General features: G+C 36.1%; 1 protein-coding gene across 2 annotated transcripts; it reads left to right on the top strand.

The window, feature by feature from the left end:
* The first annotated feature begins 27639 nt into the window (after positions 1-27639).
* LOC122899648 (cysteine-rich secretory protein 2-like) lies at positions 27640-56199 on the top strand. Of its 2 annotated transcripts, XM_044237573.1 has the most exons (9): positions 27640-27767; positions 27902-27938; positions 34692-34762; positions 39200-39316; positions 40689-40776; positions 46581-46726; positions 47264-47361; positions 50628-50716; positions 55545-56199. In XM_044237573.1, the coding sequence occupies exons 1-9, from the start codon at positions 27756-27758 to the stop codon at positions 55670-55672; spliced, it is 786 nt and encodes a 261-aa protein (XP_044093508.1). In that variant the 5' UTR covers positions 27640-27755; the 3' UTR covers positions 55673-56199. The 2 variants fall into 2 exon arrangements, with proteins under 2 accessions (XP_044093508.1, XP_044093517.1); XM_044237582.1 differs by lacking the exons at positions 27640-27767; positions 27902-27938 and adding an exon at positions 28885-28914.
* Positions 56200-72089: the final 15890 nt, after the last annotated feature.

Genomic DNA, 72089 nt, shown 5'->3' with positions numbered 1-72089 from the left:
TGGATAAGGGGGCTACTAAACAATATATGACGCATAGCACAACTTTCACAACAAGATACCATCTAGCCCAAAATATCAACAAAAATGTTTCTTTCTTTCTTGTGTGACATTCCAGGGTCATTATGGGAAAGGAGCCACGTCTTGAGTTTATCCAAGGACTCGGGCTAGCAAAATGGCTCTGTTAGCAAGAAACCCAGCTTCCATCTCTATAAGCAGGAAGATCAATTCAATTGTTGATGTTTTCCAGGCAACTAGGTAGAGAAAGAGGAATCCAGAGCAAGCACCAAGTCTTTGAGAAAGAAAACTGGAAGTTCTTATGGCCTGAACTTAGCCAAATGATCATATCTAGCTCATAGGGAACAAGAACAATGCATTCTTTGACTGGGTGACTATGGGCTTAGTTAAACTATTACTGGGGTGCCTGGGTGGCTCAGTAAGTTAAGCCTCTGCCTTCAGCTCAGGTCATGATCTCAGGACCCTGGGATTGAGTCCCGAATTGTGCTCTCTGCTCAGCAGGGAGCCTCCTTCCCCCTCTCTTTCTGCCTGTCTTTCTGCCTACTTATGATCTCTGTCGGTCAAATAAATAAATAAAATCTTAAAAAAAAAAAACTATTACTAAAAAGACAGTAAAGGTGAATTTAAGACAGCATCAAACAGAAAGACCTATTAAAAATCTTAAAAGGCACCAAAAGATCTTGGAGATCATGCTTTTGTACATATTTTTTAAAAGATTTTATTTATTTATTTGATTGAGAGAGAGATCACGAGTGGTATGAGGGGCAGGGGGAAAAGCAGACTCTCCATTGAGCAAGGAGCTTGATTCAGGGCTTGATCACATGACTCTAGGATCATGACCTGAGTTCAAGGCAGACCCTTACCCGACTGAGCCACTCAGGTGTCCCTTTTGTACCTGATTTAACCTAAGATAAAGAAGAACATTTAGAGAATAAGTACACATCATGGGGAAACAATTATACAAGAAATTAAAATGAGTTAAGAATACAATAATATGAGATTGAAAATAAGCAGACAAAGGTTAAAAATAAAGGTGACAAATTCAAGTACTGCTAGTACAGAATATCAGATGGTGTTAGAACAGTTAAATAAAATAAATGAAACTGTAGGGAAAAGAATCAGTGCCTTAAAACACCTGAACTCAGTAAAGATCTACAAGGTAAGAAATAATTGCTTGTGTGTGTGTGAATATATATACATATACTTACATATCACATACATACACATATAACACACACACACACACACACACACACACACACACCCAAATATTTTGGAGGCAATGAAGTGGTTCAGTTGGTTAAACACCTGACTCTTGATTTCAGCTCAGGTCATGATCTCAGGGTTGTGAGATTGAGCCCAATGCTTGGGATTCTCTCCCTCTCCCTTTGCCCCTTCCCCTCATACTCTCTTTTTCTCTAAAAAAAAAAAAAATATATATATATATATATATATATATATATATATGTATATATACATATGTATATATACATATATATACACAATTTATTTTTTTATTTTATTGTTTAAACTTATTTTTATTTTTTAAAGTTTTTATTCAAATTCCAGATAGTTAACATGCAGTGTAATATTAGTTTCAGGTATAAAAATTTAGTGATTCAACACTTCCATACAGCACCCAGTGCTCATCAGAGCAAGTGCATTCTTTAATCCCCATCACCTATTTCACCTATTTTTATAGTCACATTTTGTAATTATGTACCTTAAAAATACTTAAAAGTTTTCTACTTATTAAAACCAATTCTACTTATTAAAACCAAGTTTTACGTAGAAACTTAAAACTAAGGTGTTACCACAAGATGGTGGTCTATTTAAAGAAGCATGCATACATTTATTGGTCTATAATTAGATAAACAACTAATTGCCCAGAAAATCTTCAGTTCTTAGACCAAGCCATCAGCAAATAAAGCCTCTAGGTATGCTACAGAAAGATGGTATGTCCCATCAGGATGAAAAAGGCAGTATAGATTTGTAGTGAGGAATGCCCAGTAATGGGTTCTCAGAAGCTTGGGATTAAAAATACATCAGGTAGACTAGAGGTCTCAGATGTATGCTGTTAGAGCAATGTGTGTGCTTCCCAGTCAGCAGCAGCAACACCCAGAAACTTGTTAGAAATGCAGATTACTGGGATGCCTGTGTGGCTCAGTTGGTTGGAATGACTGCCTTCGGCTCAGGTCATGATCCTGGAGTCCGGGGATCAAGGCCCGCATTGGGCTTCCAGCTCCACGGGGAGTCTGCTCCTCTCTCTGACCTTCTCCTCGCTCATGCTCTCTCTCACTGTCTCTCCCAAATAAATAAGTAAAATCTTTAAAAAAAAAATAAAGAAATGAAGATTACTGGGGTATCCTTAAAACCTACTGAATCACAACCGCTGGGGGTTGTTATCTGCTTTGACAAGTTCGTCAATGTGTTTCTTTCATTTAAAATTTGAGATCCATTGGTATAGAACAAAGATCATTTTAAAAGGAAACAGAAAAATGGGCAAAAGATGTGGGCGTTTTACTATAAAAGGAAAAAGAAATGACCAATAAACATGGGAAGACATTAAAAAAAAAAAGGAAACAGGAATTGTTCTAAGGATAATCATGTCACTATCTAGCTTTAACTATGGCAAATCATTTTCACTTCTCTGGATTTTTTCATTTGAAAAATGATATCTATATATAATCTGAGATTATTTCTAGTTCCCAAATTATGTCTCTGAAACCCTGATTGGTATACTTGAGACAATAGGCTACAATTTTTATCTAAGGCTCTTGCCAAATAGAGAAAAGTGGCTCAGAAGCTAATAGACAAATGACATAGAGGTCTAAATTAAAAGAAAACAAACAAACAAAACAAAAAAAAACAAAACAAAACAAAAAAAACCAAGAACACCAGAACACCAGAACTTTGGCTCTCTGGCTATCCATTCCTTTTGCAATTTGACTCTTACTTCCTATTTATGAAAGCCGATGTCCCCAAAACTACAGTGTCTGAGAACGTAAAAATATATAAATAGAATGAAATAGAGTCAATTGCTTTTTACCTTATTAGATTCATTTAGATAAAAGGAGTGTAAATCTGAAATTTGTGTCTATAGGAGAAAATTGATAGTTCAGGAAGAGTTGCACATTTAAGGGTCTGGTTTGTTTTTTTGTTTGTTTCTTTGAAGCTATCATTTGATTTCTAGTGCAGATAGCAAAAAAAAAATCATAGTATATTCTTTTACAGTTTAAATTGGTCATTGATCATTTTTTCAATCAAGAAAATTTTATCTACAATTAAGAAGAAAGTGGATGTATCTGGCTAGGCTCAGATATTACCCTACAAGAAGCTTTACTTCAATATCCCCCAATCCACACAATCAGAGGAATGGATCACACCTCTCGGGTGTTTTCTTCTTCATGCAAACTTCTTGATTTACTCTTTTACATTACTGGAATTCTTTGCTTACTCATCCATTTCCTCCAGATCTTGAAGGTCAGAGACTACATCTTACTCAAGGCTCTATTCCAGGGCCAGCTCAGTATTTAGCACAAAGCACATAGGAGGTTTCTCTTGGTGATGTGAGCTTTGTAAATTGAAAGTGTAATTCACATGATATTCAAAGACAAATTACAAAGTAGAAGTTGCACAATGAGAACATAAATGTCTCGATGTGAACTGCCGTGCAGCAGGAACTCTGTTCTCACAACCAGGAAGTTTCTTTTCCTGTCAAAATAAACTCAATATTCCATTTAACATAACGCACTACAGAAAAGAAAGCAAGCTAGTCAGGATACAAGGTAGTCAAGATATAAGTTTATTAAAGAAAACACAGAAAGTAGAATTTCTATGTAACAAGTGGGAAGTCTTTATGGAAAGTCAAAGGAAGTTGATAATGCATATTCTGCAAGCTTTAACAGGGAGAAGACAGACACATCTGTAACTCCTTGTCTACAAAATGGAAATTATATTAAGATAGATCAGGGGTGTGTGTGTGTGTGTGTGTGTGTGTGTGTGTGTGTGAAGACTACAGGAGATCATCTTTCTACAGTGCTCGTCAGTGTTTGATAAAAGTTCTAAACACTTCTATCAATAACAATAGAAAGGTGGTTTATCTCTACTGCCACTTTTAGGATTAAGAACATTTCAGGAGATCAGAGTTCCATTGGAAAGAAGTATTAATATATATAATGTATAATAATATAATATATAATAAAATAATATTGATATAAATATAAAATATTTAAATATAAAAATAAAATATGAAATTAATATAAATATAGATATAGATATAAAATAAAATAATAATATATATGGTTTCAAAGAAACCATATATATTAAATAAATTCAGTCTGGTGCCATAAAACATGTCAAGCCCTTTGTTCACCTATAGTCTTGCACTATCCTTGGCAATGTTTAGACTGCATATGCTCTGGAGTACACTGAAGTCTACTCTCCTTGAGCTCCAGGCATCTGCTCAGTGTTTAATACCTGCTTGGACTGTCAAATTTCTAACACATCCTGTTACCTCATGATGAAAAGGGACACTATATCACTATTGAAGTTCATACACTATCTTTTTTTTTTTTTCTTTTTGGTTTTAGTTCTTTTACCTGATACCTTGAAGGTGTAGTACAACTTCCATTGATCTGTAGCCAAGGGAAGAGCAAGGACCACTATAGTTTAGTAGAGAACTGCTTATGTGATATCTTGCTGTACATTACTTTTTTTTTTTTTTAACCTGGTTTTGCATGTCTTCCAAATAATTTTTTGAAGAGGAGACTATGTCTTATTGATTTGGGCATCTACAACACATAAAACCTTATCTGATACACTGTAGGAGCTCAACAAGTTCTTATTAAATGAACCAATAATTAAATGACAAGTTATAACTGCCCTTCCTTTTCACATGGGTTAGTAAGAGACTCAATTTATTGAGAACTTACTTTAACCCCTGGACTAAGCACTTCATCATGCGTAAGTCATTTAATCCTTAGAACTATACTACCAGGTAAAGTCATCCCATTAACAAATAAAAAATGTTAAGCTGAGAGAGAATGAGCATCTTGTCTAGGGTTGAGTACTGGAGACTATAGCCTGTGCTCTAACCATTATGGAGAACCATCCCATAGGATCTTTATTAAAAAAAAAAAAAAAACAAAAACAAAAAAAAAAAAAACACCCCACATTTATTTATTTATTTATTTATTTTAAAAGATTTATTTATTTGAGAGGTGTGGGAAGGAGCAGAGGGAGAGAGAAATCCTGAAGTGGACTCCCCACTGAACATGGAGCCTGACCTGGGGCTCTGTCCCAGAACCCTGAGATCATGAACTAAACCAAAATCAAGAGTCAGGTGCTCAACTGACTGAGCCACCTGGGCGCACCTCATAGGGTCTTTTTTCATTCAGGCAGGTTAAAACAATGATCCACAAAGATTTTAGAGATGTGAGAGAAAAAATTAAGAAGCTATATTCTTGAAACTAATATTGTGTATCAATTATACATCAATAAAAAATAAAAATAAAGCATAAAAATATGTCATATATATAGATACATATATATGTATCTATATTTTTCTATCTATATTTTGTTTTTCAATATTCCCTATTAGTTTTGATAATAACTGATCATTTTTGTTCATATAGCTCCATTGAGAGAGGTTTTATTTTTTGTTCCAGGGGGAAAATTACCTTTTTTATTTAAAATTTTTTTTTTAAAGATTACCTTTTGAGATTGTCATTACCTTTATAATTTTTTGAGAATGGAGGCTTCCACTGTTTGTGAAAAATAAATTTCTGTTAAAATATTCACAGACTAGTCTCCTTGAGGTTAATAATTTCTTTTAAACATCACCATATAAGTGTGAGCAAGGTTTTTAATGTAGAAATACCTGAAACTAATGTAACATTGTGTAGCAAGTATACTGCTGGAAAAAGTGGATTTTTTACAGTATTTGTAATATTTAATGCTTGAGTGTAGAAATTCAAGAAAATATAAAATTATCTCTGCACCTTCCGTTTGGTGCCTTAATTAAAGAAGACTTTCCCTGATACCTATAATTTAGATTACCCTTTTGCAGAGTCCTTAGAGGTTCTACATCTTGAAGCAATTCACCATTCAAGATGGGCAAGAGACAATTTGCAGAAACTTAAGGAAGGCAAATCAGCACAGAGTTTCAATCAACACAAAATCAGCAAGAATCTGTAGATACAGTCTCAGAAAGATCATTTTTAGGAAAAAGTACACTTCTGGCATTGGAGGATTCCCATAAAACTACATGGATCTACACTACTCTCAAAACTATTCACTAGAGAGGAGAAGGGAATTTGGGTAAATTGGAAGGGGAGGTGAACCATGAGAGACTATGGACTCTGAAAAACAATCTGAGGGGTTTGCAGTGGCGGGGGGGTGGGAGGTTGGGGTACCAGGTGGTGGGTATTATAGAGGGCACGGCTTGCATGGAGCACTGGGTGTGGTGAAAAAATAATGAATACTGTTTTTCTGAAAATAAATAAATTGGAAAAAAAAAGTAAAAAAAAAAAAAAAAACTATTCACTAGTCCTGTTATATTTACTGCATTTTGGAAAACAACATTGTCAGTGGTCCAAACTGATCTATTTCTGTTTCATACATGTGATTATATCCACATGCGCATCAGTGAATGTTAACAAACCACTTACTTAGCTTCAAGAATTTAGATTCAGAAATGAATGCAGAATGGCAGAGAAAAAAACTACTTAGCAAACAGAACAGTCTTAGACTTAGTGCTTAGTGAGGAAACTGAAGATCTATAGGACATGAGAAATTAAAATTGTTCCTTCCAAACTGAACATAAACTGTGCCTATGAATTTTTTGGAGTGCTAAAATATCCAAAATAAATAACTAGTTGTCCTCTAGGACTGTGTCCTGTGGTTCTAAGAAGTTCATGATGATTGAGGTTTCCTAGGTTGGAAAGAACATTATAACTAGTACAGGCTTGATTACATGTTTAGGAGGACTAAGAATTTCAAATCTGAAGGTGATACTCAGCAAAAAACCTTGCCAACAAGACAGAAATAATTTGAAAGGAGGTGATCAGGAGTTATTATTTTGCAGGAGATATTCCAAACAGAAATCCACACTTCCACTATCCTACTTGGAGCAGGGTCAAACTGAGAAGGTAAGCCAAATGTCGTTAAATATATTGAGATTCTGCAGACAGAGCCAGGACTACAGAGGGAACAAGATAAAACATAACTGAGATGCTTGAATGATACTAAAAATGAATTTAGAGCATTTAGAGCATTAACTCCTAATGTGTCGATATTTGGGTTGTGAACATCTTGGAGGCACCCAGTGGTGTTTCAGAATTCATTCTTGCAATCACTTATAATAACACAAGCCATTGTTTCTTAGTTTATATTCCAAACTCTTGATACGTGCTTACCCATTACACTATAATGACAGTATTACATGTGTATAAAGTCATTAATGTTGGTGTCATTTCATCTCATTTCTTAGGTATGGAGATACTCTCTATTTCAATAGTGGACTCCAAGTGGAACTAACTAAAGAAAACACTGTCTTTCTTCCTGAGTCAACCACACTGTTTAAATACTAGTATAATGATTTTATAGGACCACAGTACTAACATCTGAAAACATGTTTTATTTTTTTTTAAAGATTTTATTTATTTATTTGACAGAGCGAGATCACAAGCAGGCAGAGAGGCAGGAGGAAGCAGGCTCCCTGCTGAGCAGAGAGCCCAATGCGGGCCTCGAGCCCAGGACCCTGAGATCATGACCTGAGCCGAAGGCAGCGGCTTAACCCACTGAGCCACCCAGGCGCCCTGAAAACATGTTTATGCTAAACTAGAAAGTACCATTTATACCTCCTTTCCTTTTTTCTGTATGATTTGCATTATATAACCGAGGCTGGAATGAACTAGATGGTATAGTATAATGTCAATTATATAGTTTGAGGCAACATTTCTGTCTGCAGAAATGCAGAAATTTTGTGTTTGCACCTCTCATATTTCTATCTAAACAGGAACAAAATATTCTAGAAGAGTAATGCCAGTAATTCTTTGGAGGATATGCCAAACTTGGAAAGTCCCAAAATAATGGCAAAATTCAGCCAGGTTCACTAAACACATGGGAAAGGCCAGAAAAATTTATAAAAGTGTATTTTTTGCAAGAATATGACATACTATTTTACCTGGTCAGTAATTAATGATTATGGTTCAAAGAATCACAAGGCTTCCAAGCTCAAGGACATTTTCTATAGCTGGGACAAGAATGAGACTAAAGAGAGAATCAAATCAGACAATTATTTGTCTAGAGCTTCAGATTGATATATATAAAGAACAGTTTATGTCATTTATTTCCACAATAGAATTTTCAAAGAATTTGAAAAGAATTTTCAATAACTGGAAATTATCCTTATTTAAAAGTAGAATAATTAATATCATGAAGAACATCATATCTTGAAGACAAATCTTCATTATTTTTCTTTTGTGTTTTACCACCAGTTCTTAAAATATTTTCATTTGAATAAAAAAAATTATGTAAATAACATTTTCCCTGATTTTAAAAATAATGCATAGTTTATCGTGTGCAATGAGTACTGTATGTTAATAGGGACGCCTGGGTGGCTCGGTTGGTTGGACGACTGCCTTCGGCTCAGGTCGTGATCCTGGAGTCCCGGGATCGAGTCCCGCATCGGCTCCCGGCTCCACGGGGAGTCTGCTTCTCCCTCTGACCTTCTCCTCGCTCATGCTCTCTCTCACTGTCTCTCTCTCAAATAAATAAATAAAATCTTTAAAAAAAAAATAATAATGTTTAGGAAAACTCAGGGTTTAAAAGCAAAATATGTAATGAAATTAATAGACTATCTGTGAGTTAGGCATCCCTTAGCTGAATCTCTGATTCTACTGTCTACACAGGACCAGAATGAACAAGAAAACTGGAAGATACTTGAACCTTTGTCCCATACCACCTCTTTTAAAATTTTAAAATCATTAGCTCCTGTCAACTTTCTAATAATACAATACAGGCTGTCTTGCTAGAGTTAGAGATCATACTCAATCTTATTTGGATACCATCTCAATCAAATTGTCACACAAATTCTCCACAGCCTCCTGAATTACTGTTTCTTTTTCTAACCTATCCTATGGTCCCCATTACCTCTTCAAGAATAAGGTTTGCAAGGTTGTTTAAAACACCAGAGACTCTGTGAAATGTGTAAACCTGGCAGTTCACAGACCTGTACCCCTGGGGCTAATAATACATTGTATGTTAATTAAAAAAAAAAAAAAACACACCAGAGACTGAGAGTGTGCCTGGACATGTGCTGGGATCCCAAGATAATGGGTAAAAGTACTGGGATGCTCCCTCAATTCCATTCCATATATAAAGGATTGGACAACAGCCCAAAGCAAAGAATGGGAACTGGGCCCATACAAGAACTGGTTTGGCTTGAGCACTCTTCCAAAGTGGCACTGAAGACCATTCCAGGCACAGGAAGGAGCCTTGTAATTTTCACTTCAAAACACAGTGGTCCTCTGAGACCTATGTCATAGCACAGTTATTTTAACTATGCATTTACAAATAATGCTGAGTTTACGTTTAAGAAATTCTTACTTTTCATTTCTTCAGTTTGCCAGTCTTTAATTAATCTTGCTACATAATCATAAATTCATTAAGTTTATTTACCTCTTTCTTTGATCATATACTGATATATCAGGTTCCTCATTAACTATCCCAACTTTATTTTGTTCTGGTGTCCATCTATACAACTGTTCTTTCATTACCTATACTCTTTGTACTGAATGGTTGATGATGTTCTTATTCTTTTAACTCCAAATGTATCCTCAAAAGAGGCTGAAATTATCTGACAATTTCATTAAGTCTTCTGGTATAGCCACGCATCAAAATGTTTGTATTGAAATATGTGTAATTAATTATGAATAATTTTATTTTCCTGTTACATTAAACATGGGCATTATTAATAACAATCTCCTAAAAAATTATGCCTAGAAATATGGTTGATACTATTTTTAGACATGGGCTGGCAGGGTTCCTGCCCCATGGATATATTTTAATTGGGTCTCAAGGGTGCTCCTGTGGTATAGAGTAACACCCTTGAAAATATCTAAGTTTCCCAGAAGTGTGGGTCCCAGTACTTATTACTCCCCTATGGGCTGCTCTCCAATGCTCAGCCCCATACATGGGGTATAGGTGCCCCTAAAGAAACACAACTGAACCCATAGGGTTCCTCATGCTCCATGGCAAAGCCTTAGTTGCAGGTGAGCTGCCTGGTGAATAGATAGCTCCCACCTGTCAGTGTAGTATTTTCTTTTTTTTTATGTGATCAAATGATATTGGGCCAATAGAATGGTGTTTACATGCTGATTTTAGGTGAGCTGAATGGTTTATGTAGAAAGGGGTCCCACACAAAGTATTTTCTCAGGGCTTCACATACTCTAGGGGAAACCCTCCCTGGATATGTTATTCCCTGAATTTCTTTTAAAATAATAAAGGAGATGTTAAAAAAAAAAGATTTTGTGATGAAAGGGAAGCATTGGGAACAAAGAGAACAAACTTTTAGTTATAAAATAAGTAAGTAAAGGAGATATAATGTACAAAAAAAAAAAAATGGGAGCATTGGGTCCAAAAGGGTTAAGAACCATTGTATCAGACTATGCATTACTGAAATTTCTGTAGGAAGGTTTTGCTTCTTATTTGTTCAGTCTTTTTTTTTTTTTTTCCCAACGCCAAAGTGGTCAAATTGTGCATTTATTTTTTTCTTATTTTATTTTATTTTATTTTATTTTCAGTATTCCAGAATTCACTGTTTATGCACCATACCCAGTGCTCCATGCAATACGTGTCCTCCATAATTCCCACCACCAGGCTCACCGAAACCCCACCCTTTTCCCCTCCAAAACTCTCAGTTTGTTTCTCAGAGTCCAGTCTCTCATGGTTTATCTCCCCTTCCGATTTCTCCCAACTTACTTCTTTTTACCATCTCCCAATGTCCTCCATGTTTTTCTTTATTCGCCACAAATAAGTAAAACCATATGATAACTGACTCTCTGCTTGACTTATTTCACTCAGCAGAATCTCCTCTAGTCCAGTCCATGTTGATACAAAAGTTGGGTATTCATCCTTTCAGATGGAGGCATAATACTCCATTGTATATATTGACCATATCTTCTTTATCCATTCATCCACTGAAGGGCATCTGAATTCTTTCCACAGTTTGGTGACTGTGGCCATAGCTGCTATGAACATTGGGGTACAGATGGCCTTTCTTTTCACTACATCAGTATCTTTGGGGCAAATACCCAGTAGTGCAATTGCAGGATCATAGGGAGCCCTATTTTTAATTTCTTAAGGAATCTCCACACTGTTTTCCAAAGTGGCTGCACCAACTTGCATTCCCACCAACAGCATAAGAAGGTTTCCCTTTCTCCACATCCTCTCCAACACTTTTTTACTGTCTTGTTAATTTTGGTCATTCTAACTGGTGTAAGGTGGTGCCTCAATGTGGCTTTGATTTGATCTCCCTGATGGCTAATGATGATGAACATTTTTTCATATGTCCGTTAGCCATTTGTATGTCTTCTTTGGAGAAGTGTCTGTTTATACCTTCTGCCCATTTTTGGATGTGATTGTTTGTTTTGTGTGTGTTGAGTTTGAGGAGTTCTTTATACTCTTGGATATTAGCCCTTTGTCTGTAGTGTCATTTGTGAATATGCTCTCCCATTCTGTGGGTTGCCTCATTGTTTTGTTGACTGTTTCCTTTGCTGTGCAGAAGCATTGATCTTGATGAAGTCCCAAAAGTTCATTTTTGCTTTTGTTTCCTTTGCCTTTGGAGATGTATCTTGAAAAAAATGGCCGTGGCCAATGTAGAAAAGGTTACTGTCAATGTTCTCCTCTAGGATTTTGATAGATTCCTGCCTCACATTGAGGTATTTTATCCATATTGAGTTTATCTTTGTGTATGGTGTTGAGATTCATTCTTCTACACATAGCTGTCCAATTTTCCCAGCACCATTTATTGAAAAGACTGTCTTTTGTCCACTGTATACTTTTTCCTGCTTTGTCAAAGATTATTTGGCCATAGAGTTGAGGGTCCATATCTGGGCTCTCTACTCTGTTCCACTGGTCTATGTGTCTATTTTTGTGCCAGTACCATGCTGTCTTGGTGATCACAGCTTTGTAGTAAAGCTTGAAATCAGGCAACCTGATGCCCCCAGTTTTGTTTTTCTTTTTCAACATTTCCTTAGCAATTCAGTCTCTCTTCTGGTTCCATACAAATTTTAGGATTGTTTTTTTTCCAGCTCTTTGAAAAATGCCAGTGGAATTTTGATTGGGATGGCATTGAAAGTGCAGATTGCTCTAGGCAGTATAGACATTTTAACAATGTTTATTCTTCTGATCCATGAGCATGGAATGCTCTTCCATCTTTTTGTGTCTTCTTCAATTTCTTTCATGAGTGTTATGTAGTTCCTTAAGTACAGATCCTTTACCTCTTTGGGTAGGTTTGTTCCCAGGTATCTTACGGTTCTTGGTTCTATAGTAAATGGAATCGATTCTCTAATTTCCCTTTCTATATTTTCATTGTTAGTGTATAAGCAATGGATTTCTGTACATTGATTTTGTATCCTGCCACATTATGCATTGCTGTATGAGTTCTAGTAGTTTGGGGCTGGAGTCTTTTGAGTTTTCCATATAAATTATCATGTCATCTGTGAAGAGAATGAGTTTGAGTTCTTCACTGCCAATTTGAATACCTTTTATTTCCCTTTGTTGTCTGATTGCTGTTGCTAGGACTCCTAGTACTATGCTGAACAAGAGTGATGAGAGTGGGCATCCTTGTCCTGTTCCCGATCTCAAAGGGAAGGCTGTCAGCTTTTCCCCATTGAGGATGATATTCACTGTGAGTTTTTCATAGATAGATTTTATAAAGTTGAGGAATGTTCCCTCTATCCCTATACTTTGAATCATTTTAATCAGGGATGGATACTGTATATTGTCAAATGCTTTTTCTGCATCAATTGAGAGGACCATGTGGTTCTTCTTGCTTCTCTTATTGATTCATTCTATATGCAATATCATTAAAGATATCAGGGAAAGTCAGAGCATGAGGAATAAAGTCTCTAAGGAGAACACAATCACTGCTCTTCCCTTCATACCAGGAATCCTAGAAATTCCCTTGCAAATAGAGCCAAATCATGAAATGGGCCAAGAATTCTTTTTACAAGGTACAGCATTGGCATCTGCCAGTGGACTCTATTCTCTTGGTTGAAGACCTCAATATTCAAAATGTAATTATATATTAGTGAAATCTATGAGCAAGATCCGCTTTGGAGAAATGTGAAGAGAAAAAAGCAAACATAACCCTAGTAAAACAAATTATGAAAAGTTAAAAACCCACACTGTATAGAATAGTTCCAAGTGCAGAAAATTTCTTATCTCTGTGTAAAGTGACAAGAAGGACTGTGCTTACTCATGTTAAGAACTGGATTAGAAATCAGATGATAGGTGGTTCCTGGGTACTGCATTGGTTAAGCATCTGCCTTCTGCTCAGGTCATGATCTCAGGGTCCTGAAATGAAGTTCTGTATCAGACTCCCTGCTTAGTGGGGAGTCTGCTTCTCCCTCTCATTCTCCCTCTGTGCCCCCTCTCTCTCAAATAAATAAATAAATCAGATAATAGTTAATACTTTTTAAAAATGCCTTTTTTTTCTGATAGTTATTATTTATTCTACTTAAGCACATGGATGCATGAATTCATTTAACAAGACTTTTAAACATTTTTAAAAATTTTTTATTAACATATAATGTATTATTAGCCCCAGGGGTATAGGTCTGTGAATCGCCAGGTTTACACACTTCACAGCACTCATCATAGCACATACCCTCCCCAATGTCCATAACCCCACCACCCTCTCCCTACCCACCTCCCCCCAGCAACCCTCAGTTTGTTTTGTGAGATTAAGAGTCTGTTATGGTTTGTCTCTCTCCTGATCCCATCTTGTTTCATTTACTCTTTTCCTACCCCCCAAATCCCCCGCGTTGCATCTCCACTTCCTCATATCAGGGAGATCATATGATAGTTGTCTTTCTCCAACTGACTTATTTCCCTAAGCATAATACCCTCTAGCTCCATCCACGTTATCGCAAATGGCAAGGTTTCATTGTATATATATACCTAATCTTCTTTATCCATTTATCTGTTGATGGAAATCTAGGTTCTTTCCATAGTTTGGCTATTGTGGACATTGTTGCTATAAACATTTGGGTGCATGTGCCCCTTCGGATCACTACATTTGTATCTTTAGGGTAAATACCCAGTAGTGCAATTGCTAGGTCATAGAGTAGCTCTATTTTCAACTCTTTGAGGAACCTCCATGCTGTTTTCCAGAGTGGTTGCACCAGCTTGCATTCCCAACAGTGTAGGAGGGTTCCCCTTTCTCTGCAAAACCCAAAAGACTCCACTCCGAATCTGCTAGAACTTGTATAGGAATTCAAGAAATTGTCAAGATATAAAATCAATGCACAGAAATAAGTTGCATTTCTTTACACCAACAGGAAGACAGAAGAAAGAGAAATTAAGGAGTCAGTCCCATTTACAATTGCACCCAAAACCATAAGATTCCTAGGAATAAACCTAACCAAAGAGGCTAAGAATCTATACTCAGAAAACTATAAAGTACTCATGAAAGAAACTGAGGAAGACACAAATAAATGGAAAAATGTTCCATGCTCATGGATTGGAAGAACAAATATTGTGAAAATGTCTATGCTACCTAAAGCAATCTACACATTTAATGCAATCCATATCAAAATACCATCCATTTTTTTTTCAAAGAAATGGAACAAATAATCCTAAAGTTTATATGGAATCATAAAAGACCTCAAATAGCTAGAGGAGTATTAAAAAAGAAAGCCAAAGTTGGTGGCATCACAATTCCAGACTTCAAGCTCTATTATAAAGCTGTCATCATCAAGACAGTATGGTACTGGCACAAAAATAGACACATAGATCAATGGGACAGAATAGAGAGCCCAGAAATAGACCCTCAACTTTATGGTCAATTAATCTTCAACAAAGCAGGAAAGAATGTCCAATGGAAAAAAGACAGTCTCTTCAACAAATGGTGTTGGGAAAATTGGACAGCCACATGCAGAAAAATGAAATTGGACCATTTCCTTACACCACACATGAAAATAGACTCAAAATGTATGAAAGACCTCAATGTGATAAAGGAACCCATCAAAATCCTTGAGAAGAACACAGGCAGCAACCTCTTCAACCTCAGTCACAGCAACTTCTTCCTAGGAACATCGCCAAAGGCAAGGAAAGCGAGGGCAAAACTGAACTATCGCGACTTCATCAAGCTTTTGCACAGCAAAGGAAACAGTTAACAAAACCAAAAGACAACTGACAGAATGGGAGAAGATATTTGCAAACAACATTATCAGATAGAGGGCTAGTATCCAAAATCTATAGAGAATTTACCAAACTCAACACCCAAAGAACAAATAATCTAATCAAGAAATGGGCAGAGGACATGAACAGACATTTCTGCAAAAAAGACATCCAGATGACCAGCAGACACATGAAAAAGTGCTCCACATAACTCAGTATCAGGGAAATACAAATCAAAACCACAATGAGATACCACCTCACACCAGTCAGATGGCTAAAATTAACACATCAGAAATGACAGATGCTGGTGAGAATGTAAAAATGCCTTTTTAATCACTGAAATATGATTTTACTTAAGTTCTGATGTATTTCACAGTGAGACCTTATTCTTTTGCAACTTATAATTGCAAAACAAATCCAGGATCAGTTAGATGCATTCTAACACTTCTGGTTTAGGGCTGGCTGCAACCTCAGAAGAAAAGTGCCAAGGGCCAAGCCATGTTCAATCAAGTGTCTAAAGATTAAAAATAAAGAAGAACTCTTCTTTCATACAATTAATGATGGAAGGCCTGAAAAATTAATTACAGATAAAACTGTCACATATATTGTACTTTTAGTGTTTTCTCAAGAGGAAGGAAAATCTTTATTAAGCATATACAATTGTACTTATAACAATGATGATGATAATCATAAGAGTTTTCATGTCTTAAACTATGTTCTGAAAAAGATTTACATGTATAGACTAGTTTAATTCTCACAACCACTCTGTGAAATATGTACATAATTAACCCCAGTTATAGAAAAAAAAAAAAAAACTAAAGCATGGAGTTAGTGGTTGGTGGTCGAACTGAGAAGAGGCTACACCAGAGTTGCATGGAAGGTGGAACTTTTGGTGTTCTGCAGCAGGAAAGGAATTTGAATATCCATCCATGAAAATGTGCAACTGTGATAATTGCCATTCACCTAATGTTGCTGGTATTTTACCTATAGATCACACAACTTAAGTCAGGGGACTCCAATATGTCACAGAAGACAAACCATTAAATTTGGAGATGAGAGTATGCTTCAACTTCCAACTTCTTCTATTTATTACTGTATGATCTTAAAACTTTATTTTACTTTTCTGAGCCTCCATTTTTTATGAAATCGAGAGAACAACACTTTTCCATCATGGAGGTTCAAAAATTCAGATGATGTATGTATGTAGGGTGCTTTGTGAACTGTTAAGTGCTAAACAAATGTGGAAAATCAATATGTATTTCTGACCTTCTCCTCTCATCCACAAATTTCCAGTACTTTCAACATCTTTTCGTTTTCTCAAATATGACATTTTTAATACCAGGTTTGACTAGTCACTTATCCAACAAATTTATATTCAGCCTATATGTGCAGAAGAGTCTACAGGAGTCAGTAAAGGCTTTTCTAAAAAACTAATATTTGAGCTAAAAGCTGAATGACATGAGGCAGCTAGTCATGAAGCTATGACTAGGGGGTAGGACCAGGCCAGAGCAATCCAGGCAGAGAAGCCAGAAGGCATAAAGTGTCTAGTGTGGAAATGAACTTTTATCCTGAAGTGTTAGAAGTCTCATGTGGCTGGAGCATAATTACGAGAGGGAGTGTGATTTTCATGGGAATCACATGTGCTGTTAGTAGAAAAGAAGCCTTCTGAGTTTGAGGCTAATGGAGGGAAAGTCCAAAAAAAAAAAAAAAAATCGGATTAGGCAATGAAATGAAGAGGAGCAATGGGTAATTTAAAAGTTGTCTCAGAACTAATCTTGAGAAACATGGGTAGAAAAGTCATGTTCTACTCAATCTTTCCCTAGGCTTGGGGTGGGGATGGGGGTAGTATCCTTCAAGCAGTAAAAGCACATGGATAAATAACTAAGAATAGCTGGAGACCCAACTCAAGGCAGAGAGAAATCTAGAATACTAGAGAACAGCATGTGGTAATTATATCTATAAACTTGTCCAGCTGGCAGAACAGAAGTGTCCTTACCCCAGGTAAGAAGGAAATTTATCTAGGACAGTATCCCTTGAGTAAATAACATAATCTGAATCCACTCAAAGAGATTAGTATTAATTATTCATATGAATAGACCTATAATTATAGTTTGTTTTCTAATCCCAGTCTAGGATCCTATTGGCCTAAAAACTTTTGCTTTTGCTTAAGATGAAATGAAATGAGCATAGGTCATTACAATTTTGTATAACTAGGGAGAAAAAATAAAATTTTGGACTAGAATTTATTTAACCTGATCAAGAGTGGATTGCTTTCACTCTGAGTATTCTAGAGACAATTTCTAACCTCAGAAAGGTAGAAATAATAATATAGACAACTGCAATTATTCTATAAGCTTCATATTAAAAGCAGATGAGGTATTTTCCTGAATGAGAGAATCAGAAATTTGGTTTCGTAGTCATAAGAACTGGGTTCTGCTGAGTCACAGGTGATCTTTAAACACCAGTGAATTATTAAAACTAGCATAGAAAGGTCACATGGCAAAGAGCAAGGAACTGTGCCAGGGGTAGCAAATACACATAGGTCACTAAATGGATTTCTTTATTCCTTGGGCCTTAACTTAGAGAGATTAACATTTGACAAAGAACCATTTGCTTAAGGAACAATAAACCAGCAGGCCCAAGCAGCCATCAGTTGACCTTTGAGTAAACGTAATGAACTCAGAGAGTTCATTATGAGTGCACAGAAAGATTAGTTAATACTTAACACGGATTTGCATCCTTCTGGGACACAGATGATGACATTGTATGGTCTTGGAACCAAGCCCCAGGGAAGAACAAACTTTCAATTGTTACAAATCCAAGTCTATTGTGAGGAGATAAAGCTTTTGGATTTACTGGTCTGAGTAGTATGGCTCTAAACTCCTCAAACTGATGTACAATGTATTGAGATAATTCTCTTCCTTCTCTGCCATTTGCTTACTAACCCAGTGTTGCCATTCTCCACTCACTTATGTCCTCATTTCTCTTCCTGTGCTTTGCTTTTGTTGGTGGCCTCACTGGGAACGTGAATCACCCTCATCCCCAACCCTCCATATCCCTTACTCCTTCAAAGTTCAGCTCAAAATGCATCACATTCATGAAAACCTCACTGACAAATCTTAACCAACTTTTTAAAAAAATTGTGTATTCTTTCCAACAAACATTCTTTATTTATTAATTCTTTATTTTTTTTGTCAATATATGGTGACATATACTACATGCAGTAAAAGAGCTAAGAACTGGGGACAAATATATTTGAAAATCCAAGGGTCAAGATTATTACTGTTTAGAAAGGAAATGAACATTTATATAAAAAACCACATTTAAAAAATTATTGAGTTAGAGATATGTACAAAATAAGATGGGAGTATAGGAAACATATTGAAATATGCCTACAGGACCTACTGAAGACCATCACACACACACAAAATTAAGCTAGGATAAAAACAATAAGTAAGAATTTGGGAAGAATGTAAGTAGGGAAGGAGAGTGGTCCACAAAGCGGTACACAGCATGAAGACATGGGAGAAGATTTGGCTTTTCAGAGCAGTGAAGCAGACTGGGAGAAGTTAGACCCTCCAGCACATGAAGTATGAAGGAACCAAATCATGAAGAATTGTATATCATGAAAAGATTGTTGTAAGTGTATCACACAGACACTGACCCATTAGAGCTCTTTGAGGCCATAACAGGGGAGATGGGTCCAAGAGGACATTGCCATGCCATGCCAGGCCTAGCCTTGTTTATCACCAGATTGTGAGAATGTCCACATGGGCTCTAAAGGCAGATGTTAAGAAAGTTCTGCAGTGGAGCAAGGAACACTTGAAAGGGTAAGAGGAGTGGCAATTTGCTAACTGGTATTTCAAGTTTTCATTTACAATGGCTAAATAAGTGTTCTGTCTAACACTGTATAATTTCTTGTTCATGTCAATATTATTATGGCATATATTTTATATTTTAGTCTGTTTATTATTATAGTTTAAATCATATAGAAACATGAACAAATTCCAAGCATGATAATCAAATGATCATTTATGCATCATTATTGTGACATCAGATGGGAAGACAGAATGGAAGAAAGACAAACATGGAGAGCAAAAGCAGTTATAAGGCCAACACCATGATCTAGGAAGCTAAATGAAGGCTTGATCTAGAAGCTAAAGGAGGGCTTGCTCTAGAACAGTGGTACTGGGAATGCAGTTGATGAGCTGGGAGTAGCAATAACTTGGAGGGAAAATCTGCTGTTCTAACTCTATATGGGTCAGCATAATATGGAGCTAACTGTCTAGGATATATTTCAAAATTTTTAGTCTGTCCTGGATTTTATATTCAAAACATGTGCCTTAGTATCCAGCTCTTACTAGAACAATAGTACTTCTTGGTCTAAGAAGTCCCTGATATACATAGCTTGCCCTAAACAATAATTTTTAATATTGCCCTTTTTAGCTTCAAAGTATCATAAATTATATGGCCATTCTAACCAGCTTTAGAAAACTTTTCAAGTGACTCCCCATATGTATTGCCTTTGAAAGAGTTCCTAAAATGTAAGAATCACTTAGGAAGCTTATAAAAAATGCTGAAATATGAAGTCCACTTCCAGAGATTTTGATTATGTATGTTGAGGATGAAATAAAGTGAAACAAAACATACAACAGTACACAAATGTATAAGCTGTCTTCAAAAAAAAATCAGTGTCCTTGTTAATTATGATTGTATCATTAGGAATACTGGATGAATATGTCCAAATGGATTGTCTACTATCTTTTCTCTTTCACCCCACAGAAGATGGAATAGTTTATACCTACAATAGATGCTCACTACATCATATATTCCTTTTATTGCTTAGGTATTCGTGCATGTATTGAACAAAATAACCAAGAATTGAAGTGTCCCTGGGGAAATAATTATGATATGACCATTTGTGTCATGCCACATAGAAAGCTTCAAGGACATTGTAATTATTCTCTTTTTGCAGCTTGGGAAGTTAAGTGAGGACAACAGAAAGAATGACAAGATGAAGTGGGGGGAACTCAAGGAGATGAAGAGATTTAGCGAGTAATGTGTGAATTGCAGACAATTCCACATGCATATTTTTTTTTTTTTTAGCCGACTTATAGAAACTGGCTAAAAAACAAAATCCTCCTTGAGAAATTGAAATTACTTTTGTATAATTGTCATGGTAATCTACATGGCTATGACTGTTCATTAAACTGTACCACTACCTGTGGTAACTAAATGGACTGGTACCATTGGAGAGAACACAAGATGTCAGGTCACCTGAGCACATTCTGAACATGCCGCTCTTCCTCAGGAAATGTAATAAAGTGACATGTGTCAGAGTCAAAGGACCCAGGCAGAGAAAAAGCAGAATGTGGACTGTCCTTGACTGAAATGATGGAGGAGGCTCTAATGACACCAAGGCAGTGTCAGAGTTTTCAGAAATATTCCAGAGGACCCTGGGAACTATTACTTATTGCAGTGGAAAACCCTCTACCTAACCAAGCTCTCTGCTTTGAATGACTTGGATTTAACGACATTTAAGAAGGACAGGATGAGCATAAATGTGGTGGTTTTCAGGCAGAAATAGCTGAAAGAGCAAACTGTCATGTCAGGATTGCACACATTTTAATATGTACAAAAAGAATGGCCTGTAGACAAAAGATTACTGTCTATGTGGGTGCCTTTCCCCATCCAGGGAAAATAAATCATCTGTAATTTTAATCTGATGGACTAGTTTCTTATTGTGTAACACTGCCCAGTGACATCTACCTTTTCTAATCTGAAATTATAGTTTTATGAAATACCTACTTTCACACATCTTTTTTCTTATTCATAGATAAGTGACTTAATAGTCAAAATAAAAAAAAAAAAGCATGGTTTTAAATCCAAACATTTTGACCCAATCACCCCTCAGTGCATCTTTGTCATCCAGGCTCCACTACTCTGTCCCCAATGAATGATGAACAGTTGTGCTCTCTTTTAAGGGACTTTCAAACATAAAGGATGTCAAGCATCTCTAAGTTAATATATTAGATACTATAGAGGCCCACTTAGCTTTTCTAAGCACTTCTGAAATCTCAAAATACAAAAAGTTTACTATGAAATTAGTAATGTATAATCACAAAAGTCTTTTTAAATTGTTCAACTGCTCTGACCTATGAATCTTTATGAAAAGAAGTATGCACTCAGCAATGGGAAGCCCATATATGCTAGTGAAGAGGATCGACGATGAACAAGCTATTTTCCTTTCCCCCTCACTCTCTTAGTCTTCCTGTACACCAGAAAAACCTTCCCTGGTATTTAGGTTGTTTATTTATCTTCCTCAACATCTTCTAAGACAAAGGAAAGAGTTACTACAGATGATTATTTGCAACATGTCTTTATTTATGAAATGATGCTAATTTTAAAACATGCCTATGTCTATGGCCCTCAGTTTCTTAGCAAAAACACAGAGATGATCATTCATTTTCTTAATGGTCTCTGATAGACTTGGTCTGTAAACACTTGAACTTTTTACTAAATTATACTGATTCTTTCCTATGACATCTAAAAGAAGAAATTGTTCTTATAAATACCCCTGCATTAACTGTTCAACCAAAGGAAATGCATTTATGGAAATATTTTATGTGTTAAGTAAATATTTTATGTGGTCAGCAAATATCACACTTGAGAGAAGATAATAAAAATGTTTATTTGTTAAGTATTACATGTCAGGGATTGTCTTAAAAGTTTTATGTACAATAATTTTTTTAATCATCAAAGCAACCTATCATATGAAAATCTACATTTTACAGAAGAGAAAAACCGGGGCTTGGAGAAGACTTCTTAAAGCTGACAGTTTCCAAAGATTCTGCTTTTAGTCAGTAAGCTATAGGTAGTTGTTTACTGGGAAGTGAAAGTCATAGAGAGTTGGGCCAGGATAGGTCAGCTTTCAGGTAGGAATCCTATTCATCTTTCCAGTGATTAGTTAGTTTCTGTGATCAGCACAGAAATGACAATACAGTTGTGATTGTGACTAAGATGAAAGGAGGGCTGGTCAGGGATGGAGAGAAGCTCTGCTTTAATTATTTTATGTTACAGCCAACCCAGTTAGAGTAGAATGAGTAAAACCCAAGAATAGAAGATTAATTTTAAGGAGTAAGAAATGCAATATTCTCTAAACAAGATGTAGTGTTTAATAGCAATGGTCACTAAGATACTCTATTGCAAGTTCCAGCAGAATCATTGGAATGGATTTGAAATATAGAAACAGGAGCAAATGACTTCCTTTTTTAACATAGAGTTTGTATATGCAAATAAGAACAAGATGAAAGGTACTCACTGATAAAGTTGGGAGGGAATGGGTCATAAAGGACCAACAATGACAATGGTGGATGTCAGTATAGAAAAAGACAAACTAATCATGGCAGATGAGGGAACAAAGATGATTGCAAACTAACATTTTGGAAGATTAAGGTCAAACTGCCAATCCAATGTAGAAAATGGGTGCACAGATGTTTCCAAGGCCATTTTATCCAAGTGGCTGATTCAGCTATGCTCTCATCTCACCTCACATTTATGTAAAAATAAAATACATTTTAGGAACTAACTGGATACATGGCAGCTGGTTAGCAGGGTTTGATTATTATTTTATTTATTTATTTTATTTTATTTTATTTTATTTTATTTTATGGTGCAATCTATCTTGAGTTCTAAGTTCTCTTATAAAGAACATCTAGAGTAAAATTCAATTATGTAACTTAATGATGAACTGTAATTAAATGTTATATCTGTTGAGCAGGAACTAGTCAGTTCTAGTACATTTTAATCACATAACTCATAAAGCTAGCATACACATGAATATGAACAGAAATTACTGAATTACTCACCACTTTGTGCAATCTACATTCTAATGTGAGCACTCAGAAATGCCTGTCAGTGCTATGAATATGTTATGTGATTTAGTAATTCATATTCCCTCATTTATAAAACTCAGTATTTGGAATCATGACATTTTAGAGGTAGAGAGAGCAGGAAATTATTAGTCTAACTCTCTTCATTTTTGAAACATAGAAGTAAGTCTCGAACAGTTAAGTAAAACTCTCCACAGATGACAGAAACAAATGATGATAATTTAGTATGCAATGTAGATCATTGTTATATACTGAATTTTATACAAACAAAGTAAAAATTTAATATCATAACTTGGAACTTAAAAATACTAATGAGTTTTGGGGTCTTTTATCATTATGTTATGAAAGACCCTATGTACTTCCATTTACAAAGAAAAAAGACCAAAATATTCTCCAAAATAAGGTACAATAGATTACTGCTTATTTTAGCTCTCTATATTTCACAAATGTAAGCTTAGCTTTACTCTTACAGAAGTAATCTTGAAAACTCTAAAGTTGTACAGAGAATACTTTGGTTAAGAATTGTCAAAGTATTTCATCATGGTTTTTAGTTCCATTTCCCTGATGGCTGGTGATGTTGAACATTTTTTCATGTGTCTGTGAGCCATTCGTATGTCTTGTTTGGAGAATATCTGTATTGATTGCCAAAAATGTAGATAGATTCTAAGAGTAAAAGTGCTCTAAAGAATACAATAGTTATACAATAGTTAAATTTGAAATGACAGTTGTGTTTAAAGTCATGTACACAATTTGAACAGTCTTGTGGAAAACACCTTGTACACAGAAAGTGTGTCTTTCCCATCAGAAGGAGGATTCCACGGACATGGACCTCTCTGGGTTTAATCACAGCAACATACGTGCTGACAGGAATAACTGATTTCCCATTGGTTTGTAAGCTTTCTCTTCCCCCCGTAGGCTGGTTGGTCACGTGTGGACTTGGGCCCTCTTACCAGGCCCAGGTCTGGCCAGAAGCAGCATGAGCAAGGAATTTTTCAATTCATTCTTCTGGGAAATTAGAGAACATCACGTTCAAAAGGACCCTACTGTTGGCAGCAGGATTCCAGTGGCCTTGATTAGTCACAGAGTTGCCTCTGTTAAAACTTCTGGTTACTGTGGGAAGGGGACCTAATTGATAAGTGTAGATAGAACTCAGGAAGCTATCAGGAAGGAATGCCATCCCTGGTCCCATGCACTCTACCACGTGACCTTGGACAAGTCCTATAACTCCATGTGCCTTTGTTTCTCATCTGTAAAACGAAGTAACAGGAGCACTCACCACATACGGTTGTTAAGAGGGCTTCCTGAGTCATTCCACATACAAATTTATGACTATCACCAAAGTTCTAGGAACCTTTTAAACACGGAGAAAACAGTTACAAAATTTGTATTCCAAATGTTTCTATAGAAAAGGGGCAATCCTATGAAGCCTACAAAAATACCACTCTCCCCAAACAAACAGAGCCACGTGGACAGTCTCTACTCTACCTGAATCTTACATTAAAGAAGGATCCAATCTTGGAAAAGGAAAGCTATGAAAAACTTTAGGTGATAGATTCCCAAGACCCAGGTTATGACCTAACAAGCCTGGAAGAGAAGGAAACATGGCCAATGACCTGCTTCAACCATGTGTCACCTTGAACCAATCCCTTGTTTTAACATTCCAGAAACTTCAACTTTGTTGTACCTGAACTTAAATGCATACATCTTACTTACAGTACAGAGGTTAAACAAGCTACAAGTACAGTGAACATGTGATGATTTATCTCAAATTACTTGATGAGTCTTGAGAATGAACAAATCCTAGGCCCAAACAACCAACTTCTCCATTGGTCCCATTAGCTACACATAATACCTGAAGTTACCAGCTCCCCATCAGGAATGCATCAGAAAGGGAGAATTTTCCCCCAAACCATATTCCTAAACAGTGCTGAACCACTGGGCAGGTGTGGTCCAAGCAGTGAGGAACACTGGTGTGTACACACCTGGTCCAGAAGCCCTGACTTACCACTGACCATCTGAACCGTTGCTCAAGACACGCTGACTGATATTCCTTCTGCTGGGCCCCTCATATCACCACATGCTTTATCAGGACTCCTAATATTATCTGCTAAGAAGAAATCCAGAACCTGAAAATCAGGAAATCAAGAATGGGGTTTAAAAAATGTTTTGGAGGGTGCCTGGGTGGCTCAGTGGGTTAAGCCGCTGCCTTCGGCTCAGGTCATGATCTCAGGATCCTGGGATCGAGTCCCGCATCGGGCTCTCTGCTCAGCAGGGAGCCTGCTTCCCTTCCTCTCTCTCTGCCTGCCTCTCTGTTTACTTGTGATCTCTCTCTGTCAAATGAATAAATAAAATCTTTAAAAAAAAATGTTTTGGAGCCAAACCCTCCTAAGTAGATGCCAAGAAGTGGGAACACCCACACAGCATCTACATGTAACACACATACTAACAACTAAATTCGTTTTTTGAACGCAGCAAGTCTATCCAGTTAGAATCAGAATGCATTGCATTATCTATTTTAAAGGCCTTAAAATTTTCACAGGAAGGAGATAAAATCTTTCTGCCTTAAAATTATCCAAGTCAGAAAAGTACAAACTCGATATGAAAAGTTAAGTTAATGTTCTCATAACTTCATGTTGCAGGACCAAGCCTGAAAAGATACCAAAGTAGGTGCAATTTGCTTTAGAACACAGTAAAATGGGGTCACGTGTGTGCCTCCGTCGGTTAAGCATCTGCCTTCAGCCCAGGTCATGATCCCAGGGTCCTGGGATCCAGCCCCGCATCTGGCTCTCTGCTTGTTTGGGAACCTGTGTCTCTCTTTCCTCCTGGGTTATGCGCTCTCTCGCTCTCTCTCTCTCTCTCTCTCTCTCTCTGTCTAACTCTGATAAGTGTAGATAGAACTCTTTTGCAAATAAATAAATTAAAATCTTAAAAAAAAAAAGAAAAAGAAAGAAAGGAACACAGTAAAACAGGCCTGTGTGAGATGCACTCTCCACCCTTGCCTACATTCCTTAAATCAAGGTTTCTAGGTTTTTCTTTCCATTAAAAAAAAAAAAAGAAAATGGACCAAATTCCAATATAAACAAATACATTTAGGAGTCTAAAAATAAGTACAGTAAATTCAACATTAATTTTAGATAAGCTGGCGATGTTCCTAGGAAGATGTTGCTGCGGCTGAGGTCGAAGAGGTTGCTGCTTGTGTTCTCCTCAAGGATTTTGATGGATTCCTTTCTCACATTGAGGTCCTTAATCCATTTTGAGTTTATTTTTGTGTGTGGTGTAAGGAAATGGTCCAATTTCATTTTTCTGCACGTGGCTGTCCAATTTTCCCAACACCATTTATTGAATAGGCTGTCTTTTTTCCATTGGACATTCTTTCCTGCTTTGTCGAAAATTAGTTGACCATAGAGTTGAGGGTCTATTTCTGGGCTCTCTATTCTGTTCCATTGGTCTATGTGTCTGTTTTTGTGCCAGTACCATGCTGTCTTGATGATGACAGCTTTGTAATAAAGCTTGAAGTCCGGAATTGTGATGCCACCAACTTTGGCTTTGTTTTTCAATATCCCTTTGGCTATTCGAGGTCTTTTCTGGTTCCATATAAATTTTAAAATTATTTGTTCCATTTCTTTGAAAAAGATGGATGGTACTTTGATAGGAATTGCATTAAATGTGTAGATTGCTCTAGGTAGCATAGACATTTTCACAATATTTATTCTTCCAATCCAGGAGCATGGAACATTTTTCCATTTCTTTGCGTCTTCCTCAATTTCTTTCATGAGTACTTTATAGTTTTCTGAGTATAGATTCTTAGCCTCTTTGGTTAGGTTTATTCCTAGGTATCTTATGGTCTGGGGTGCAATTGTAAATGGGATTGACTCCTTAATTTCTCTTTCTTCTGTCTTGTTGTTGGTGTAGGGAAATGCAACTGATTTCTGTACAAATCAAGTCCTGTTACAATAATGACCACACAGCATGCACACTGAACCAAAGCTAGTTTTACCTGCAGAAATGTATGCATACAAACAAGTGTCTACATTTAGTTTCTGTTAGATTTCCCACAGTACTGGCCACGTCAGAGCTCCCAGTAAGTAAATGTGTCAATTTATGGACTCATTCTGCATCCTGGGAAATATCCAGAAGAAAGACATTTGCTTTAAATGAGGAAACATCTTTCCCAGCTCCACAGGAGGAAAAGCTCTGCACACAGTCTTCTACCTGCCTTCCTCTGGATGCAGGAAACATTAAATACGCTCCACCCAAGGTCTGCAGAGAATTCAGTTCTAGGAAGTACTAGGAAGTACAAAGGAGTACTTGAGAATAAATGCACAGCAAAGGGGACATCTAAGGACATCTCTTGAGCTGAAGAAAAGCCATTAAAAAAAAAAAAAGGCATGTGGAGAATCACAAGATATTGCCAAAACTGCAGTTAGACAATCAGCAATGAGACTATTGGTATGACAAATCCTGTTTCAGACCTGTTGACTTAGATTTACTTGCACAACCATAACTGGCCAAAATAAGGAAATAAGGGTAATGTATATATACTGCTCTGACCTTCTATCTCTCCACCTTCCTTCCTCCTACAGATAAAGCCGATGCTTCACCTGGTTCTGAGAATCAACAGTAAGTAATGTATTTTTTAAGGTGAACATTTTATCGTGCAAATATTATTTATGCTTTTTTGGTGGTAAATGATATATTGTATAAGAATCTATGATTTTCAAAACTCTGCTAATAACCTTCACTGAAAGTAATGAACTTAACTTTTATACTCTTTTTAAGCTCAGAAAGTAACATGTAGCTTTACTATTCCAAACACACTTTTAGCTAATTTAATATCTAAATTAAATTTCACTTTTCATTGTAAAATAAGTATATATTTTCCATATCTATGACTTTTGCAAACAATTGTACTAGAACTGCCTTTAATAGAAAAATGAAAAACTAAGGATACATGTGTTACATATTTCCATTTTAATAATTTTACTAATACTCACATATATAGATATGTGTTGATACAGACATTATTAAAATAAGGAGCAGAAGCTATTGCTAATAATTTTCAATCTATCAAAACAAAATGATAACACAGACCTAGAGATAAAAAAAATTCCATCAGCAATTATCAGCAAAATAAAATTTCTCTCATGAAATTCACTCAAACCAAAATAAGACAGAAGACTTAGAAGTTTTCTGATCAAAAGTTAATCTACACAAGCAGCTACATTTATATGAAGATTTGAATATAATCATCTACTGAGGATATTTTATATAAGAAAGCAATTGCCACAAAGAACTTTTATTTTTGGCAAATAAGAAGTGATACCTAGTGACAACATACAAGGAATTATTTACCCTGCAGAGGGAGGATTTGATTTTCAAAATATTTTATTAATGTTCTTCTCTACAGCTAACTGCCATGCAGGGAGCTTATGGAGGATTTTACTGTGCCAGAGAAGATCAGGTGTTGTGTCTTTTGCCAGTTAAAACCAAAGCCTACATTTGCTTGAATGACTCACCCTCTGGAGGATCATCAAAGGAAATTAAAGCAATGACAAGTTGCAAAGCCAGGAACTACTATATAATGTCGGGTAGGAAGGTCAGTTTGTGCCCCTGAACTAAGGTCAGATTTGTAAGGGGAAGAAGTAAATTAGGAGGAAGTGTCAGACCTCAAGATCTAAATTAGATAGTGCTAATAATTCTAATAATGCCATTTAGTAAATTCAAGTAAGGAGCAGAAAATCATATGTAGAAATGAAAAAAATAAAACAAAACAAACAAAAAGAAAAACCTTGCTTTTGGGAACTGTCAAGGTGGCTACTATTATTTAGATATCTTTACAGATGTCCTAGGTGGAGAAGTCTAGAAGTTTGGCAAACTCTGTATAGTGTCATCGGCTGCTTCCTGTAGTATAGAAAAGTGGTTGAGATGACAGAAAGTGACCAGAAAGAAGATTAATATGACATATAAGGTTGAAAGATTGCATCAAACACTTTTCTGTGCTGATTGATACATAGATGTCTGACTACCCATAATGCACATATTACACATGTTGTGTTGATGCTTTTATTTTTTTAAAGATTTAATTAATTAATTAAATAATTTATTTATTGAGAGAGAGGGAGAGAGAGTGGGAGGAGGGGGTGAGGGAGAGGGAGAGACTCTCAAGCAGACTCTGGGCTGAGCCCAGAGCTGATGGGGGTGGGGGAATGAGCTGGATCCTATTACCCTGAGGTCATGACCCCAGACAAATTCAAGTGTAGGACAGTTAATTGACTGAGCCACCCAGATGTCCCTGTGCTGATGTCTTTAATGGCATTTTTTCTGGTCTAATTGTTTGAAACATTTCCATCCTCTCCTTTCAGGAGCTAGGGCTTTAAGGTCAAACTGTCTGGGTTTATCCCCGGGTTCTTCTGCATGCAACCACATGACATTGCATTATTAAAAATCTGATCTTGGGACTGCAGATCTGTAAACTGGGGTATTGAGTAATATTATGTACTCTCTAGATTGTAAGGAGTTTTAATGAGCCCATAAAGAGTGACACAGTGCTTCACACAAAACGCAGAATCACCATATGGATGCATTATTGTATGGCTCACTTAAGGGCAAAGGAATATGACCCTGAAAATTTGCATATAAAGCATTTTATCTATTTATGAATTTAATTCCTCTCCTTCTACATTCACCTTTATTGGTAATGCTTAAGAAGGTTCTGGCTTTAATTTTCTCTGCATAACAAGGTAATTTTCCCAGAACCATATGCTAGACAATCTGTTCTTCCTCTAATGTTTTTTTATGCTACCTTGTTTGGTCTGTGTCTTAAATTTTCTATTTACTTTCATTGGCCCATTTTTGTCCATTTCTAATATAATATCCAAATTTTGTCAATACATGTTTGAAGCCTATTTTAATAACTAATGTGAAAAGATACCCAAATTAATCCTTCTTATAAATGGTATATTAGTTATTCATGGGCCAATCAGAATTTTTATTGGGATTATAAAGATTTTTATATTAATTTAATTAGGATTGATATCTCTATTATATTAACACATACTATTTAAAAGCATGAAAATCTCTCAATTTATGCGGATTTACTTTTATGCCCCTTACTGGGGTTTTAAAATTGTTTCCCAAAAAGATTTTTTATTCCTGGTTATTTCATAAAATATAGTTTTTGTACTATTGTGAGTTGTATGTTTTCTTTTTAATTTGATTTTCTACTTGAGTGTTGTTAATATATGGCAATGGTATTTTTATTGGTTGATATTACATCTTGCAAACTTTTGATTATGATGTATTCTCTAGGTAAATGGCCATATCATTTTTAAATAATACTAATATTAGCTTTTCCTTTACAAGACTTACAAATGTGTGGGGTTTTTGTACAGCTTTGATCAAGACCTCTCCAATATGATGTTGAACAGTACTAGTGACATTGCTCACTCTTTTTTTGGTCTCAATATTAAATGAATTCATCTAGAATTTCTCCAATAACTATATTTGCTAGAGATATTTGGCTATATTTCCATTATCAAATTAATAATCTCTACCTTCCTTCTTCTTATTTTTAACTATAATAGGAGTTATATTTCACAACATATTTTGTCACATGATTTTTATTTAATACAGTAATGTGATGAATTGGACCAATACATTTTCTAATTTGAATTATTCTTTTTTTTAAATTTTTTAATTATTCTTAAAGTTCTGATATAAAATTTATTTGATCATAAAAATCTTTGTTTCCATAAAACAGACTTCTCAGGCAAGGTAAGCCTGTATAATTTTTGTAAATATATGTTTTTATTAATTAGTAAGCATTGATATGATGTCATTAGAGAGAACAACTTATTTATTTCCAAGTGAGTGTTCCTAACTTATGGTGGCCCTAACATTAATGTAAAGAAGCAGCAATATGCTATAATTTAATGTATATGTAAGTTTATGCTTCAGAAAGACACAATTTCCCCTGCTGTCTCTAATTAGTAGTAAACCATCAACACTTAGAACTGTAAATCTTTGACTTTTCTCTAGTCACACTTATGAGTAATTACTGATCTCTTGAAAAAAAGAAAATTATGAATGGCAGAGCAGAAAAACTATATAAAAGAAGAGAGTTGGTGACATGCATGTAGCAAAATAACTCTTTTTAGGGAAATGATTTAGAAAGAATCAAAGTTTGTTTCTAAGGAAATAACAGCGGAGACATATAACATTACACATTTAGAAATTGTCTACATGTAAGTAAATGACAGGAAAAGGCAGTTACTTTCCTAATTCATCCTAATGCTTTCTCTGTAACTCTACCAAATGGATGTGCATATAAAACATATCCTATCTACACTTGTTATTTAGGGCATCCCCTGGGAGAGATACATGAGGTAGAACTAAAAGCATTGCTCTTACAGCTGATAACAGGTTTTTATCATATTTACTGTATCTGAAATATTTACTTCCAGAGCCTTATTTTATACTGGGTCCTTCCCTGTCCTTCTCCAAAGTCCCAGAAGTGATCAAGGCAAAAGAAGATAAAACTTTACATTTTAGTTTTTCACAAATGGGAAAATCCAACAAGCTCAAAGTGTGGGCACTAGAATGATGGGCTCCCCTAACGATATGCCAAGATGGAGGATGGGCAGGAATTCTGTCGTATTCACTTGACCATGCTCAATAATATCAAGCATGCTATCATGGATAAAGTGTGGAAAACCCGATGGATGTCTATTAAAGGAAAGAAAAGTACCTGACTGACACTGACTTGCAGAAAAAGAGAGGATCCTTTTTTCTCTTTTGCTCTCACATTTTCTAGGAGACCCACTTGAGGCTATGACAGAGGGATGTGCATGCCCAAGGAGACTAGTGTAGGAGAGAGTCCCCTGGAGACTTTGCAAGCTCCTATCACTCCATCACTGAGCAAGTACAGAGTGAGGTGTCTTTAATCATAGCTACTCACAATGTAGTTCAGAAAAAAAAAATCAAATGTAAACAAATTGAGGGAAATAAGACCATGAACATGGATCAGAAAAAATTGAATAAAATCAAAATTTACTGGGTGGGCTTTAAATGTTCCTACCCAGAGACAAGGTTAGTGTTTTGGGAGTTAGCTATGACTTTCTATGAAGAGGGGACTCAGAAATGTTCATAGTCTTGAAGGATGTGGCTAAAATCCAGGTTAAGGATTAAGATGATCAAAGGCATAAAGGGCATATGCTCAAAGGATAATGAGGTTATTAATGAGGAGCCCATCCTGACTAGAGTTATGGGGGAAAAAAAGATTATCTAATGAATAATGTACCAGGTTGTGTTCCCCAGGTAACAAAATCTGAGACACAGGAAGTTGAAGAATATGGGATGAATTCCCTAAGAAGGATGGAAAGAGAACCAAGGTACTTTAAGGTGAGGTGAAGCTGTGGTACAGTCTTATGGGAAGCTTCAGTCAATCAGCTGAAGTGCTGAGAGATTTCTGCTGTCAATGCTCCCAGCTGAGGGCACAAGCATCCCAAATGGTAACACTAATGTTAATGCTAAGACAGTATGTCTTATGTATGTATATGCATACATTTTAAAAATGTTTTCAAATTGCCCTAACATTATTTTTCAAATTGCTCTAACATTATTTATCTCATTCTCAAGAACTGTATGAAGTGATCCTATGTCACCGTAGTCTAACTTGATAAAGATTTTCAATTTCATATAGCTAGTTGAAGAGGAGCTGGGTAAAATAGAATTAATGACAACAACAAAAACGCAGGCTTCTTAACACCTATAATGCACTCTTCCCATTCTCACATACCAGGTGCCAAGGTTAGGTGTTTAAGTTTGCTCAGTATGGGACCAGGCATTTCTGAGAAACAAAAATGCTTCTGTGGACACTAGGTTTATGTGTTTGTTTTATACAGAATTAAGTTAATTTTTCATTCCATATTCTTTCATTTCTGTCTTCAGTTTTTCATTTTATTCTCCCATCTCTTCCTTTGTTCTACCTAAAAATTACAGTATAAACAAAATCAACATTTTATTGTTATAAATGATATTATAATGATATAGAAGAGTTTAAATTTCCAAAGCATTGTAGAAATTCCTGCATAATTTGTATACCTTATGGGACTCTTATAGGAATATGTTGCCAGTTTTGTGATTTTCATTCCAATTGTTTCCCTTCCTTTTCTAGTTATTAAATGGACAAAAATACCTCATTAAAATGCCAATAAAATTCTCCATTATATCAACAAAATTACATATATAAAGGCTATCTTTTCAATATTTTCAAGACAAGATGGATATTCTAAGAAAATATTATTTGAGCTAAGTTGTATGAGCTTTATTTTATATTTGAGGAATAACAGAAAAAGATTGACTTAATTGTTAATATTGTGTTTTTTTCTAATTTTTTCTAATTTCTAATTTTGTCAAATGTGTTTAGTAATCTACTAAATGTGTTTAATAAACCAGCTATTTAATAGCCATGAAAATATTTATAACAATGTAAGCCTTTTTCGTCAAGGCAGTACGTTCATTAAATTCTTCCATTCTTACCTGGAACTCCATGCCCCAAAAAGTATAATACAATTTGGTGGGAACTGCATTTTGAGGTTAAGAGAAACTTGGGTTCTGTCCTAGCCATATGCTCTCTAGCAATGATAGTGTCAGGAGGTGACTTAATACCTCTGTGCCTCTGTTCTTCTCTTACACAATCACCATAATGCCTAAACTTTTGGCTACACCAGGTTGCCAAAAAGCAACTAATACGTTAGACAAAATCAGAGGCACTTTCCCAAGAGTTGATCATCTTTTTGTATATCTCCCAACACATGAGGGTTATCAGTATCACGATGCAATAAAATTTCTTTTGTTATCTTAAAACTCATGGCAGGAAAGAAATGGCAAGTGATCATTAGTGATTTGAAAAGATATTAATGAAGGTATATTCATAAAGGATTAAGAAGGGTTTAAGGAAACCATTAAGACCTAATACAATAGTACCCCTGTATTACTAACAGTTGGGAGCTATTACTTCTGAGTGCGCAGGGTGAAGAAGCCATTCTTAGAACCAAGAGTTGCTACATAGGCAAGAGTGTGGAACTAGGGTGAAATGGGTATTATATACTTGACATTTATATGTGTATGTTGAAGGCTTCAATCAAGTACTTCCTTTTGTTCTTTAGGTCCCTATTGGAGGGTGGTTTCTGGGTGAATTCATTATCATTCAGTGGCATCATGTAACAAATCTCCTCTGGCTATATTACTAATGAATTTGGAACAACTGAAATCACTACCTTGTTTTGTTTTGGTTTCCCCCTGTATTCCTCAGAAGTTCATACACTAAACAATCCAATGCAGGTCTTTGTTCCCTTTGTTTTGTTTTCCCAGCAATGGTCTTATTCCTGGAGTTGCTGTTCCTGGCTGTTGTGCTGCTTCCATTCTTTTCTGCAAATGGACAGGTATGGTCAAGGTTGAAATATTTTCAGAATAATTATAGCAATCTATACATAGAAAGCTATTAGATCAATTTCCATAAATGAAAAGGAATAGAGAGTCTGGTACATGACAAAGTACTCACTGGTTGCTCAAGTACATAACACAATTAAATCTAAAGCTGTGGTGACCAATCTTGTAGCCTCTAGCCACATGAGGGTGTTGAACACTGGAAATACAGATTTTTCGGAACTGAGATCTGCATAGATACATTGCAGAATTCAAGACTTAGTAAAGAAGGAAGGTAAGATATTTCATTAGTAATTTTAATATTGATTGCATGATGAAAACAAATTTTGAATCTATTAGATAAATAAGTATATCATAAGTATCAATTCAATCTGTTTATTTTTTTCTTTTTCAAAGTGGCCGCTCAGAAATTAGAATTACGTTTGATGCTATCATTATATTTCTATCACCTTGTCTAGAGATGTTTTCTGACTTCCTTTTATTTAATTCATTACAATGTGATCCTCATAGAAAATTAATAATATATTTCTTTAATTTAAAATTAGAAAAACTTCTTCACATATATATCACATTTTTTCATAGTCATTGTATAAGAATAATTATACCTATTTTTTAAATTACAAAAATAAACTTTGGTAAGGGGATTAAGTATTTGGATTTTTTTTCATGGTCTTACAATTAGTATATAAAGATAAGATGATCTAATTATTTATAATATGCTCCTTCACTTTAATAATCTTAAGAACAAGATTAACCTTTCCCTTAAATGTTTGGTGGGTAGGTATCTATATAAAGTGTCTATCTTCTGATCAGAAAAACCCTGAATGTGAAGTTTGGTCATTGCTGTCTGTTCCCTTATTCTTCTTTAACTCTGAGCTAACAAGAATAGCTAAGACTCCACAGATCAGACTTTAGACTAGGCCAATACTCAGGTGGTATTCAGAAATACAGTCATTATGTTATTATAATTAATTTTCAATCTGTGGACAATTTATGCATCACGTACATCTTCATTCAAAAAGTTTGCCACCTTCCCAATCTCTTTCCTAGAGATTTTTTTAAAAGATTTTATTTATTTATTTGACAGAGAGAGAGAGAGAGAGAGAGTACAAGCAGTGGGAGGGGTAGAGGGAGAGGGAAAAACTGAACAGGAACCTAACTTCAGGAGAGATCAATCCTAGGACCTTGGGATCATGACCTGAGCCAAAGGCAGACTCTTAACAGACTGAGCCACAAAGGTGCCCTCTAAAGATTTTTCTTCATGGTCCTTTCCAATCCCCTGTTATCTCTCTGGTCTGTCTCTTGGTCTTCATTTATAAAATTATTTAAAATATAGATATATTTTTCTCTTTTGCACTGCCAAATATTTGCTAATCATATTCTCTACATACCTTTTGCCCTGTACGTTTTTTTTTTTTTCCTGCACCTTCTTTTTCTTCTTTTAAAGATTTTATTTATTTGTTTGACAGAGAGAGAGAGATCACAAGGAGGCAGAGAGGAAGGCATAGAGAGCAGGGAAAGCAAGATCCCTGCTGAGCAGAGAGCCCGAGGGATGGGGGGCTCAATCCCAGGACTCTGGGATCATGACCTGAGCTGAAGGCAGAGGCTTAACTCACTGAGCCACCCAGGTGCCCCAATTTTCTTCACTTTCTTTTTTTTAATTTATTTTATTAACATATGATATATTATTTGTCCCAGGGATACAGGCCTGTGAATCATCAGGCTTACACATTTCACAGCACTCACCATAGTCCATACCCTCGTCAGTATCCATAACCCAACCACCCTCTCCCTACTCCCCCCGCCCCCCAGCAACCCTCAGTTTGTTTTGTGAGAGTCTCTTATGGTTTGTCTCCCTCCCAATCCTATCTTGTATCATTTTTTCCTTCCCTACCCCCCACAAACCCCTTCCCTGCCTCTCAAATTCCTCATAACAGAGAGAGCATATAATAATTGTCTTTCTCTGATTGGCTTATTTTGCTCAGCATGATACCCTCTAGTTCCATCCCTGTTGTTGCAAATGGCAAGATTTCATTTCTTTTGATGGCTGTGTAGTATTCTATTGTGTGTGTGTGTGTGTGTGTATATATCTCACATCTTATTTATCCATTCATTTGTTGATGGACATCTAGATGCTTTCCATAGTTTGACTATTGTGGACATTGCTGCTATAAACACTCAGGAGCATTACTCCATATAACTTCATTATAGCATTGCTGCTATAAACACTCGGATCACTACATTTGTATCTTTAGGGTAAATACCCAGTAGTGTGATTGCTGGGTCATATGGTGGCTCTATTTTCAACTTTTTGAGGAACTTCCATACTGTTTTCCAGAGTGGCTACACCAGCTTCTGCACCTTCTTAATAGAAAACACTATTCATCCTTTATAATGTCAATCCAGACTGTCTTTTACAAAGCTTTCCTAACCTGACTCAAGAATTAATCCCTTGTTTTTTATGTATCTAGCAGAATCCACCTATCACTTCAGTTATCATGTGGTATTATAGTTATCATTCATGTCATATAGTCTATTGAAATAAATTCTGTTTTTAGATTTTTTTCTAATCATTTTAGAGAGAGAGAGAGAATGACAGTGCAGAGCAGGGATGGGCAGAGAGAGAGGGAGAAAGAATCAAAATAAATTTTTTAGGAATAGATATCGGGATGCCTGGGTGGCTCAGTCAGTTAAGCATCTCTGTTCAGGTCAGGTCATGATCCCAGGATTCTGGAATTGAGTTCCATGTTGGATTCCTTGCTCAGTCAGGAGTTTGCTTCTCCCTCTGGCTGCTGTTCTCCCTGCTTGTACTGTCTCTCTGACATAGTAAATAAATAAAATCTTCTTTTTTTTTTTTTTTAAGGATAGATACCTTATTAGATCCATTTAATGCTCAACACTTTTCATATTCCCTGTCACCCAATAAAAACTTTCTTGAAACTCATTTAAAAACAATAGACATGTCTTCAGTAGGATTTGTATCTACATAATAAGATAGGGTAAGAAGGAGGAAATACTTACTTCTTTCTCAGGGACCAAATTTTAGAGTGTTTTGAAATGAAATTCTATTAAGCAGATTTTTGAGGGTCAATGGGAAATATCCAAGGATATTATTTTATGCTTTAGTGTAAAGCAGAGATGGGCCACTGTTAATATTTCACATGTGTATCCTTTCTAGCCTAAGAGTTAGTAGCTGGGAATGTGCCAGATCTGTGAGTAGAATAAAATTCAAATAAAAAAAAATTCACTATTGGTCCCTGTCCTTAGGAACATACAAGCAAGTAGGAGAAATGAAGGGCCCTATCTGTTTAGACTTAGACTTTAAACTGTTGGTCATATTCATATCACATAACACTCATGTGTAATTTTAAGTTATCAAATATCTTATACTTTGTGGAAACAGATGAGATTGGGTGCATTCAGGGTGGTATGGCCATAGACAATCTTGAGGGAAAAGTTCACACACTCTACCCTACCTCCAGGCTAGACACCTCCCCCACCACATGCACAATGATAAAATATACCAAAAGTTCAGCAGCAGATTTTTTAAAAGGTTTTATTTAATTATTCAAGAGAGAGAGAAAGATCACAAGTAGGCAGAGAGGCAGTCAGAGAGAGAGGGGGAAGCAGACTCCCCGCTGTGCAGAAAGTCCAATGTGGGGCTCAACCCAGAACCCTGAGATCATGACCTGAGCCAAAGGCAGAGGCTTAACCCACTGAGCCACCCAGATGCCTCCAGCAGCTGATTTAATAGCTTATGCTGTTACTAAAAAAGGACCAGAGTCAGCAATAGCCCATTAATTGGGTGATTTTGTTCCTTCTAAATGGCCTTGGAATTCTTTAATACTGCAAAATTACCTTTTGAGTGACCCCATGAAATCAGATCATAATAAAATAGATCCTTAAATCTACCATAATAGGAAGAATAATTTTATGATTACTAAATATACTTTGAACCTGAACATCCCTTCCCTAAATACATTATTCCTCTAAATACAGACGATATCAGGTCAAAGTTTCCTTAACATCTGGGATGAATCTTGAGGTCTACTCTCATCCCATCTGCTGCAGCCTGTGAATTTGAATGAATATCTTAATGTTTCTATGTGTTCCTTTATGATTATAAAGTATTATCTCTCAAATGGCTAGAAAAGATGCAGTAAGAATTCCCTTGAAACTAGAAATTGGCATTGGTGGCCTCACAGGAGATTTCAATTTGTCATGCCATGAACTCCATCTTCATTCTCAAAACTTCAAATTACTTCTTTCCTACTTGTCATAGCTTCGGCTCAGGTTCATTGGCAATGCTTAACAACTAATATTGACTTGAATGCTTTCTAAAATGATCTTGGCTCCCTCGAGTTGACTTATGCACTCTTAAATGCAATTTTAACAAATGTTAAAAAGATAACCTTAATTTTATCTCCCTTTAGGATCCGTCCTTTAGAACTTTGTTAACCACTCAAAAGCAAGTCCAAGAAAAGATTGTAAATAAACACAATGAACTAAGGAAATCAGTCTCTCCACCTGCCAGCAACATGCTAAAGATGGTAAGAGGTAGTGATAAAGGCTAGTGGTGTCAATCAGCAGTGATTAGAGCAGGCAGCTGGTAACCGACTCTCTTAAGAACTTTGTGCTTACAAAGTTTTGCTTCCATTCTATTTCATTTGAACTGTATTATGGGCAGGGCAAAAATTAATTTTTCTTTATAATGGTTAATTAATTGTCAAGTTTAAAGAGCTATTAAGTCAGGAAGGCAAAATTAGAAGGCAGATCTTCAGACATCAAATGTGAAGCCATTGCACTTTTTGTCACTATCTGTCCTATCTACTTTCTTTCAAAATCGGTTGGGGGTGGGAGGTTGGGGGAACCAGGTGGTGGGTATTGGAGAGGGCATGGATTGCATGGAGCACTGGGTGTGGTGCAAAATGAATGAATACTGTTACACTGAAAATAAATTTTAAAAAATTTTTAAATATTATTAAAAAAAAAAAAAAAACAGATTGGTGGTTGCCAGAGGTGAGGGATGTGGGATGGGTAAAATGGGGAAAGGTGGTCAAAAGTTCAGTTATAAATAAGTCCTAAAGATGTGATATACAATATGGTAACAATAGTTAGAACTATTATATTTTGTATATTTGAAAGTTGCTGAGAGGATAGATCTTAAAAATTCTTATCACAAGAAGAAATTTGTAACTATGCGTAACAATAGATGTTAATGAGACTTGTGATCATTTCACAATATATACAAATATTGAGTTCTGTTGTTGAAAAAAATCAGTTGTATTTATATACACTTGTAATGTACAACCTGAAAATGAAATGAAAACACAATTTCATTTACAGTAGTATCAAAATTATATACTTAAGAATAAACTTAACAAAAATGTAAAACTTAGAAAACCACAAATCATTTGGTTAAATAAATTTTTAAAGTCTTTTAAAAAAAATCAGTGTCATTTGGGGTAAATAATAGTCCACTTTCCAAGACACAATGTGTAAATGCTAGATGTCTCCCATTTGAATGTGGTGGGCTATAAGTGGAATTGGGAGCAATCTGGGACAGTTTATTACTATTGAAATATAATTTAAAGACTTCACATATTGGTGAGTGTTTAGACTAGAACTATTACTAAAAATCCTAGGTGTGGCTCCTGTACTATCATAAATTGTCAGATATTGTATTAGATGTTTCTCTCAGTAGACACATCATTTATGAACTTCTCTTCATGTGGAAATGGGCATTGGAGCAGATAAACACACATACCTCCCTAACAAAAAGACCTCATCATACCGACGACAATTACTATAGCTAAAGAAGTTTTAAAGTAATGCAAATCAACCTACCAATCAGATTATAAAGCATATGTTTCATTGGAATTGAAGCTTTAAGTGTTTTTTTTTTTTTCTTTTGGCATTTAGGAATGGAGCACAGAAGCAGCAGCAAATGCCCAAAAGTGGGCAAACAAGTGCACTTTAGAACACAGTGTGCCAGAGGACCGAAAAACCAGTATGTAAATGAGTAAATATTTGTTGAATGAATGAACAAATAAAATAACATTGGAAAAATCAAATAGAATAGAACATTCTGGGATGTTGTAAGAAGACTTAGTAAATAAATGTTGCTTATACTGCTTGTTTTAAAATCGAACTATCTATAGAGGGAGGGAGAATTATAAGTATTTTAGGCTTCTTGACTGTTTACATTATGCAAATAATTCCTGAAGCAATACTTCATTTGTTCCTCTCAACAAGCTCATGAGTTAACAAGTCATACAGCATCATTTCTCCGGCTTCCAAGCTTAGGGACATGGGAAAAAAGACCAAGGAGCACATCCTGAAGTCGTGTCATGTACTGAAAAGTTAACCAGGTGTATTGATTTATTTTTTAAAATCTCTTATTTAAATGCAATTTAATTAACATATACTGTATTATTAATTTCAGAGGTAGAATTCAGTGATTCATCAGTTGCGTACAAACCCAGTGCTCATTATATCAGGTGACCTCCTTAATGCCCATCACCCAGTTACCCCAACCCCCCACCACCTCTCTGCCAGCAACCCTGAGTTTGTTTCCTATAGTCAAGAGTCTCTTACGGTTTGCCACCCTCTCTGTTTTCATCTTATTTTATTTCTCCTTCCCTTTACCTGTGTTAGCCTGTTTTGATTCTTAAATTCCACATATGAGTGTTTGAATGAGTGAATGAAATGAAAAGAATAAAATCTTGCTGTTTACAATGATGTGGATGGAACAAGAGGGTATTATGCTAGGTGAAATAACTCAGTCAGAGAAAGTCAGGCTTATTGATTTCTAAACCACTGCCCTTTTGCAAATTGATCTGCTTGGTGTTTAAATATCTCCTTATTTTGTATTCATAAATATACTGAGTTATGAGACTAGTTTCTGAATTCTGTTATAAAAATACTTAAACTTTTAATATCATCATGAATACTTTGTGTATGTTCATTCAGTTTTTACTCTTTGATAATAGTCAAGTAGTTTGCATAGACTGTGTACCAAGAATACTTTATATTCTCTTTAAGCGGCATCTAGATATTATATTTCAAGGCACCAAAATGTGAATACTAAGTGAGAGCTGAAAAGAGGCAAATGTTTCTGAGCTGCAAGACATTTCATTATTTTTTATTACTTTTATTGTAGCAACAATGCTTTTTTAAAAAGTTCTATTGTAGTGAGAATACTTAACATGAGACCTACACTTTTGACCAATTTTTAAAAATACTATATGGAACAATGTTGTACAGCAGATACCTAGAACTTATTTACCTTGCTTACCTGAAATTCATTGATTAGTAAGTCCCATTTCTCCTTTCCCTCATCCTCAGCCACCACCATTGAACTCTGATTCTGTGAATTTGACTCTTAGATATTTCATATAAATGGATTCATGCAGTAATTTCTCTGTAGCTGGTATATTTTCCTTAGCATCATGTCCTCAAATTTTAGCCATGTTATCACATGTTGCAAAACTTCCTCCTTTCTTTTAAAGATGAATGATGTTCCACTCTGTGTGTGTGTCTGTGTGATCTTGTCATCCATTCACTTGTCCATGGACATTTAGATTGTTTCCAAATGTTGCCTATTTTGACTACTGCTGCAATGAACGTGAGTGTGTCAATATCTCTTAAAGATGCTGATTTCAGTTCTTTTGGATAAATACTCAGAAGTGGTATTGCTGGATCATTTTGTAGTTCTACTTTCAATTTTTTGAGGAAACTCCATACTGTTTTCCACAGTAGCTACATTTATTTTTTCATTCTCACCAACAGTGTACATGATTCTGATTTCTCTACATCCTCACCATCACACTTGTCTCTTTTTTTCTTTTTTTCATAATAGACATCACAATAGGTGTAAGGTGATCTCATTGTGACTTTGATGTACATTTCTCTGATGACTAATAATGTTGAGCACCTTTTCAAATACCTGTTGGTTATCTGTATGTCTTCTTTGGAAAAATACCTTTTGATGTCTTCTGCTCAAAAAATAGGCGGAAGATTTGAACAGGCATTTTTCCAAAGACCTACAGGTGGCCAGCCATGACATGAAAAGACTCTCAACATCACTCATCATGGAAATGCAGTCAAAATCACAGTGAGGTGTATCATCACACACCTACGAGAATGGCTAAAATAAAAAACACAATAAACAACAACTATTGGAGAGGATGTGGGAAAAAATTAACCCTCATGCACCATTCATGGGAGTGCAAACTGATGCCACCACTGTGGAAGAGAGTATGGAGGTTCTTCAAAAAGTTAAAAATAGTACTTTCTTGCAATCCAGTAACTGTGCTACAGGGTATTTACCCTAACATATCAAAAACACCAATTCAAAGGGATACATGCACCCCTATGTTTATAGCAGCATTATTTTATAATAGCCAAATTATGGAAGCAACCCAAGTGTCCATTGATAGGACAGAATGAATAAAGATGTATATATACACATGCAAACATATGATAAAGTATTATTCAGCCATTAAAAAAAAAAGAAATTTTGCCATTTGGAACAACATGGTGGAGCTAGAGAGTATAATGCTAAGCAAAATCAGTCAGAGAAAGACAAATACTATATGATTTCACTCATATTTGGAATTTAAGGAACAAATAAATAAGCAAAGGAAAAGAAGAGTGACAAATCAGGAAAATGACTCAACTATAAGAGAACAAACTGATGGTTACCAGAGGGGAAGTGGGTGGGAGGAGGAGTGATATAGGTGAAGGGGATGAAGGAGGGCATTAGTGATAAGCACAGAGTGATGGAGAAAATTGTTGAATCACTACAGTGCACACCTGAAATTAATATAACACTGTATGTTAACTACATTGGAAATAATAAAATGAAATAATAAAAATAAATAAAAATAAAATGCTAGATAAGAAGTGGTAAATAAAAAATAGAAAAAATAAACAAAAAAAACCCTGCCCATTTTAAAATGGGGTTAATTTTGGCTGTTGGGTTATATGATTTCTTTTTGTACTTTGAAAATTAACTCCTTATCAATTATATGCTGTGTAAATATTTTCACCCATTCCATAGGTTACCTTTTCATTTTCTTGATTTTTTTCTTTTTTGTGCAGTAACTTTTTAGTTTTATTCAGGCCCACTTATTTATTTGTGCTTTTGTTGCTCGAACGTTTAGTGTCCTATCCAGGAAAGAATTGCTAAGAACAATGTCAAAGAGGTTTTTCCCTATATTTTCTTCGAGGAGGTTGACAGTTTCAAGTCCTACGTTTAAATCTTTAATCTGTTTTGAGTTAATTTTTGTGAGTTCTATAAAATAGAGGTCCAAATTTACTCTTCTGCATGTATCTGTCCAATTTTCTCATCATTACTTATTGAAGAAAGTATTTTTTGCCCATTGAGAAGAACCAATGTTGTTAAAATGTCCATGTTACCCAAGGCCATTTATATACGTATTGTTCAAGTTGTACATCTTCCTTGAAGAAATATATATTCAAGTTCATTGTGATCAGAAAAGATCTGTACTCAGTTTCTCAGGCAGCCCCCTGAAAAAGATTTTTGGGCATTTCATTCAACTCTTTTCCTATTCAGGAAGAGGCTGAAATTGTGGTTTTTTGTTTTTTGTTTTTTTTTTAAATCTGCTCATTCTGTGCTGAACTAGGAAGGGAAACTGAGGCAACTGTGAACCCAAATCTCTATCTCTTCTCATTTGCCCCAGGAAGCTAGATTATGCTAGATCTTATTAGCGTTCTCAGAGAAGCAAGGACAGTTTTTGGCAGTCTTTGGGATAGCCTCTGGAAAATCTGTGACATTGAATGCATAGACCAAATCTACCCTAATCTTGGGAGAAACAGGCAGCAGTGGTGTTGGCTTGTTCTATACTGAACTGGAGAGAAGAGCTATGGCATCTACCAATCCAACCTACCATTTCTGCTACCCCTCAGGGAGCAACACTGTGCAAAAAACTTCAGAGCTCCAAGACTGGCAAGACAGATGTCAGTTCTTTAGACAGCATTAGAGAAATTAGAGGCCTGGACCCACCAATCAGCTCCTTGCTTCCCCAGGAGGAAGCTGAGAACTAAGATTATTCATTTGCTTGCTCTGTGCTGAGCCAAGGGGAGGAGGTATGGTACCTACCAGCTCAAGCCATCATCTCCATTTTCTCCAGGTAGGGTAGCCTGTGCCTGACTGTCAGAGCTCTAAAACCATCAAGACAGAAGCAAGCCATCGGGAGTTTCCTTAGGGAAGGTTGGGATGTTGGACACTGGAATCAACTCCTTCCTTCCCCCTGGGAGACACTGGGAGCTAGGGGACCTCTTCCTGATCATAAGGGAGGCACTGTGCTGAGGGTAGGCATTCTAGCAAAGGGTGTCCCAGTTTCCCTACAGATTTCAGTGAGTCTGCATTCATATTCTCCCATGGTCTAGGAGTCTTTCAGTTAGTTTTTCCACAAAGGGCAATTTATTTGGAAATTGTTACTGGATCAGTGTGTTAGGGAAATGAGAGTCCAGGGGTCCCTACTCCCCCATATTGCTGATGTCACCTTCTACAAGGCTCTTCTTGGCTAATTCTCTGAGGAAGATTTGGCCTTATGACATTCTGATTTACTGATTAAGAGAGAATCCAAAAGCTTTGAAATCTGCCATCCCTCCTGATGTCAGTTGCCTGTTAATTGGGGCTCTTATAGACTGCCTGTAGAACTCTTTTTGGAAGGTCACACAAAAATCCTAATTATAAACATTTAGACAAAATGCAATATGTGAAAAAACTCCGATGAGGGTGGACAAGAGGTGGAGAAAAAGAATGAAAGTTGGTCACTGCTTTTTGAGAATTTACAGTACAGAGCTAAGAACATAGGCATCATTACAATGTGGAGAAGTAGCCTTCTTTTTAAAAAACAATATTTTTGAGTAATAAGATTTTTAATAATTTTTTAATTTTATTTTAGGGACACCTGGGTAGCTCATTTGGTTAAGGGTCTGCCTTCAGCTCAGTTCATTATCTCAGGGTCTTGGGATCAAATCTGGCATCGGGCTCCCTGCTCAACAGGCAGCTTACTACTCCCTTTGCCTGCAGTTTCCCCTGCTTGTGCTCCCACTCTCTCTCACAAATAAATAAATAAAATCTTTTTAAAAAGATTTATTTATTTTAGAGAGAGAGAGATAGAGTATGAGCTGGAGGAGGGGCAGAGGGGGAGAGAGAGGGAGAGAGAGAGAGTAAGAGAACCCCAAGCAGACTCCCTGCTGAGTGGGGAGCCTGATGCAGGGCTTAACCTCATGATCTGAAATCATGAACTGAGCTGAAATAAAAAGTCGGCCTCTTAAGCTACTAGGTTACCCAGTGCCCCAGACAGATCTGATTTCCATTCAGCTTTAGAGTTGAGAAGGACAGAAGCCCTTTTAATTATGTATTACAATTATAAATACAAACATTGTGTTTGAAGGGAACATCCTTGCGTGTAGTTGATTTTTTTTTATATTTTTATGTTAGTCATCATAGAGTAGATCATTCATTTTTGATGTAGTGTTCCATGATTCGTTATTTGCATATAACACCCAGTGTACATTGCAACATGTGCCCCCTTTAATACCCATCTCCATATCCTCTTCCCCTATGAAACCCTCAGATTGTTTACTGGAGTCCATAGTGTCTCATGGTTCATCTCCCCCCTCTGATTCTCCGGCCCCCCCTTCAGTTTTCCCTTCCTTCCCTTCTGGTCTTTCGTGCTATTCCTTATGTTCCACATATGAGTGAAACCATGTAGTTGATTTCTTTTGCCATTGCATGATTTATTGCTTCCTCAAGAATAATCCATTTATCTTTAGATACAAAATGTGGTGAGAATCTCTTTATGTCAAGTTACCCTGCTTCCTGGTCAGATGCAATCCAAAACTGGTATGATGAGCACCATGATTTTGTCTACGGTGTAGGACCAAAGAGTTCCAATGCAGTTGTTGGACATTACACCCAGGTAAGACAAAAAAATGAAAATACTTTGACCACAAATGCTCTAACATGAAAGCATCTCTAAGTTATGACCAAGTCCAATGTTCAATTTGGGTAAGAGCATAAATAGACATGATAGCCCTGGCATTGGCTGGTACTTCATCTAGAGTTGTCTTTTTTTTTCCATCACTTGCAAAACTCTTGGTAAGGAAGCATACTCCATATTTTTTTCAAAATTAGAAATGGGTAAAATAGTAAAGATACATTAAGATTTTTTTTTCACATTCCCCCCCCGCAAACTTTTTATTAATCTGAACTACATTAAAGTAAGTTTCAGACATCGTGGTTTTCCTAAGAAGGAGGACATTTTATTTTAAAATTTGCAATTTTCTTCAATAACTGAATTAAATATTTTCAAAAGGAACAAACTATGATAGTATCAAATATTTTCAAAATGAACTTGGCTACAAACTATGATTTCAGTGTTACAGTTGTTACTATTTTTTGCAGTATTTTACCTCTTCTTTAATGTACTCTCCTATATTCCTTTTTGAAATTGTAGGTTGTATGGTATTCTTCTTACCATGTTGGATGTGGGGTTGCCTATTGTCCCAATCAAAAAACTCTAAGATACTACTATGTTTGCCAATATTGTCCTGCGTAAGTATATACTTTAGAGTTTCATGTGATAATCCTATGTGCAATTTAATATTTTTAAAATTCTTGTATAGTAGACAAACTAGAATATAAAACATTTCAGTAATGAAAAGGAATAAATCCTTTTTTAATTTTTTTAAATGATGCATAGTTCATACACAATGTCATATTATTTTAGGTATATGACATAATACCAGGTCTATACTTTATGCTATGCTGACCACAACTGTAGCTATCACCATCACCATATAATGCTATTACAACTATTTGTAATATTATTGACTATAGTCCCTATGTTCTACTTTTTATTCCCATGACTTACTTTTTCCATAACTGTAAGCCTGTACTTCCCACTCCCCTTCAACTTTTTTTTTTAAAGATTTTTTATTTATCTCACAGAGAGAGAGAGAGAGAGAGAGATCACAAGTAGGCAGAGAGGCAGGCAGAAAGAGATGGGGAAGCAAGCTACCCACTGAGCAGAGAGCTCAATGTGGGACTCGATCCCAGGACCTTGAGATCATGACCTGAGCCGAAGGCAGAGGCTTTAACCCACTGAGCCGCCCAGTGCCCCTTCCCTTCAACTATTTTGCCCACCCCCCCATTGCCACCCCTCTGTCAAACATCAGTTTGTTCTTGTACTTATGGTATATTTGTGGTTTTTATTTTTTTTATTATTATTTTTTTAGAATCCCTATATAAGTGAACTCATATGGTATTTGTTTTTATCTGTTCAACTTATTTCACTTAGCATAATACCTTCCGGGTCCATCCAGAAGCAATACATCTTTGGAAATGCCTTTTAAGTTTGAGATACATTCAACTTCTCAGGGAAGAGACCAGGTTCTCAATTCCAAGTATAAAATCTGAAACTCTCTTTTCTCAGTTTCAAAGTGGCATCTTTTCTATCAGTTGCCTTTCCCTTGATCCCACAGCTATTCCATGAGCAATACTCTAGATTTGATATTATCGATTCTCACTAACTTCACACTTTAGAAGGGTGACAGCTTGATGGTTAAGAAGTGATGGTAGTGGAGTGGCAAGTAGGGGATGGCAGATTGAGATTTTAGCTTCTCCTGCTAAAATATCCCTTGTCCTGTTTATCTAAAAAATCAGTCACATTATTACCTCACAAATTATTCATTCTTTTGCAGCTCAAAGGTTTTTCAAGAGATCCTTAATGTACTTCAGGGTCCAGAAAAGAACAAAATCTAGTCTTTATTTTTCAGAAATTTTCATAAAATCTCTATAATGAACCATACTTTAAGGTCTTGATCTATAGCAGGAAATATGTTATTTCATCAAGGATTATGTCTGAACTTACTCACAATAAATTCTGTGGATATACTGAAGATCTAATCTCAATAATTCTGTTAACATTAATTTCTTTTAATGTTTGACGTTTCTTGCCAATGGAGACAGGAGGACCCCTAGAACCAAGGTTCCTACAGGATTTATTTGAGACTGTAGATAACCTGAGCATATGAATCTCCAGGGTGAGAAGTATGACCTCCAATATCATTTTCCTGCAAGCACTTATTAAGGTTTACTAGAAAGAATTGAGAGGTCCAGGCACCTGGGTGGCTCAATGGGTTAAATCCTCTACTTTCAGCTCAGGTCATGGTCCCGGGATCCTGGAATTGAGCCCCACATCAGGCTGTGCTCGGGGGGAAGCCTTCTTCCTCCTCTCTCTCTCTCTGCCTGCCTCTCTGCCTGCTGGTGATCTCTGTCTGTCAAATAAATTAAAAATAAATAAATAAATAAACAAATAAATAAATAAATAAATAATTCAAAATAAATAAATAAAAGAAAAGAAAAGAAAAAGAATTGAGAGGTCCTAGGAGAATGCACCCAAACTTACTGGCTGGCTCTAAGAGAGGAGGATCTGGAGCCAGTCATCTGAAGTGAGAGTTGGAGTGAATAATGAGGCAAAGCAGGAATGAGAGAAATTCCAGAACATGTTTGTGTCTTATTTCACGATTTTCTAGGGGCTCACACATGGTTATTCTGTGCAGGGAGTGAGATTCAGGTGTATGGCTTTGTATTTTTGGCCCACTTGGTACTATTGAGACTTTGACTCTCTTGAATAATATTCATCAATGAGATGTAGGTTAGTTATTGTAAGACCAATATACATTAGTGATTAGTGTTAATAAAACTGTTTTTTCTGCCTCTCTGCCTACTTGTGATCTCTCTCTGTCAAATGAATAAATAAAATCTTTAAAAAAAACCTGTTTTTTCTAACATTCCCATTTTTCGTAAGCATTAAAATCTCACACACAAATCCTCTAGACATTCAAAAACCTTTAAGCATCCCTACTACCAAAAACACACATCAAAAACTACTTTAAAATCACTACCTCCATCTTTTTGTTAACGTTTTATTTATTTGAGAGAGTGATTGAGAGAGAACAAGAAGTAGGGAGGGACAAGCAGATTCCCCACAGTGCAGGGAGACCGATATGGGGCTTGACCCCATGACCTTGGAATCATGATCTGAGCCGAAGGCAGACAACCTACTAAGCAATCCAGGTACCCCAAATCAATACCTCCATCTTAAGAAAAAAAAAGAAAAAAAAAAAAGCTTTTATTTATTTATTTGACAGAGAGAGATCAAAAGTAGGCAGAGCAGTAGGCAGAGATAGGGGGGAAGCAGGCTTCCTGCTGAGCAGAGAGCCCAATGCAGGGCTCAATCCCAGGACCCTGAGAGCATGACCTGAGCCAAAGGCAGAGGCTTAACCCAATGAGCCATCCAGGTGCCCTCAATACCACCATCTTGAAGCCAAAATTATCCAGGTGCTTTGCTTTCCTTAGCTCATATTATAGAAATTATCATTTTTAATATAAAATTATATGTAACTTTAAGCATTTACATACTGCAACCCGTTTGCTCCCAAGTTGTGATCTCTCTCTAAAGGATATGTTTTATCACTATCCATCACCTCGGGGTTCACTAATTTAGCAATCTGACCAAATCTTTTGGGGAAGAAAAAATGTCATGTTAAAATGGACTCTGAATATTTTAGACCCTATAAATCCCATTTCAGTTGTTCAGGCTGTGAAATTATGGTCAAGGACCTGAGTGAATGTGTCAGTTTTTTTCTTTACACTGATACCTGAGTACATGCTGAGAATTTTACTTTTTCAGTTACTTGATATGATGAAAAACAGTGACCAAATATTCAGGTATATATGGTGATAGATGCTACCCTGGAAATATAAACTAAACTGAAAAATGAAAAATGTTTGACCTTTTGTACTTCAAATTTCAGTGGTAATATTATTAGCAAGATAAATACCCCTTACCTGAAAGGAAAAACTTGTGCCAGCTGTCCTCATCACTGTGTCAATGGACTCTGCAGTAAGTTTGATGTCATTTATTTGTTTATATATGTAATAAAATAACCTAACTCTTTTTTTTCTCTATGGGTGACTCTTATCTTTTTAATTATTTATGTAAAGTCAATTTAATTAACATTATATTTGCTTCAGGGGTAGAATTTAGTGACTCATCAGTTGCATATAGTGACCAATGCTCATTACACCAAGGGCCCTCCTTAATGCCCATCGTCTAGTTACCCCGTCCTTGCACCCACCTCCCCTCCAGGAACCTTCAGTTTGTTTTCTAGAGTTTAGTGTCTCTTATGGTTTGCCTCCCTGTCTGTTTTCAACTTACTTTATTTTTCCTTCTTTTCCCTTATGTTCATCTGTTTTGTTTCTTAAATTCCACATATGAGTGAAATCATATAGTCTGTCTTTCTTTGATTGACTTATCTTACTTAGCATAATTCCCTCTAGTTCCAACCATGTTGTTGCAAATGGCAAGATTTTGTTTTTTTCGATAGCTGGGTTATATTCTAATATAAATATCTATATACATAGATATATATAGATATATATGCCACATCTTCTTTATCAGTTCATCTACCAATGGACTTCTGGTGTCCTTCCATAGTTTGGCTTTTGAGGATATTGCTACTATGAACATTGTGGTTCATGTGCTCCATCGAATAGCTATGTTTGTAGACTTTGGATAAATGCCTAGTAGTGCTATTTCTGGGTCATTGGGTAGCGCTATTTTTAACTTTTTGAGGAACCTCCATATTGTCTTCCAGAGTTTGCATTCCCATCAACAGTGAAAAAGAGTTCCCGCCAACATCAGCTGTTTCCTGATTTGTTCATTCTAGCCATTCTGACCTGTGTGAGGTGGTATCTCATTGTAGTTTTGATTTGTATTTCCCTGATGCCAAGTGATGTGGAACATTTTTTCATGTCTGTTGGCCATTTCTATGTATTTTTTGGGTAAATATCTGTTCACGTGTTCTGCCCTTTCTTGACTGGATTTTGGTTTTGAGGTATTGAATTTGATAAGTTCATGTTGATACTAGCCCTTTATCTGATAAGACATATTTTGCAAATATCTTCTCCCATTCCATCAGTTGTCTTTTAGTTTTGCTGACTGTTTCCTTTGTTGTTCAGAAGCTTTTGATCTTGATGAAGTCCCAGTAGTTCATTTTTGCTTTTGTTTCTTTTGGCTTTGGAGATGTGTTTAGCAGGAAATTGCTGTTGCTGAGGTTGAAGAGGTTGTTGCCTCTTCTCTAGAATTTTGATGAATTCATGTCTTAACTTTAGGTCTTTCATCCATTTTGAGTCTATTTTCATGTATGATATTGGAAAGTGGTCCAGTTTCATTCTTCTGCATTTGGTTGTTCAGTTTCCCCAGCAACATTTTTTGAAGAGACTGTCTCCCCCCACTCATTGGATATTCTTTCCTGCCTTGTCAAAGATCAGTTGACCATAGAGTTGAGGATCCATTTCTGAGTCTCTGTTATGTTCCATAGATCTAGGTGTCTGTTTTTGTGCCAGTACCATACTGTCTTGATGACAACAGCTTTGTAATAAGACTTAAAGTCTGGCACCATGAGACCATCAGCTTTGGTTTTCTTTTTCAACACTTTTTTTTTGGCTATCTGGGTCTTTTCCTGTTTCATACCAATTGTAGGATTATTTTTCCAGCTCTGTGACCAATGTTGATAGTATTTTCATAGGGATCGCATTGAATGTGTAGATTGCTCTGGGGAGCATAGGCATTTTAACAATATTTGTTCTTCCAGTCCATGATCATGGGATGTTTTTCCATGTCTTTGTGTCTTCCTCAATTTCTTTCATAAGTGTTCTCTAGTTTTCAGAGTACAGAGCTTTTACCTTTTGATTAGGTTTATTCTTAAATGTCTTATGGTTTTTTGGTCCAGTTCAATGGGATGAATTCCTTGATTTCTCTTTCCTCTGCCTCATTTTTAGGGCTTAGAAATAGGAATAATAAATCAACAAAATCAATATTTTATATCTTGTTAATTTGCTGAATTCCTATATGTAACAAATTTTTGGTGGAGTCTTTTGGATTGTCTACATAGAGCATCATCTGATGAACATGGATACAAAAATTCTTACCAAGACCTTAGCTAATAAATAGCATCCAACAGTACATTAAAAAGATTATTCACCAGACCAAGTGAGATTTATTTCTTAGTTGCAAGGAGGGTTCAACATCTGCATATCAATCAGTGTGATACATCATATTAATTAAAGAAAGGATAAAAACCATATTATCCTCTCACTAGATGCAGAAAAAGCATTTGACAAAATACAGTATTGTTTCTTGATAAAAACTATCTACAGGGTAGGGATAGAAGGAACGTACCTCAGTATCATAAAAGCTATAGACCCTTTTTAAAATTTTTTTTAAGAACTAGGAAAGCTTCTGATTATAACCAACTTAATGTCTTCATGCAAAAGACAAAAATAAAAGTATGCAATAGATGTGTCAAATCAAAAATTTTACACAGTATCTATGTATTATTTGCAATGAAATTCCTGTTACCACGTGTAACCTAAAAAAACATCTACCATCAATATATATGCACTTGTTACATATGGGCATATATAAAAATGTTTCTATGGAAATAATCCATTGCAATTAAATATTTTTTTCTATCAAAGTTAATGCAATTAAATCAAAAGTAAGATTTTATAAAGAGAAAATATGTATAAGATATAACAGTATGAGAACAGACACAGATCAGTTCAGACACCTGTCTTTATATAATTAATGAGTTTATCATACTAAGTTCTTCATTTCCCCACAGTATACTTAGAATAATCTAGTTTACTTTTTTTCAAGTTTAATTTAATAAGCACTCACACTTGTGTTTGCTAGTAATTTTTACATACTTTTAAAATGACAATCAAATCTGCATATAGCATTATTAACTCACAAAAGTCTCAAAATATTATAGCAAAAGATTAAATTTAGTGTCATATAGTATTTCATGTTTAGTGTTAATGGATTTAAATACAAAGAATTGGTATTTTTGTTTAGTTGTGATATGTTATCAAAATTATTAAGCCTGGTGGTGGGTATTATGGAGAGCACATATCTCATGGAATACTGGGTGTGGTGCATAAACAATGAATTTTGGAACACTGAAAAAAAATTATATTTAATTTAACTTAAAAAAGAAAAAACCTCATAAGCCACCAAAAGTGAATATATCTAGTGTGAATGCAATGTAAACATATATATATATGTGTAAAATTCAGTGAGTTAAATGTTAAAATTAAATATTATAATATAAATAAAACTAAGGCTGACCTCAAACACAAATTAAATTGAAAAAAGTAAATTAAATTGAAATTAAAATTAAATTAAGTTGAAAAAAATTATTATGAATAATGCAGCTAACCCATTAACTGAAATTTTTACCTTTCAAATGCATTCACTAGATTGATCTGCACCATTCTGAGTGAATTGTGTAGCTCTAGTTCAGAATATTGAATGATATCAAAGCTGTACATCCATTAAAGAAGAACATATTTACTCCTCTGTTGAATACTATTTGTTAAGGGGTTTGGAATCTATCCTGTTAGCAAGAGGCAACCAACTGAAAGATTTTTCAACAGAAAAGTAATGAGATCAGAATTGTGTTTTATGAAAATCTGGCAGTAGTGAATGGAAGCCAGCTTGGAGACAGTTGAAAATGGGGGTTCAAAAAACAAATGGATGTATTTACTGCATTAGGACAAACGTAATGAAGAGAAATGGACAGTAATGAGCCATAGGAAGGAAGTAGCAAAACCGGTGTTTGTTTCTTGTACTTGGTAAATGCTGACAAAAAGTAAAAAGCAGTGAGTTCATGTTGATTCCCAGTTCCTGGTTTGAATTATTTAGTAACTAGGAATTTCATTTCTCTGATACTGGGGAAATTGAGTTGGGAGTTGGGGAGTGACTCCAAAGAAATGCCACACTTGGGAGTAGAATGATGAATTTAGTTTGAGAGTTATTGAATTTGTGGCCAATGAGGAACTTCAAGGTAGAAATGTCTGATAATCATAGTGAAATTCCTTCCTGTTTTTACATTTACATTTTCTCATAATGATTTCTTTCTCTTGAAAGAAAGACTAGTATCACTAAAGTCTGGATAGAGCAAGAGTGTCTAGTAAAATCTTTTGCAATAATGGAAATATTCAATATTTTCACTGTCCTGTAAAGTAACCCCTAGACAAATTTTTTTTTTTAAATTTAAAGATTTTATTTATTTATTTATTTATTTGACAGAGAGAGATGACAAGCAGGCAGAGAGGCAGGCAGAGAAGAGAGAGGAGGAAGCAGGCTCCCTGCTGAGCAGAGAGCCCGATGCGGGGCTCGATCCCAGGACCCTGAGATCATGACCTGAGCTGAAGGCAGCGGCTTAACCCACTGAGCCACCCAGGCGCCCCGACCCCTAGACAAATTGATCATTGAGTGCTGATGTGTAACAAGTATCACCAGTGACCTGAAAATTTGTTTTTTAATGTTATGTAATTTTAATTAATTTAAGCTTATGTTTAAACAACCACTTGGTTAGAGGTTATAATTTATAATTTTGGACAGTGTAATTGTAGAGAAACTCATTTAAGTTTATTTTACTTTATATTCTGAGAAAAGAAAATATGTCAATTCATTTTAGAAACATTCCAGAAAGCTCAAATTTTAAAAGAAGTGATGGATTAATGTGTCCCTTTACATCATAGTGTTATACCAACTTGTTTGCTCAATTGTCTTCTCCCCATTTACATTGAATTTATTGTTTGCATTGCTGCTATGGAGGAAAACAATAATGAACTGACTAATTTCTTTGTTTTTATTCCAGCCAACAGTTGTGAACATAAAAATGAATTTTCTAACTGTAATGTGTTGAAGAAAAACTATAGCTGTGAACATGATTTTGTCAAGAAAAATTGCAAGGCTTCCTGCGAATGTGAAGACAAAATTTACTAAATGCCAATACAGACTGAGCAGGGCTAAGGGAAGGAGAACGGCATCATCTACTTAGATTTGACATTAGCACAGATGTAAGCGTGTTAGCTATAAATTTTATTCCAAATAATAAGGCTTTTTCTCTTGGATCTACTTTTTATTTTACAGAAATCTCTTTCATACAAAGGATTAAAAAATAACATAATCCATGATTATCTGTTGCTCATGCAAAAATCATGAGCAAAAAGGAAATTCCGAGAAAGCATTACAGGCCAGAAGAGACTACGAAAACATGAGAACTAAATGGAGTGTGGTCTCCTGGATCAGATCCTTGAACACAAAAAGGTCATTAGTGGGAAAAAATGGTGAGATCTGAATAGAGTCTGAATTGGTTTTGATAGTAACACCCATTACTTACCCTTGACAAATACCAGAGTAATGCAAGATGATGATTATTAGGGGAAACTAAAGCTGGGTGAAGGGTATATGGGAATTCTCTGTACTATCTTAGCAAAGTTTCTGTAAATCTAAAAGTACTCCAAAATAAAAAATGCATTTAAAACAACAACAACAACACCTTTTTTTTTTTTTTTCTTGGCTCTATAATGCTTGGAAAATTTTTCTCCTAATTATCTGGTTATTCTTTCTCAGCCACTCCCTTACCCAGTGTCAATTCCTTTATTTCATTGCTAAATATTTGATTTTATCTTTTTCATAGACCTTTCAGATTCACAAATAATTGGATTGTCATATTAGATTCACATCCTTATGCAGTGTCAGGATTCACAAATTATTTCAAGGACAGTTATAGTTATGGGGTAAAGGGAAAGCAAAGAGAGGTTCAAGACCACCAATGTAGCTCCTGGATGTTATTTTTGGAGCACATTTCCTATCCTCTAATGAGAAATGCTTCTCAATTAGTCTACTTTCAAAACCTTTCTGTCAACTTCTTAAGTATTTAGATAATATTTATACCTTTACACCAATCTGTAAGAAGTAGAATGATTTTTTTAAACACTCCTTTCTAATCCCACTTCATTCCACTCTCTTTTAGTTCTTATGCTCCAATAATGATCAACGACCTTACTTAATTCTCTCAAGTTCCTTAAGGTTTTCCTTACCTATTGGCATTTGTGTTTGCTATTAGCTCTGTCTGGACGAGTCATCCTTTTATTATTTGCTAGAATAACTTCTTCACATTTAATGTCATTTTATCCAAGACATTCCTCTGTGCATTTAATCTGAAGAATTCACCCCATTCTCTCTCATAGCTCCTTGTATTTTCTTTCATAATACTCTTCACAATGTAGTGCATTTCATTCCTGCATCCAACAAATATTTATTGAAAAATGTCTCAGGTGTTTAATTAGGGATCTTGAAATAGGGTGATTAACAAAAGAGACCAAGTTCTGAACTCCATGGAGTTCATACTTTCATAAGGGAAATAGAAAGGAAGTTATTTTGCAAATAAATATTTAAGATAATAGTGGAAGTGGTAAGTGCTGTGAACTAAAATGGGCAACAGAATAGAGAATAGTGAGGATAGACTGGGAAAATGTTAATAAGAATGTCAGGTACATCCTCTCTAAGGATGGGTTAGAATCACACTAGAAGTTAAGAGAACAATGGATAAGATGATTTAAAGGAGAAAACAGAATATAGTGAGTACAAAGTTATTGAGGTAGGAATAAAGTTAGCATAGTTGAGGAAAGGCAAGAACCATAGAATGACTGGAGGAGAATGAGCAAGGTAAAGATCATTTTGAAAGCAGGCCAGAGAGTTAAGCAGAAACTTAGTCATATGCTGTGCTCTAGGGTACATAAAGAATTGGGATATTGTTATAAGTAGGATTACAAGCCATAAGAATATATTAAAGAAGATGGTGATATGATGAGGAATAAATTGTAAAAGAACAAGAATGCAAGCAACCAGTTAAGAGACTTTTGAGTAGAAGAGAGGTTGACTTAAATTTCACTAGATTATGGATGTACCTTAAATATAAAATACATATTGTGTAATCTTAGGATAATATTTCTTTATATCATGACAGAAAACAGGAGAACTATATCCCAACTCAGGTAGCATTAACTTATGCCATAGCCAGACAAAGACATCACAAGAAAAAAAAAAAAAAAAACTACAGACTACAATTTCTCATGAACATAGATCCAACATATAAAAAAGATTATACACCATGACAAAGTGAAGAATGAAATGTTTTAGTATTCAAAAATCAATTAATGTATATACCATATCAAAATAAAGATATCATGTGGTCATCAAAAAAGATACAAAAAAGGCACTTGATAAAAACCAACACCTTTAGTGAAAATAATTTTCAAAAAACTAGGAATAGAAGGTAACTTCTTCATCTTAATGAGAAATATTTTACAAAATTCTCTAGCTACCTCTTTACTTAGTAATTAATAAATGAATGCTTTCTCTTTATGTTTTAGAGGAAAACAGTATTATAGTCTTTTTCCAATCTGAATTCTCCTCGCAGGAATAAAGCAAAACTCTCAGTTTGCACCACTTTGTTCACATTTTAAGTATACTGCCAATGCAGGGAACAAAAAAAAAAAAAAGAGAGAGAGAGAGAGAGAGAGAAGGAAAAAAAAACAAAAAACATTTAGTGTGGAAAAGGGCACTGGCTAGGTATTCAGGGACCTAGCTTCCAGTCATGCTCCCCACTGGACTGCTTGCATCTAACCCTGGGGTAGGATAGGAGGAGCCTAAATTTGGCTTAGATATAACACAGATACAACTAGATAACATTCCCACTAGTGTAAATAACCCAGAAAATGATCCAAAGATGGGCAGAACAAACTCCACAACTAAAGATGAGACCACATCAAAGAAGGTAAGACTTGTGAAGACATGGTTTGTGAATGAAATGGGCCATGGCTGATCACAGTTGAGAGGGAGCCAGTGACATGAAGAAAGGCAAAAAACATTTCATACTGGAAAAGTCATGAATACAGAGGACAAATCCCCATAGCATTTGCCTTTGAAATCAAGAGGGGCTGATTTCATGAATTCTTGCAACGAGCAGGAGTGTTTTAAGTGTGGAATTTTTAGAAATCAGTGGTCTCCATGTCTCTGGTAAAGCCCAGAGGTAGGAACCTGAGTCTTTGGCCTTAAAAAAGCACAACAAACAGCCCATGCTGTTTGACATGGGATCTTAAGGTCTGAAATCAGTATCTTTTAGGCAGCATATAGATGGGTTTTCTTTTTTGTCCACTTTTTCATCTTCTTGGGATCATGAACTAAGCTAAAGGCAGACTTCTAACTGACTGAGGCACCCAGGCACCCCAACAGAATGTACTTTCTTTTTCTTTTCTTTTTTTTTTCTTTGCTTCAGTCTTTATTTTTTTTTTTATTCATTTGGGGGTTTATAACCTAGTAAATAATATCCCTTTGAATATTTTGTAATGCTTTCAGAATGTGACTTAATTATTCAAGGAATATTTTTCCAATTGAAGATGACCATTTTGATAGAAAAAAATCTAAAATTACACTATTTGCTCCAAAATATGAACATATACAAAGTTTAACATACATGTCATAAATCATAGATCATTTATGGCATAACTGATATTTCATGTAATTGAGGGAGCAATCCCAAATTAATTACAGATAAATATAACTTAGGTAAGCAGCAGTAATTTGTTAAGTTATTCCTTTCTAATATGATTCAATCTGATGTACTTGTTTTTTTTTGTTTCTTTTTTTTTAATTAAATTAATTTATTTATTTTCAGAAAAACAGTATTCATTATTTTTTACCACACCCGTTGCTCCATGCAATCTGTGCCCTCTGTAATACCCACCACCTAGTAACCCACCTCCCACCACCCCGCCACTTCAAACCCCTTAGTTGTTTTTCAGAGTCCATAGTCTCTCATGATTCACCCCCCCCTTCCAATTTACCCCAACTCCCTTCTCCTCTCTAAGACCCCTTGTCCTCCATGATATTGGTTATGCTACACAAATAAGTGAAACCATAGGATAGTTGACTCTCTCTGCTTGACTTATTTCACTCAGCATAATCTCTTCCAGTCTGGTCCATGTTGCTACAAAACTTGGGTATTCATCTTTTCTGATGGAGGCATACATTTTTTTTAATTTTTAATTTTTAATAAACATATAATATATTTTTATCCCAAGGGGTACAGGTCTGTGAATCGCCAGGTTTACACACTTCACAGCACTCACCAAAGCACATACCCTCCCCAATGTCCATAACCCCACCCCCTTTCTCCCCACCCCCCTCCCCCCAGCAACCCTCGGTTTGTTTTGTGAGATTAAGAGTCACTTATGGTTTGTCTCCCTCCCAATCCCATCTTGTTTCATTTATTCTTCTCCTACCCACTTAAGCCCCCATGTTGCATCACCACTTCCTCATATCAGGGAGATCATATGATAGTTGTCTTTCTCCGCTTGACTTATTTCTCTAAGCATGATACCCTCTAGTTCCATCCACGTTGTCGCAAATGCCAAGATTTCATTTCTTTTGATGGCAGCATAGTATTCCATTGTGTATATATACCACCTCTTCTTTATCCATTCATCTGTTGATGGACAACTAGGTTCTTTCCATAGTTTGGCTATTGTGGACATTGCTGCTATAAACATTCGGGTGCACGTGCCCCTTTGGATCACTACGTTTGTATCTTTAGGGTAAATTCCCAGTAGTGCAATTGCTGGGTCATAGGGCAGTTCTATTTTCAACATTTTGAGGAACATCCATGCTGTTTGCCAGAGTGGTTGCACCAGCTTGCATTCCCACCAACAGTGTAGGAGGGTTCCCCTTTCTCCACATCCTCGCCAGCATCTGTCATTTCCTGACTTGTTGATTTTAGCCATTCTGACTGATGTGAGGTGATATTTCATTGTGGTTTTGATTTGTATTTCCCTGATGCCGAGTGATATGGAGCACTTTTTCATGTGTCTGTTGGCCATCTGGATGTCTTCTTTGCAGAAATGTCTGTTCATGTCCTCTGCCCATTTCTTGATTGGATTATTTGTTCTTTGGGTGTTGAGTTTGCTAAGTTCTTTATAGATTCTGGACACTAGTCCTTTATCTGATATGTCGTTTGCAAATATCTTCTCCCATTCTGTCAGTTGTCTTTTGATTTTGTTAACTGTTTCATTTGCTGTGCAAAAGATTTTGATCTTGATGAAATCCCAATAGTTCATTTTTGCCCTTGCTTCCCTTGCCTTTGGAGATGTTCCTAGGAAGATGTTGCTGCAGCTGAGGTCGAAGAGATTGCTGCCTGTGTTCTCCTCAAGGATTTTGATGGATTCCTTTCTCACATTGAGGTCCTTTACCCATTTTGAGTCTATTTTTGTGTGTGGTGTAAGAAAATGGTCCAATTTCATTTTTCTGCATGTGGCTGTCCAATTTTCCCAACACCATTTATTGAAGAGGCTGTCTTTTTTTCCATTGGACATTCTTTCCTGCTTTGTCAAAGATTAGTTGACCATAGAGTTGAGGGTCTATTTCTGGGCTCTTTATTCTGTTCCATTTATCTATGTGTCTGTTTTTGTGCCAGTACCATGCTGTCTTGATGATGACAGCTTTGTAATAGAGCTTGAAATCCGGAATTGTGATGCCACCAACTTTGGCTTTCTTTTTCAATATTTCTTTGGCTATTCGAGGTCTTTTCTGGTTCCATATAAATTTTAGAATTATTTGTTCCATTTCTTTGAAAAAGATGGATGGTACTTTGATAGAAATTGAATTAAATGTGTAGATTGCTTTAGGTAGCATTGACATTTTCACAATATTTATTCTTCCAATCCAGGAGCATGGAACATTTTTCCATTTCTTTGTGTCTTCCTCAATTTCTTTCATGAGTACTTTATAAGTTTCTGAGTATAGATTCTTAGCCTCTTTAGTTAGGTTTATTCCTAGGGATCTTATGGTTTGGGGTGCAATTGTAAATGAGATTGACTCCTTAATTTCTCTTTCTTCTGTCTTGTTTTTGGTGTAGAGAAATGCAACTAATTTCTGTGCATTGATTTTATATCCTGACACTTTACTGAATTCCTGTACAAGTTCTAGCAGTTTTGGAGTGGAGTCTTTTGGGTTTTCCACATATAGTATCATATCATCTGTGAAGAGTGATAATTTGACTTCTTCTTTGCCAATTTGGATGCCTTTAATTTCCTTTTGTTGTCTGATTGCTGAGGCTAGGACTTCTAGTACTATGTTGAATAGCAGTGGTGATAATGGACATCCCTGCCGTGTTCCTGACCTTAGCGGAAAAGCTTTCAGTTTTTCTCCATTGAGAATGATATTTGAGGTGGGTTTTTCATAAATGGCTTTGGTAATATTGAGGTACGTGCCCTCTATCCCTACACTTTGAAGAGTTTTGATCAGGAAGGGATGCTGTACTTTGTCAAATGCTTTTTCAGCATCTATTGAGAGTATCATATGGTTCTTGTTCTTTCTTTTATTGATGTGTTGTTTCACATTGATTGATTTGTGGATGTTGAACCAACCATGCAGCCCTGGAATAAATCCCACTTGGTCGTGGTGAATAATCTTTTTAATGTACTGTTGAATCCTATTGGCTAGTATTTTGGTGAGAATTTTAGCATCTGTGTTCATCAAGGATATTGGTCTATAGCTCTCTTTTTTGATGGGATCCTTGTCTGGTTTTGGGATCAAGGTGATGCTGGCCTCATAAAATGAGTTTGGAAGTTTTCCTTCCATTTCTATTTTTTGGAACAGTTTCAGGAGAATAGGAATTAGTTCTTCTTTAAATCTTTGGTAGAATTCCCCCGGGAAGCTTTTTGGCCCTGGACTTTTGTTTGTTTGGAGATTTTTACTGACTGTTTCAATCTCCTTACTGGTTATGGGTCTGTTCAGGCTTTCTATTTCTTCCTGGTTCAGTTGTGGTAGTTTATATGTTTCTAGGAATGCATCCATTTCTTCCAGATTGTCAAATTTGTTGGCATAGAGTTGCTCATAGTATGTTCTTATAATAGTTTGTATTTTTTTGGTGTTAGTTATGATCTCTCCTCTTTCATTCATGATTTTATTTATTTGGGTCCTTTCTCTTTTCTTTTTGATAAGTCTGGCCAGGGGGTTATCAATTTTATTAATTCTTTCAAAGAACCAGCTCCTAGTTTCTTTGATTTGTTCTATTGGTTTTTTTGGTTTCTATTTCATTGATTTCTGCTCTGATCTTTATGATTTCTCTTCTCTTGCTGGGGTTAGGATTTCTTTCTTGTTCTTTCTCCAGCTCCTTTAGGTGTAGCGTTAGGTTGTGTACCTGAGACCTTCCTTGTTTCTTGAGAAAGGCTTGTACACCTATATATTTTCCTCTCAGGACTGCCTTTGTTGTGTCCCACAGATTTTGAACTGTTGTATTTTCATTATCATTTGTTTCCATGATTTTTTTCAATTCTTCTTTAATTTCCCGGTTGACCCATTCATTCTTTAGAAGGATGCTGTTTAGTCTCCATGTATTTGGGTTCTTTCCAAACTTCCTCTTGTGGTTGAGTTCTAGCTTCAGAGCATTGTGGTCTGAAAATATGCAGGGAATGATCCCAATCTTTTGATACCAGTTGAGTCCTGATTTAGGACCGAGGATGTGATCTATTCTGGAGAATGTTCCATGTGCACTAGAGAAGAATGTGTATTCTGTTGCTTTGGGATGAAATGTTCTGAATATATCTGTGATGTCCATCTAGTCCAGTGTGTCGTTTAAGGCCTTTATTTCCTTGTTGATCTTTTGCTTGGATGATCTGTCCATTTCAGTGAGGGGAGTGTTAAAGTCCCCTAGTATTATTGTATTATTGTTGATGTGTTTCTTTGATTTTGTTATTAATTGGTTTATATAGTTGGCTGCTCCCACGTTAGAGGCATAGATATTTAAACTTGTTAAATCTTCTTGTTGGACTGACCCTTTGAGTATGATATAGTGTCCTTCCTCATCTCTTATTATAGTCTTTGGCTTAAAATCTAATTGATCTGATATAAGGATTGCCACTCCTGCTTTCTTCTGATGTCCATTAGCATGGTAAATTCTTTTCCACCCCCTCACTTTAAATCTGGAGGTGTCTTCAGGCTTAAAATGAGTTTCTTGTAGGCAACATAAAGATGGGTTTTGTTTTTTTATCCATTCTGATACCCTGTATCTTTTGATTGGGGCATTTAGCCCATTAACATTCAGGGTAACTATTGAGAGATATGAATTTAGTGCCATTGTATTGCCTGTAAGGTGACTGTTACTGTATATTGTCTCTGGTCCTTTCTGATCTACCACTTGTAGGTACTCTCTTTGCTTAGAGGACCCCTTTCAATATTTTCTGTAGAGCTGGATTGGTGTTTGCAAATTCTTTCAGTTTTTGTTTGTCCTGGAAGCTTTTAATCTCTCCTTCTATTTTCAATGATAGCCTAGCTGGATATAGTATTCTTGGCTGCATGTTTTTCTCATTTAGTGCTCTGAAAATATGCCAGCTCTTTCTGGCCTGCCAGGTCTCTGTGGATAAGTCTGCTGCCAATCTAATATTTTTACCATTGTATGTTACAGACTTCTTTTCCCGGGCTGCTTTCAGGATTTTCTCTTTGTCACTAAGACTTGTAAATTTTACTATTAGGTGACAGGGTGTGGGCCTATTCTTATTGATTTTGAGGGGCGTTCTCTGAACCTCCTGAATTTTGATGCTCGTTCCCTTTGCCATATTGAGGAAATTGTCCCCAATAATTCTCTCCAATATACCTTCTGCTCCCCTCTCTCTTTCTTCTTCTTCTGGAATCCCAATTATTCTAATGTTGTTTCGTCTTATGGTGTCACTTATCTCTCGAATTCTCCCCTCATGTTCCAGAAGCTGTTTGTCCCTCTTCTGCTCAGCTTCTTTATTCTCTGTCATTTGGTCTTCTATATCGCTAATTCTTTCTTCTGCCTCATTTATCCTAGCAGTGAGAGCCTCCATTTTTTATTGCACCTCATTAATAGCTTTTTTGATTTCAACTTGGTTAGATTTTAGTTCCTTTATTTCTCCAGAAAGGGCTTTTATATCTCCCGAGAGTGTTTCTCTAATATCTTCCATGCCTTTTTCGAGCCCGGCTAGAACCTTGAGAATTGTCATTCTGAACTCTAGATCTGACATATTACCAATGTCTGTATTGATGAGGTCCCTAGCCTTCGGTACTGCCTCTTGTTCTTTTTTTTTTTTTTTTTGTGGTGAATTTTTCCGCCTTGTCATTTTGTTTAGATAAGAGTATATGAAGGAGCAAGTAAAATACTAAAAGGGTGGCAACAACCCCAGGAAAATATGCTTTAACCAAATCAGAAGAGATCCCAAATCGTGAGGGGGGGAGAAAGGGATAAAAAGAAGTTCAGAAAGAATGACAGAAAAAGAGAAAGAAAGAAAAGAAAAGAATTAAAAAAAGAAAACGAATAAAGAAAAGTATAAAAAAGAAAAAATATATATATTAGATAAACTAGTTAAAAAACGTTAAAAAAGAAAAGGGTAAAAGTTAAAAAAATTTTAGCAGAAGAAGAGAAAAAAAATGAAAAAGAAAAAAAATTAAATTAACTTCAAGACTAAAGAATCACAGGGAGAAAGTCATGAGTTCCGTGCTTTGCTTTCTCCTCCCTGGAATTCTGCTTGTCTCCTTGGTATTGAAACTGTACTCCTTGGTAGGTGAACTTGGTCTTGGCTGGATTTCTTGTTGATCTTCTGGGGGAGGGGCCTGTTGTAGTGATTCTCAAGTGTCTTTGCCCCAGGCGGAATTGCACCGCCCTTACCAGGGGCCGGGCTGAGTAATCCGCTCAGGTTTGCTTTCAGGAGCTTTTGTTCCCTGAGCGCTTTCCGTAGAGTTCTGGAGGACTGGGATACAAATGGCAGCTCCTGGTCTCTGGCCCCGAGGAGCCGAGAGCCTGGGGCCCCACTCCTCAGTGCGCCCTCAGAGAATAGCGCCCAGTAACTTCCGTCTGCCTGACCTCCGGCCGCGCTCCAAGCTCTCTGAGCCTGCGACTGGTTCAAGGTAACCCCGAGCTGTGAGCTTACTGTTGGCTCTGCCTCTGTAGCTGGCTTCCCCGTTCTAATACCTGCAAGCTCTGTGACACTCAGACACCCTCGATCCTTCTGTGACCCTGCGGGACCTGAGGCCACGCTGACCCTGCGTGGGCTTCGCCTCGGTTTAACCTCTGGAGTGATGTCCCTTAGCGGAACAGACTTTTAAAAGTCCTGATTTTGTGCTCCGTTGCTCCGCCGCTTGCCAGGAGCCGGCCCCTCCCCCCAGTGTCTATCTTCCCGTCGCTTTGGATTCACTTCTCTGCCAGTCCTACCTTTCAGAAAGTGGTTGTTTTTCTATTTCTAGAATTGCTGTTCTTCTCTTCGATCTGCTGATGGATTTGAAGATGTTTGCAACCTTTAGATCAACTATCTAGCTGATCTCCTGCTAGCTGAAGTAGTCTCAGCCTGCTACTTCTCCCCCATCTTGACTCCTGCCCCCTCTTTTCTTTTTTTTAAAAAATTCTTTATTTAAATTCATTTAGCTAACACATAGTACATCATTAGTTTCCGACTTGGTGTTCAAAATATATCAGTGCAAATCAGTTCAAAAATGTATCAGTTGAGAGTTTCATTACATCTTGTGCCCTCCTTTATACCCATTACTTAATTACCCGATCTCCCTCTCTACCTCCCCTTCAACAGCTCTCAGTTGGTTTCCTATAGGTAAGAGTCTCTCATGGTTTTTCTCCCTCTATGATAACTTCCCATTTAGTTTCCCTTTCTTTACAGTATGATCCTCTGGGCTGTTTCTTATATTCCACATATGAGTGGAACCATATAATAATTGTCTTTCTCTGTTTGATTTATTTCGATAAGCATAATACCCTCCAGTTCCATCCATCTGAATGTACATGGTAAATATTCATCCTTTCTAATGGCTGAGTAATATTCCACTGCATGTGCATGCACACACACACACACACACACACTGGAATATATACACCACATCTTCTTTATCCATTCATCTTTTGATGGACATCTCAGCTCTTTCCACAGTTTGACTATTGTGGACATTGCTGCTATAAACATTGGGGTGCAGGTGCCCCTTAGGATCACTACATCTGTATCTTTGGGATACTCCACAACTTTGCCAATATTTTCTGTTTTCTATCTTGTTAATTTTAGCCATTCTGGCCTGTGTGAGGTAACATCTCATTGTAGTTTTGATTTGTATTTCCCTGATGCCAAGTGATGTGAAACATTTTTTCATATGTCTGTTGGCCATTTTAAGATTATTTGTTCCAGTTCTGTTTGAGTGTCTTCTTTGGAGAAATGCCTGTTCATGTGTTCTGCCCTTTCTTGATTGGATTTTTCGGTTTTGAGGTGTTGAATTTGATAAGTTCTTTATAAAAGTTGATACTGACCTTTTACCTGATAAGGTATTTGCAAATATCTTCTCCCATTCTGTAGGTTACCTTTTAGCTTTGCTCTTTCCTTTTTCATGCAAAAGCTTTTGATCTTGATGAAGTTCCAATAATTCACTTTTGCTGTTTTCCCTTGCCTTTAGAGACATATGTAGCAAGAAGTTGTTGCAGCTGAAGGTCACAGAGGTTGCTGCCTGTGTTCTCTAGGATTTTTTTTTAATTCAATCCCTTCATTTCAATATATTGTTCTCCAGAATTTTGATGGATTCTTGTCTCACATTTAGGTCTTTCACCCATTTTGAGTCTATTTTTGTTTATGGTGAAAGGAGTTAGTCCAGTTTCATCCTTCCATATGTAGCCATCCAATTATCCCAGCACCATTTTTTGAAGAGACTCTCTTTTTTTCCATTGGATATTCTTTCCTGCTTTGTCAAAGATCAACTAACCATAGAGTAAAGGGTCCATTTCTGGGTTGTTTATTCAGTTTCATTGATCTAGGTGTCTGTTTCTGTGCCAGTACCATACTGTCTTGATGATTATAGCTTTGTAATAGGCCTTAAAGTTTGCTACTGTGATGCCACCAACTTTGGTTTTCTTTTTCAACATTTTTTTTTTTTTGGTTATTCAGGGCCTTTTCTTGTTCCATACAAATTTTAAGATTATTTGTTCCAGCTCTGTGAACAATGTTGATAGTGTTTTCATAGGGATTGCATTGAATGTGTAGATTGTTCTGGGCAGTATAAATATTTAAAAAATATTTGTTCTTCCAATCCATGAGCACAGATTTTCTTTCATAAGTGTTCTGTAGTTTTTAGAGTAAAGAAACTTTACCTCTTTAGTTAGGTTTATTCTCATGTGTCTTATGGTTTTTAGTGCAATTTTAAGTGAGATCGATTCCTTAATTTCTCTTTCTTCTCTCTTATTGTTACTGTATAAACATGCAACTTATTTCTGTGCATTGATTTTATATCTTGCCACTTTGCTGAATTCTTGTATGAGTTCTGACAATTTTAGGGTGGAGTCTTTTGGGGATTCCACATTCCACATTCCTGAGGGTAGGACTTCTAGTACTATTTGAACAACGGTGGTGGCGGTGGGCATGGCATCCCTGTCATGTTCCTGACCATAGGGGAAAAGCTGTCAGTTTTTGTCCATTGAGCATGATATTCACTGTGAGCTTTTTGTAGATGGCTTTTATGATATTGAGGTATGTGCCCTCTATCCCTACACTGTGGGGAGTTTTAAGCAGGGAATTATGCTGTATTTTATCAAAAGTTTTTTTAACATGTATTGTATTGTATGGATTTTGTCCTTTTTTTTATTAATGTGATGTGTTGTTTATTAATGTTGATTGATCTGTGAATGTTGAACCATCCTTGTAGCCAGGAATAAATCCCATTTGATCTTGGTGAATAATACTTTTAATGTACTGGTGGATACTATTGGCTACTCTCTTGGTGAGTATTCTGGCATCCATGTTCATCAGGGTTATTGGTCTGTTATTAATTCTTCTTTTTGATGGGATCCATCTGGTTTTGGGATCACAGTGATGCTGGCTTCATAGAACAAGTTTGATAACTTTCCATTCTATTTCTCTTTTTTTGAAATAGCTTCAGAAGAATAGGTATTAGTTCTTCTTTAAATGTTTGGTAGAATTCCTCTGGGAAGACATCTGGCCCTGGATTGTTTTTTGGGCAGTTTATGATTACTGTTTCACTTTCCTTGCTGGTCATGAGTCTGTTCAGATTTTTTGTTTCTTCCCCTTTCAGTTTTGGTAGGTTATAAGTTTCCAGGCATGCATCCATTTTTTTCTATATTGCCTAGTTTGTTGACAAATAGTTGTTCATAACATGTTCTTAAAATTGTTTGTATTTTCTTGGTGTTAGTCATGATGTCTTATTTTTCATTCATGATTTTATTGATTTGGGTCCTTTCTCTTTTCTTTTTCACAAGTCTGGCCAGGGATTTATCGATCTTATTAATTCTTTCAAAGAACGAGCTCCTAGTTTCATTGATCTGTTCTACTGTACTTCTGATTTCTAGTTTATTGATTTCTGTTCTAATCGTCATTATTTCTATTCACCTGCTTGGCTTGGGCTTTACTTGCTCTTCTTTCTCTAGCTCCTTTACGTGTAAGGTTAAGTTGTATATTTGAGATTTTTCTAATTTTTTGAGAGAGGGTTGTATTGCAATGTACTTCCCTCTTAGGACCACCTTTGCTGTATCCCAAAGGTTTTCAACAGTTGTGTTTTCATTTTCATTACCTTCCATGAATTTTTAAATTCTTTAATTTCATGATTAATCCATTCATTCTTTAGTGGGGTGCTTTTTAATTCCAAGTGTTTGAGTTCTTTCCAAATTTCCTCTTGTGACTGAGTTCAAGTTTCAAAGTATTGCAGTCTAGAAATACGCAGGGAATAATCCCAATCTTTTGTTATTCGTTGAGACCTGATTTGAAACCCAGTATGTGATCTGTTCTGGGGAAAGTTTGAAGTGCACCCAAGAAGAATATGTATTCTGCTGCTTTCGGATGGAATGCTCTATATATATCTGTGAAGTCCTTCTGGTCCAGTGTGTTATTCAAAGCCTTTGTTTCCTTGCTGATCTTCTGCTTAGTTGATCTGTCCATTGGTGTGATTGGGGTTTTGAAGTCCCCTACTATTATTATAAATATGTTTCTTTAATTTGGTTATTAATTGATTGAAAAAATTGGCTGCTCCCAAAAATAGGAGCATAAATACTTATAATTGTTAGATCTTCTAGTTGGGTAAACCCTTTAAGTATGATACAGTGTCCCTCTTCATTCCTTACTATAGTCTTTGGTTTAAAGTCTAATTTGTCTGATGTAAGGATTTTTTTAATGATTTTATTTATTTATTGGACAGACAGAGATCACAAGTAGGCAGAGAGGCAGGTGGGGGTGGGGGGAAGCAAGCTCCCTGCAGAGCAGAGAGCCTAAAGTGGGGCTCAATCCCAGGACCCTGAGATCATGACCTTAGCAGAAGGCAGAGGCTTAACCCACTGAGCCACCTAGGCATCCCTGATAAAAGGATTTCTACCCCAGCTTTCTTTTGATGTCCAATAGCATGATAAATATTTCCCCACCCCCACTTTCAGTCTGCAGATATCTTTAGGTCTAAAATGAGTTTCCTGAGAGTGCATATGGATCAGTCTTCCCTTTTAAACCAATCTGATATCTTGTGTCTTTTGGTTGGAACATTTAGTCAATTTACATTTAGAGTAACTATTGGAAGATATGAATTTAGTGCCATTATATTACCTGTTATGTCCATTTTTCTGTAGATTATCTGTTTCTTTCTGCTCTATGTTACTCTTGGCTTTTCCTTTGCTTACAGGACTCCCTTCATATTTTTTCCAAGTTTGGCATGGTGGTTGTATATTCTTTCAGGTATTCTGGTAGCTCTTTATCTCTCCTTCCATTCTGAATGGCAACCTTGCTGCATGTTTTTCTCATTTAATACCCTGAATATATCATGCCAGCCTTTTTTGGCCTGCCAGGTCTCTGTGGATGGGTCTGATGCCAGTCTGATGTTCCTGCCCCTGCAGGTTAGGAATATCTTGTCTCAAGGTACCCAAGGTTAGGAATATCTTGTCTCAAGGTACTTTCAGGATTTTCTCTTTCTCTTTGAAATTTCCAAGCTTCACTATTATATGTCAGTAAATTGATCTATTTTTATTGATTTGGGGACAAATTCTATCTCTTAGATGTGAATGCCTGTTTCCTTCCCCAGATTAGGGAAATTCTCAGCTATGATTTTTTCAAATATACATTCTGGCCCTCTAAACTTTCTTTTCCTTGGGTACCCCAATAATTCTGGTATTGTTTTGTTTTGTAGAATCACTAATTTCTCAAAACATCCCCTTACGAACAATTAGAATTTTTCCTCTTCTCCTCAGTTTCCTTCCTTTCCATCAACTTGTCTTCTATGTCACTTATTCTCTCTTTTTCCTCATTTACCTGAGCTGTTAGAGCATCCAATTCAGACTGCATATCAGTTAGAGCTTTTTAATTCTGACCTGATTAGATCTCTTTTATGCACTAGGAGATTCTCTAGTGTCTTTTATGCTTTTTTCAAGCCCAGCTACTAACTTTATAATTGTTATCTGAATTCCAGCTCTGACATTTTACTTATATCTATATTGCTTAGATCTGTAGCAGACAGTATTACCACTGTTTGCTGCTGTTGTTGTCGTTGTTTTTCTTAATTCCTCCTTCTAGTCATTTTTCCCAGAGAAGAATGGAATGAGTGAACAGAATCAAATAATATCAACCACGACCCAAAGATATACATAGTAGACAAGCCAAAGAGGTCAGAAACAAACAAACACAAACAAAAAACAAAGAAAAGAAAGAAAGAAAAGAAAGTAAAGAAAAGAAAACAGAAAAGAAAAAACAAAGAAAGAAAAAAATAAAAAGGGGGATGGAGAGAGAATATAATCTCACAGGGTGGATAAAATAGGGTGATCTGCTTGGTCCTGGGTGTATTTTGGTTTCTGTGTTAGAAGACACTAAATCTCAAAGTTGTTAAGAAAGCAAAACCATATATATATATATATATATATATATATGCATATATGATTGAATAGAGTGAAAGCGACAAATGAAAACTATATCTATAAAATGCAAATGTAAAAAATGAAAGTTAAAAAAAAACTTAAAAACCAAGAGTTGATAAAGAAACTAGTTGAAAAGGAAAAAGAAATGGAAAATTTTAAATTGAAAGGTAAACAAATCATGAGAAAAAAACCTCAAACTATATATATTATTTTCCCATAGTACTGGAATTTTGTAGTCCTGTGAGGTCCGTAAACTTGCTGTTCACCTCTTCTTCCAGCTGCTTTTCTGGGGATGGGGCCTGCTGTGCTGATTCTTAGGTGCCTTTGCCTGCGCAGAGTTGCATCACCCTTGTTAGGCAGCCAGGCTCTGTGTAAACTTTTTCTGGTTGCTCTCTGTGGATTTTGTTCCCTGAGGGTTTTGTGCCATACCTCTTTAGAGGACCAAAATTTAAATGGCCA

Source organism: Neovison vison, chromosome 1 (assembly GCF_020171115.1).
Source record: "Neovison vison isolate M4711 chromosome 1, ASM_NN_V1, whole genome shotgun sequence".
NCBI lineage: Eukaryota > Metazoa > Chordata > Mammalia > Carnivora > Mustelidae > Neogale > Neogale vison.
Note: the sequence above shows the minus strand (reverse complement) of the source record. Positions and strands in the feature narration are given on the sequence as shown.

What these genes read in the sequence shown, in the direction of transcription:
- LOC122899648 (XM_044237573.1), top strand. An exon ending in GCCAGAGGACCGAAAAACCA is followed by an intron (nt 40,777 to 46,580) that starts GTATGTAAATGA and finishes ATTTATCTTTAG; the next exon opens with ATACAAAATGTGGTGAGAAT. An exon ending in TTGTTGGACATTACACCCAG is followed by an intron (nt 46,727 to 47,263) that starts GTAAGACAAAAA and finishes TTGAAATTGTAG; the next exon opens with GTTGTATGGTATTCTTCTTA.